The sequence below is a fragment of the Fibroporia radiculosa genome, assembly GCF_000313525.1.
Source record: "Fibroporia radiculosa TFFH 294 genomic supercontigs, scaffold977, whole genome shotgun sequence".
In the NCBI taxonomy this organism is placed as follows: Eukaryota; Fungi; Basidiomycota; class Agaricomycetes; order Polyporales; family Fibroporiaceae; genus Fibroporia; species Fibroporia radiculosa.
In genome coordinates, this window is record NW_012133251.1 from 1 (window position 1) to 56373 (window position 56373).

General features: G+C 49.8%; 15 protein-coding genes across 15 annotated transcripts; 8 read left to right on the forward strand and 7 right to left on the reverse strand.

Annotated features, from left to right (window-relative positions):
* Positions 1 to 2129: 2129 nt before the first annotated feature.
* Positions 2130 to 3488, forward strand: FIBRA_01903 (uncharacterized protein; the record flags this gene model as incomplete). Its single annotated transcript, XM_012323771.1, has 3 exons — positions 2130 to 2169; positions 2226 to 3050; positions 3115 to 3488. The coding sequence occupies 3 exons, from the start codon at positions 2130 to 2132 to the stop codon at positions 3486 to 3488; spliced, it is 1239 nt and encodes a 412-aa protein (XP_012179161.1).
* A 3009-nt stretch (positions 3489 to 6497) lies between these two features.
* On the forward strand, positions 6498 to 8095 carry FIBRA_01904 (uncharacterized protein; the record flags this gene model as incomplete). Its single annotated transcript, XM_012323772.1, has 4 exons — positions 6498 to 6603; positions 6660 to 7511; positions 7570 to 7954; positions 8026 to 8095. 4 exons carry the CDS (start codon positions 6498 to 6500, stop codon positions 8093 to 8095), a joined length of 1413 nt encoding a protein of 470 aa, XP_012179162.1.
* A 4216-nt stretch (positions 8096 to 12311) lies between these two features.
* FIBRA_01905 (uncharacterized protein) lies at positions 12312 to 14005 on the forward strand (the record flags this gene model as incomplete). Its single annotated transcript, XM_012323773.1, has 10 exons — positions 12312 to 12403; positions 12458 to 12473; positions 12527 to 12609; positions 12673 to 12686; positions 12742 to 12835; positions 12884 to 12913; positions 12971 to 13005; positions 13073 to 13139; positions 13739 to 13864; positions 13933 to 14005. The coding sequence occupies 10 exons, from the start codon at positions 12312 to 12314 to the stop codon at positions 14003 to 14005; spliced, it is 630 nt and encodes a 209-aa protein (XP_012179163.1).
* A 2540-nt stretch (positions 14006 to 16545) lies between these two features.
* Positions 16546 to 17259, forward strand: FIBRA_01906 (uncharacterized protein; the record flags this gene model as incomplete). Its single annotated transcript, XM_012323774.1, has 7 exons — positions 16546 to 16633; positions 16695 to 16703; positions 16756 to 16803; positions 16859 to 16906; positions 16962 to 17009; positions 17063 to 17110; positions 17174 to 17259. 7 exons carry the CDS (start codon positions 16546 to 16548, stop codon positions 17257 to 17259), a joined length of 375 nt encoding a protein of 124 aa, XP_012179164.1.
* A 651-nt stretch (positions 17260 to 17910) lies between these two features.
* Positions 17911 to 21008, reverse strand: FIBRA_01907 (uncharacterized protein; the record flags this gene model as incomplete). The annotated part of the gene is made up of 5 exons (XM_012323775.1): positions 17911 to 18185; positions 19495 to 19918; positions 20236 to 20461; positions 20521 to 20806; positions 20858 to 21008. 5 exons carry the CDS (start codon positions 21006 to 21008, stop codon positions 17911 to 17913), a joined length of 1362 nt encoding a protein of 453 aa, XP_012179165.1.
* A 2125-nt stretch (positions 21009 to 23133) lies between these two features.
* On the forward strand, positions 23134 to 25925 carry FIBRA_01908 (uncharacterized protein; the record flags this gene model as incomplete). Its single annotated transcript, XM_012323776.1, has 3 exons — positions 23134 to 23265; positions 23656 to 24319; positions 24370 to 25925. 3 exons carry the CDS (start codon positions 23134 to 23136, stop codon positions 25923 to 25925), a joined length of 2352 nt encoding a protein of 783 aa, XP_012179166.1.
* A 1331-nt stretch (positions 25926 to 27256) lies between these two features.
* FIBRA_01909 (uncharacterized protein) lies at positions 27257 to 28769 on the reverse strand (the record flags this gene model as incomplete). The annotated part of the gene is made up of 6 exons (XM_012323777.1): positions 27257 to 27444; positions 27494 to 27656; positions 27716 to 27834; positions 27897 to 28112; positions 28165 to 28514; positions 28567 to 28769. 6 exons carry the CDS (start codon positions 28767 to 28769, stop codon positions 27257 to 27259), a joined length of 1239 nt encoding a protein of 412 aa, XP_012179167.1.
* A 1128-nt stretch (positions 28770 to 29897) lies between these two features.
* Positions 29898 to 32299, forward strand: FIBRA_01910 (uncharacterized protein; the record flags this gene model as incomplete). The annotated part of the gene is made up of 5 exons (XM_012323778.1): positions 29898 to 30020; positions 30074 to 30533; positions 30598 to 31142; positions 31200 to 31665; positions 31719 to 32299. 5 exons carry the CDS (start codon positions 29898 to 29900, stop codon positions 32297 to 32299), a joined length of 2175 nt encoding a protein of 724 aa, XP_012179168.1.
* A 3109-nt stretch (positions 32300 to 35408) lies between these two features.
* Positions 35409 to 37307, forward strand: FIBRA_01911 (uncharacterized protein; the record flags this gene model as incomplete). The annotated part of the gene is made up of 3 exons (XM_012323779.1): positions 35409 to 35898; positions 35960 to 36323; positions 36380 to 37307. 3 exons carry the CDS (start codon positions 35409 to 35411, stop codon positions 37305 to 37307), a joined length of 1782 nt encoding a protein of 593 aa, XP_012179169.1.
* Positions 37308 to 38299: 992 nt separating this feature from the next.
* On the reverse strand, positions 38300 to 39213 carry FIBRA_01912 (uncharacterized protein; the record flags this gene model as incomplete). Its single annotated transcript, XM_012323780.1, has 9 exons — positions 38300 to 38329; positions 38388 to 38464; positions 38522 to 38556; positions 38612 to 38641; positions 38690 to 38783; positions 38839 to 38852; positions 38916 to 38998; positions 39052 to 39067; positions 39122 to 39213. 9 exons carry the CDS (start codon positions 39211 to 39213, stop codon positions 38300 to 38302), a joined length of 471 nt encoding a protein of 156 aa, XP_012179170.1.
* A 5438-nt stretch (positions 39214 to 44651) lies between these two features.
* On the forward strand, positions 44652 to 45574 carry FIBRA_01913 (uncharacterized protein; the record flags this gene model as incomplete). Its single annotated transcript, XM_012323781.1, has 5 exons — positions 44652 to 44728; positions 44791 to 44856; positions 44909 to 44980; positions 45032 to 45142; positions 45205 to 45574. The coding sequence occupies 5 exons, from the start codon at positions 44652 to 44654 to the stop codon at positions 45572 to 45574; spliced, it is 696 nt and encodes a 231-aa protein (XP_012179171.1).
* A 463-nt stretch (positions 45575 to 46037) lies between these two features.
* FIBRA_01914 (uncharacterized protein) lies at positions 46038 to 47499 on the reverse strand (the record flags this gene model as incomplete). The annotated part of the gene is made up of 6 exons (XM_012323782.1): positions 46038 to 46169; positions 46225 to 46359; positions 46413 to 46552; positions 46608 to 46868; positions 46927 to 47098; positions 47233 to 47499. The coding sequence occupies 6 exons, from the start codon at positions 47497 to 47499 to the stop codon at positions 46038 to 46040; spliced, it is 1107 nt and encodes a 368-aa protein (XP_012179172.1).
* Positions 47500 to 48715: 1216 nt separating this feature from the next.
* Positions 48716 to 50157, reverse strand: FIBRA_01915 (uncharacterized protein; the record flags this gene model as incomplete). The annotated part of the gene is made up of 6 exons (XM_012323783.1): positions 48716 to 48847; positions 48906 to 49040; positions 49097 to 49236; positions 49295 to 49555; positions 49617 to 49785; positions 49885 to 50157. 6 exons carry the CDS (start codon positions 50155 to 50157, stop codon positions 48716 to 48718), a joined length of 1110 nt encoding a protein of 369 aa, XP_012179173.1.
* A 1683-nt stretch (positions 50158 to 51840) lies between these two features.
* Positions 51841 to 53243, reverse strand: FIBRA_01916 (uncharacterized protein; the record flags this gene model as incomplete). The annotated part of the gene is made up of 6 exons (XM_012323784.1): positions 51841 to 51975; positions 52034 to 52168; positions 52237 to 52367; positions 52426 to 52686; positions 52746 to 52917; positions 52974 to 53243. The coding sequence occupies 6 exons, from the start codon at positions 53241 to 53243 to the stop codon at positions 51841 to 51843; spliced, it is 1104 nt and encodes a 367-aa protein (XP_012179174.1).
* Positions 53244 to 54035: 792 nt separating this feature from the next.
* FIBRA_01917 (uncharacterized protein) lies at positions 54036 to 56250 on the reverse strand (the record flags this gene model as incomplete). Its single annotated transcript, XM_012323785.1, has 9 exons — positions 54036 to 54445; positions 54508 to 54700; positions 54760 to 54898; positions 54953 to 55053; positions 55108 to 55192; positions 55244 to 55375; positions 55426 to 55751; positions 55814 to 56133; positions 56184 to 56250. 9 exons carry the CDS (start codon positions 56248 to 56250, stop codon positions 54036 to 54038), a joined length of 1773 nt encoding a protein of 590 aa, XP_012179175.1.
* Positions 56251 to 56373: the final 123 nt, after the last annotated feature.

Below are 56373 nucleotides of genomic sequence, written 5' to 3' on the forward strand. Positions count from 1 at the left end.
GTTATACTCGTCTACCCTCGTCAACTTCCTCCACTCTTACTCTGAGCCTAACAGCTCCTATAGTTCTACAAGCCCCCAAAGCTTACACTATATCAACCAGCTATCACTACAAGTGAGTGACTAGGGGTTAGGGTTTGAGGTGGAGTCAAGTATCAGGGTGATACCTTGACAGTCACCCAGCTTTAAGTGATATAATAAAGAATAGGCAAGAAGCACAAGAACAAGCCAGAGTAGCATTAGTATTGACAGCAGAGTGAATGAAGTGGTACTATGACAAAACAGTAGAGAGAGTAATGATCAAAGTCAGAGATCAAGTTCTATTGGATGTGTCAGATTTGAAACCACAGTCATAGAACAGAAAGCTCTTGCCTAGATGCTACGGACTGTTTGAGATAGTAGAACAATTGGGACTGGTTACATTTAAGATCAGACTTCCAAAATCTTACAGGGTACATCTGGTGTTCCACTTGTCGCAACTTCACCTCTTTCAAGAGGATAAAATTCCAGGCAGGTGACAACAGCCCCCACCACCAGTAGAAGTGGAAGGACATGAGACCAAGTACAAAGTGGAAGATTGTAGATGCAGGATTAGATGACAAGAATAGAGTCATGTATAGGGTCAGATGGTCAGGCTACAACAAAGAAGCCAACACCTGGGAGTACCCAAAAGCCTTAACCAAGGTTAAGAAATTGATTAACAATTTCCACAAGCGACATCTGTAAAAGCCCAGACCAATATCAAATATAGATGATCAAACAGACAAAATCTTATTTGATCAGTCAGTAAACATCTATGATGAGGACAGTCAGTGGCGTAGACCAGAAATAATATTTGACATGGTAGAAGAGTAATTGCAAGGAAAAATGTATACATTCTTGCCAAGAAAGAGATCAGAAGAATCAGCAGGATTCAATCTCAAGGCATATGAATCAGTGGAAATTGCATCAAAGACCAGAAAATTGGTTAAAACAGGACTCAAATGTAGCATTCCATGGGGATGTTATGGTCGTATAGCATCAAGAAGTGGCTTAGCAGTCAAGGGAATAGATGTAGGAGCTGGTGTCATAGACCACAATTACACAGGAGAAATCAAGGTATTGTTAATTAACAACAGTGAAACCTTGTTTTCAGTAACCAAAGGTGATCAAATTGCTCAGTTAATCATTGAGAAAATTCTATACTGTGACACCACATACAAAACAATCGAGAAAACCACAGGAAGGGGAACAGGTGGATTTGGATCCACAGGAAAATAGTTCGCCAGGAGTCTCACCCTTAAAGAGGGGGTAATGTCACAGTTTTTTATATATATTCCAGAATAAGCATGCACCTATCTTTCAGATATAGATAAGATATAGATTAAATGCACACCAAAGTACCCACGGAATAGTATAGAACCAGCTAGAAGGTTCTTGGACAAGGTTGTCAACCAGGTGACAGCTCACTAAGCAGTTCTACTCAGCATCGCTTAGTGGTCAAGACCCATAGATCACCTAATATTTTAGTCAGACTCTGGCTTGGGGATTCATCATCACCACCGGTTAGTAAGATGGTCAGCAGGGGGTAGTAGATAACCAATAGTGTAGCTAGCCTAAGTACCAGGGGTCTTGTCTTACAGTATTAGGAGGGCTTACCCAGCATGTATATAAGCCAGTAGGTCTGCGCCAGTTAGGGCCAGACTAGTTATAGTCATTTACCTGCTTCATTCTAAGCCATCCTCTACAGTAACCTGCATCAAAGCCCTCTCAAAGCTCTAGACAGTGAGTAGTCAGTGATTGGGTTAGGGTTAGGCTCTAGGAGGCAGTCACGGCGAGTCGTCGCGTGACACCACCAAAGAGTGCGCGTGGTGCGTGTTGGTTCAAACAAATTGTATGCAAGAGAATTTTTTGATGTGGTATATATGTTGTTAGAATTCATGTGCATGGATCCAACAAATACAAAAGAGGTAGTCGTACGAAAAAAATAGCACGTTCCAGTGATGTGACGCCAATCGAGCAATGTTTGTAAGCTGGGTGGGATCATGATATGGTTTCGCTAAATCAACCTACTTGTTTGACGCCTATATCTCAACCCAGTCCACTGCACGACAGAATCCCACTTGGACAAAGAGCTGAGCAGAGGCTCAGATATGGGCAGGACAATCTCGAGGAGAACGGTCCCGAATGGTGGTAAGTGCGTGCTACGAACGCTATGTGCATACTAATCGAACAGAATAAACGAACAGGCCACGGACCACAGGTTCCACCTGCGACCGGGATGAAGCAAAACAATGTCTCTAAGCAGCCGATCCAGCTTCCAGTCGAGCTATGGTGGAAGGTGATTGACTTTGCAGTGGACAACTTTTCCTACGACGAGAATGGTAGAGCGCAGTTGCGGGAGTTGGCGAGGGTGAGTCGGGCGTGGTGTACTCGGTGCCGTCTTCGTGCGGAGGAGAGACTGGATATCATCGAGAGGAACAAGACGGAAGTGCATCAACTGATCAAGAGACTGGACGAGCACCCAGAGCGATACAGCGTCATCAAGAGGGTGCATTTTGTGAATCACAAGATCAATAACTTTGGGTCATTTGCCGTCCGCATGGCAGGGAAGCTGGTTCATGTAGAGAGGCTCTACTGTGGTAATCATGGTATGTGGCCATGGTGCGAGTGGGACCCTGGACAGCTGCACGCGCACGGTTTCCTTCATGTGAGGGTTGCATTTGAGTCTGTGACCACCCTCCATCTCTTTGGAATCTCTTTCCCTTCTGCGGCAGTGTTTGGGAGACTGCTCTCTGCCCTTCCGCGCCTCGCCTCGCTGACATGCGAATATGTGCTCTTCAAGAAGCGAGGCATTGTGCGAGCAACAGGTCCCTGCCTCCTTCGCACGGTCGATCTGAATAGCAGCCCTGGCGTCATCGACTTCCTCGTCACGACCGGGGCCGGCACCTCTCTTCGTTATGTCACCGTCTGTGGACCTGTCGAGGCATGGTCGTCGCTCGTTGTTACCGCCGCTCCGTCCCTTTCCTCCCTCCACATCAGCCCGACTGACTATAGTCCTGGAAAATATGATGGTGCGTTGTCGAGTGTCTTTGTGGTCAATGCAACACAATCTTCATGGACGCTCTTTTCCTTCAGGCACAGGCCTTCTTCCAAATCTCACGCTGGCTCAAAACTTGCGCATCTTGTCAATCGACCTCTTCCCCGCCTTCGACCCGCGTCAGCTAGTAGCCACCTTGCCTCGCGCCTCTCTACCCAGCTTAGACGAGATCGGGATTACTGCACTGCAATCAGATGACAGCATAAAAGTTGATGATTCTGACAATGACTCTTATACGCAGATCGACCGAGTCCTCTCTGGGCGTAGATTTCCCACCCTTCGAAAGGTCACTTTACACCTCCGATGCCGTGTTGCTCCCGGTAAAGCGATGGACGTGACGTCCGAGGTCTCCTGGCGCATACATCTTTCGTCGAAGCTTCCACTCCTCCATGCCAGCGGACGACTTTTGTGAGTGAACGGTATCGTTGCCGATAGTCTCTTGATTCGAATTTGCACTTCATAATACTTACTTGAACCCTAGGTCATCCGTGTCTGTTGTTTTTGACAATGAATAGCTACGGTATTGAGCGCTTCAATAGTTTGAAGCTGATTGCATGAATGCGACGAAGATGTGGACAACGACGTGGACAAAGTGTACAAGCTCAGCAGTACATGCGGGCAAGTTGCACGCTGCCCTGACGTATAGAGCTGTGCGTATGTCTTTCCGTGTGTTTGGGTGCATCATTTCGGTCGTTCATCAAAGGAAAGTAAAAGTCAAAGAGTATATATTAAGCGTGTGACTAGAAGGGAAGCTCTTGCTCAGCAAATTGCTGTCCAAAGTGAGGAAACCAGCACAGGATCATCAATCTGGACGCGGCGAACTTAAAAAGGGCCTAGGGCCTGTTTTTGACCACGTGGATTTTCATGCGAATTGTACGATATATCGTTGATATTCCCTGGCAGAGACCAAGCAGAGTGGGCGGAATGGAAAGGGAAAAACCTTGTGTGATTCCTGGAAAGACACAGAAGGCGAATAGGAATGTAAGCGCGTGCAGAGACAATGGACCCAAATGCTGAACAGCGCGAAGGAGCGGAGAATGGACAGAAGCCGACCGTTATACGTGCGAGCATCACAGTAGGCGGGTAACCACTTGGAATTGAGCTAGACTTGCATGATGCCATCTGAGAGGGGCATTTGGGGGCAGGAGACTGAGTGGGAAGATCAGGGGTAGCCCAACTATCTTGAGGCACATAAATCTGTTAGTATGCACTTGAATAGATTCGTGTCCACCGCACAAATAACTGCAGAAGAATCATCACGGCTCCAGTAGCATAAGGGTAACGATTGTTCATAGCGGTCGATCCAGACGGCAAATGCAATCACCATCGTCAAGAGAGAAAAGCTGGTACGCCCGATAAAATCGACTGCGACCTAGTGACCAGCTCCATAGGACCAATACGCGGCGCACTGGATAGCAAGGCTGCATTCTTGGATAGAAACGCCTCATAGAATATCGGACCACGCGCAAATGGACGAGCTACAACCTCTTCGTCAAGCAAACAACTCAGGACGTGCTGTAGATGCTTCTCAGACGAGAACCGAGTAGAGAAAACAGGCTCAAGTTTAAGGATCAGATCAACTTGAGACATGGACCACAAGGAAGGTAGCAGCGAATAGAGACTCAGCGCGTGCCCGCCGCAGGGAGAAGACTGAGTCAAAGGAGGGAGACAAGCGATACAGGGCGGGTGACTTCCTAAAACGGCAACAGCCGGGATCTAAGTGCTGAACTAGCCTAGTTAACATTCCGTTCTTCCGCACAAGCGCGATAGCCGCTGTGGTATCTGGCTCACAGCAGTGATGCTACCTGAGATGGTTCGCCGACACGGGCATCATCAGAATGTTCTAGATCAAGCCGCCTCAGATTTATTTCAATAACAAAAGCTATCACAAATCTCAACAAAGCTTTCGTATCCTGGATCCAGCTAGCTGTAGGACTCGGAACGATACCTCATGCATGCATGAAATTGTCCGACCTCTGGAACCCGCCCAACGCTTCTGACGCATCAGAATCAGGCTCTCTTCCTCTTTCTACCTCCCAATTCTGGCAGGGTCGGTACGCCGCCGAAGTACAACTATCGCATTGATGCTGTCCTCTGTCCACGGCCAACTTCGCTGCCTGTATATTCCATCCCCATCTCCTTCTCTAACTTCCAAGCAAGGTGGGCGCGAACAGCGAGATCTACAGTGTAGAACTGAACGTCCTCCACTGACGCGATCCACCTATCAACTTGCACTGTAGGTCGCTCCTGATTGCGGAATCTCTATTTTAACGTGTCGCTGTTGGGAACGCTGAAGAGGTGGAGTTGAGTACCCATCGCTGCGATTAGGACGTCGATATGGACGGCGGTAAAGGGGACGGTGTATGAGGTGAGGGAAAGCGTCCTACGATCCTCGTATTCCCAATAGCCAACATATCTGATTCGAACAGGCGATAAGCGTACCGCCACGTCTTTGCTCCACACTAATGACAGCGAGGCCGAACACAAGAGATTGTCGGAACCCATCGGCCCTGTCGTACCCATCGAATACTTGTGCGTGAGCATAAACCCATATGGCATACGCAGCTGGCCCAATATCCCTTGATGATCCAGGCTGCCAAAGAGTGTCTGATTGCATACTTCCTGCAATGAAGGGAGACCATCCGCCTTGAAGACCTTGATACTCTGTAGCCTGTAGCGATTGTGGAAACCGAACGCAAGACATCTAGGTGGAAGGCGATCCAACTGGCGACCTCGACTTTCGTACCAACTTCTTATCGTCTCCTGACAGTGTCCCTTTCGGGCGTGTCTTTACGTGCCTGGAACTTCCGTCCCAGTTCATATATGCGGATCTTGTAGGGATCGATGCGGAAAGTACCAGGAAGAATATTTTATACCCTCACAATGCGCGAATCTCGTCGATGAGGCTTTGGGAGACGGTGAACTCGAGGCGGGAATACCGCGAGCATCACGGGCGTCCTTGGTTTCTAAGCTGTGCAATTCGCTGTACCGGGCCACCGAAGCATTGTTATTCCACTTCTTGACAGGTGTTGAAAGCTTTTCACACGGTTAGACACAGGTTGACGAGCGCGATGCATGTGTATCCTCGATCGTAAATTCTCTGCGAGCCTAGGGGACCTGAGCTAATGCTCTATGCGACACGCAAAATCCACGCCTCGCCATATTCAGGTTCAGGGGGACGATTATGGAACAAAGGTTAGGATCACTCGCTGTACGTGTGCCTGTATGCGCTTCTCATAATGGTATTTGGGTTCAGTGTAATTGAGTTTGATAAAGGCCAAGAGTTGCCCAGCACATAGCTTAAGCGACTAGCTTCAAGGCTGTGTGAGATCGACCAAGTGGCCCTTATAAACTGTGTACTTAGGGTGGTAGGATTGGGCAGTCAAACCACCCCGCTCGTCTACCGCCATCTGTCCACCGCATGATATCTCAACAAGCGACTGTACCTCCGTCAAGTGCACTACACGTCGGAGTCCCATTAAAGCCAGAAGTTCAAGCTGAAGAAGGAATCATCTCAAGCGAAGACTGTGAGTGTGCGTTGTAGATGTTACTTACACGATGATTGAATAGAATGAATGGGTAGGTGGCAGGGAACAATTCTCATCCGCCCTTGTAGCAACAAGTGTCAGAGTGCAGCAAGTTATTGTCTCTAAGCGACCGATAGATATTCCGGTAGAACTGTGGTGGAAGGTGATCGACTTTGCGGCCGACGAGATCCTCTGGTACAAGAATGGCCGGACGCAGATGCGAGTGCTTGCGAGGGTGAGTCGAGCGTGGTACACTCAGTGTCGCCGTCGTGCGGAGGAGAGGCTTGATGTCCTCATGAGAAGCAAGAAAGAGGTCTATCGGCTAATCAGAAGACTGGAAGAAAACCCAGAGCGATGCGGAGCTATCAAGAGAGTGCATTTCGTGAACGAGAAGATCAATACGTTTGGGTCGATTGCCGTCCGCATGGCAGGGAAGCTGCCCCAAGTGGAGACGCTCACGCTCTCGTGTGATAGGAGTATTCACAGCTATTTCTGCGACTGGGACGCTGGGCAGCTGCACACACACGTCTTCCTGCATGTGAGGGTTGCGTTCGAGTCGGTGACCACCCTAGATCTCTTCGAGGTCAGATTCCCTTCTGCGATGGTGTTTGGACGACTTGTCTGTGCCCTTCCGCGCCTCACCTCGCTGACATGTGAATTGGTGGAGTTCAAGCAGCCAAGCGTTGCGCCGAGCCCAGGGCCTAGTCTCCTTCGACTCGGTGCAGTCAATCTGGCGGACAGCCCCCACATCGTTGACTTCCTCCTTGAGACTAGGGCCGGTGCCTTCCTCCGCCATATCACCTACAGTGGATCTGTCGAGGCGTGCTCAAGGCTGGTGGCTGTCGCCGCCCCGTCGCTCTCTTCCCTCCACTTCACCCCAGCTCGCTACAAATTTCAGGTAAATCATGGTATGTTACCGCGTAGTCTCGTTGTCAATGTAGCGCAGCGTTCACGATCACTTTCTAGATCCCGAGTCAAGCCCCGATCTTCTTCCTGATCTCATGCCAGCTCAAGCCTTGTGTGTCCTGTCCGTCAGCCTCTCCCCCTACTCCAAGTTCGACCCGCGGCAGCTAGCAAGTGCCTTACCTCGCGCCTCGCTACCCAACTTACGTGAAATCGAGATCACTGCATGGGTTAGTGTAAACGTTAAATTTGACGCTTTAGACAGCGAGTCGTATGCACAGATTGACAAAGTCTTCTCCGGCCGTCAATTTCCCCTACTTCGCAAGGTCACCTTCCACCTCCGATGCGAGGTTGCTCTAAGTAAGGTGATGGACGTCATATCCGCAGTTACTTGGAGAACGCATCTCTCGTCAAAGATTCCCCTCCTTCATGCCAGTGGACGGCTCTTGTGAGTCAATAGGCTCATTATTGCTTATTTCCCGTTTGAATCTTGCACATGGATACTCATTCAAATCCTAGGGCCCCTGTCTCTGTTGTTGTACGAGAGAAGAGAGAGTACGAGGAATACGAGCACGACTTTTCTTCGTAGATTCGATTGGGAGGGTAGTGTCACATATATCAATGGCAGCTTGAATGTCGGGGATCAATCAATTTCGCGAGCTTCGTACCTGGCATCTCTTCACAGCATCCTGTGCTACGTTAGCTAAATTGCAAGGGTCCTGTTCATGTATGTGTAGCCACATTTCTCTCGCTACTACTTTCGCATCTTCCCCGTGCTCGAAATCTATTTGAGAGATACAAATATTCGCAACATCCAGAATTTGTTGAACACAGACAATGTACAAGCCACCAGCTGCAAAGACTACGTCTGTGTTGCACAGCCCCTGATTGGTAACTTCTCTCTTGCGAGGATACGCATTTTGTGTACGTAGATGTCTCTGATACGCGCGTTCCCAGGACATTGATCTCATCCCTCCTCTCCGCTTTGGAATAACACCATAGGTAATTTGCATCCTATATTGACCACGTGAGACCTACGTACGATCTCAATCTGGTGTGACCTGATGTGTCAAAGTTTGCGATGAGCCCAAGCTTAGAAGACAGGCTCGTAATGATCTGCGGGGTCAGTTACGGAGACGGGGAGACAGACGTGCACATTGAGATCCCCAGTCGTCATTTCGTTATCTGCACGCACTCTCGGACGCTCGATGCATGAGTTAATATGGGGATGTGGATGATCGACCTGTCGTGAAGTGAACCCTTATGGAAATCTTCTACCAGGACTGCTTCCGCCATATGGAGGACAGCGGCATCAATATTGAAAGGTAGATGGTTATAAGCTTCTAAGATCGACTAGATGCTATAAAGGACATTCGTGCAACCCGAGAACTGGTGGCTCCTGGTTCAAGGGCAAAAGTGGCTTTTTTCCCTAGCAAGGAATAGTGCTGCTTCCAAAACGATGCACGTAGCCTGTCAAAGCTCTGCGAATCGAGAAAGGTAGGATAGTACCCGAGGGAGGGATCAGGAGGAAGCTGAGTAAAAAGTGAAATTGAGCCATGAGTGCGCAGGACAAAGTCGGGATTAAGAGCAAGGGTTACTGCCCGGTGAGCATGATCTTTGAGTGTGTAGCGGTCTTCCCAAGATATCTATTTAGCTAGCCAGAAGATACGGGAAACGGGGAGACGCATCCTTCTTGTATCCCAAGCACGCATCATCGGATCACTGGAAGCGGTATACAATACGCTTTCCCCATCCAAGCCTCCTCCGCCCCATCACACGACATTCACACTGACAATGTTTCCTCCGAAGGTATACTCGCATCGACGAGTCAGTCGACCAGACTGGAAGAGCGCAATCCTTGGAGGACGAAGCAAGACGTAGCGTCAAAGATTTCTTGGAAAAGGTCGGATGGCGGAAGTGGCGTACTAATAGACAAACATATATGTGTATTGGCTCCTGTGATGATGAGGCCATCCACTGAGGATGGCGCTCGAGAGTATCATCCACAAGCTTGTTTCCCGCTTGAATTGAACACAATACCACACGTGTCCGTCGTGACCTCCGATAGCCAATTTCTCTCCATAGCCTCCCACTGGACATATGGTACCCACCTCATCCCGGCAGTGACTCATGACTGACGCTGTTCGTAAAGAGACTGTGGCATCATATAGACAATGTCACTCAGTCCATGCTTCGCATTGAAGAGAATGAAAATCCGCTTGGGCCTGCTGGGAAGCACGATGAGCAGCAATGCGATGCGCTAAAGTACGACTGACTCCTTGCGGTATTGCACGTATTGATTAAGTAATGCGCTCCACTCTGGGCGGCCACGAACCCCATATCTCGGAGCTCAGGGTCTATGCAATAGAAATTCAACTTTGCGCACGATCCTGCATTTCACTAACAGGTTGAGCATGGAATGATGATTATTTCGTAAATATACTTACAGGCTACTTACTTCGTGGAGCAAGTTTCTGCGCCGGGATGATGACAGCATTGAGGAGTCGGCTTGATTACATTTGCAAGACCTGTCAGACGTCGCAGTGATGGGAGTAGGACAAGGAGTCGCTCCGGTTGAACCGGGTATCGTATCTATCGCGCTCAGTGATCAAGCTTTAGGCGATAGTTCAGTGAGATGTACGGACAGATCTTTGGTAGCCCTGTGCGCAAGCATGGAATAGACGAGGTGACTCTGCGGATCTGACGTCCACAAAGTTGTCGGTCGGATGACTATTGAGAAAGTGGGTTCTCAGGATGAAATGAGGCAATTCTGAATATGCCCAGATATGCATCATGATGGCGGCAGTATTCTGTGCATATGCATATGGAGAAGGCAGCCGAGTGCTTGTCAAACCACCAGAAAAGGTTGGAGAAGCCGACGGCGAATCGCCTGAATAGCACAAGTGACATATCAATGATCTGGTGCGCTCTACGAATAGTATGACGACCTGCTGCGAAGACCAGCAGTGTCCCGGCTTGGTGAGATAATAGCCCCGTGTTCGACGGCGCGCAACTCCTTGAACGATCCTGCAAACGCAAATTGGCACGCCTGCACAGCTATGCCTTGTCATCCATCAACGTAACAGTAAAAGCAAGACAGCCGTAATACAAGTCCTCAAGTCGTTTTCCCTTGACTTTGGTGGCGTTGGTCATACTGGTCATAGTCATTCCATCATGCTGTATGGGCTCATCAAGGGAATCGCAGGAATAGCGCACTTGATCACGAGTTGTGATACCTCCTGTCGAAGTGCTAGTGGGATTGTTCAGCGACTAATGTTCAAGATCTCCCGCATACCGATGTGTTGTTCTAACAGCGGTTTCCATAAATCTTGGCTGCGCCGATCCGGACTCCATGTTCTCACGCGCCGCGGCTTGTGGCCTCATCTTCGGCTGACTGAAGTCCTGCAGGGCATAATATGAATACGGAGGGTGGCATACAAGACTTGTATGTGAACGGTGTACTGTAGTTGGGCAGAAAGGCATGATACGAGCGAGACGCCGTAATGACATTAGGTAATCTCAGAAGCCGGTCTGCTGGCGCGCCGCTAGGGTTTACATTAATAGCAAACGCTGTAAGCATCCGTTTCCTGGTTAGCATTGAACAGGGATTTATTCGGCTGATTATTGCGGTTCGACTATTATTTGATCGAATCACTAGAGTGACCCAGCTGTCATCTCTCCAAACAAACATGGCAGACCTGTCTCGTCTACTAGGTGAGGCTAGCGCATACCCGCAAGTCGCCTACTAATCTGCATCTCGAGTAGTGAATGTTGTTGATATATCTCTAGCAGTTATACCGGCCGCCCTGCGCCACTACGCATGCCGGGAAGATCATCACAAGGGAGGTCTCGAACGCGGCCGAACCCTGACAAGTAGTCTGTATAAACTAGTCCATTCTGGCATGCAACCCCTTACTTGACTTCGACCTCATACCGAACTAAGCTTCCGGATTGATAGGAATGCAGTCGCTCCACTCTAATCCCGGAGACACTTAGTACCAACAAACCATGTCTGTCTCCCAAGATGTCTAGCGTCGGGAGACTCGATTCACAATAAGGGTGGGCGTTCCGATACAACGGAAGGAGTTTTATGGTACGAAGTCCTTCGCATGCAGTTTCCGATACCTCGGCAAGGCATATGACCTTGTGCATCCAGCCGGAGTTATGATATCGAAAAAAAATAAGCCCATGTCTTTAGGCAGCCGCCGCATGCGACATTTTGCTCGTCTAAACTACGACAAGATCTCGACGCGCAAGGAAAATGGAAGTCCAGAAAAGGTACATTCTAATGTCATAATATTTCGGCATAAATCATGTTCCACAATAGTGAATGATTCCTTCAGTGGCGAATCCCCGACTTATCCCGGGAATCGAACCATTTAAGTCAGTTGAGACGTCTCGTACGTTTTGTATGGCAAATTCTACGATATCGGCTAGTGTGCATACTCATCTATCTCATGTGTTAAGAATCGTAATGCTCGCTAACATCTAGACAGGATGCGGCCGGGTCTAATGAAAGCAGATCATGATGCATTGCCACTCGAAATATCATCACCATTCGCATGGAGTCTCCGGGATGGATTGAAACGACAGGCGGATGACCTCCTTGATGACCTTCGGGGCTGACAGGTAAGTATGCAGTGAGGCTTACTCTGTATCGCCGTAGGTGTATCTGTCAAGGCCCTATCAGCGTCTCTAGCTATACAGTATAAAAGCCGTACTGCAACTCATACCATCCTCAGTTTCGCTTACCTCTTGAGCACTTCGACTTTCGCATCCTCCCTCAGATTTACAGCCTGCTTACAATGTTCGGCAAGTTCACCATCGCCCTCGTCGCTGCCGCCATGGCATTCGTGCAGGTCCGCGGCGAGTCTCATACTGTCACTTTCACCAACAAGTGAGTATCATTGAGTCTGCTTCATGTCGGTTCATTGATCACATAAACTTTTAGCTGTGGCTATGGAACTGTCTGTGCTTTGTGCTTCATGAGCATTCTGCCGCTGTCTTATTCGTTATATAGCCTTACTTGTGGGGGCCTGACGGCGTTCTCCTCTCCACTGGTAGTCCTTACACCAGTAATGGCCCTGCCGATGGTTTGATCGCGTGAGCTGAGATATACTTTGGCTTATGTGACGAGACTTACACACACCCTTTGAACTTCTGCAGTTACTTGCAGACTGGTATGCAAGCATCCACACTATAATCCAGTGCTTTTATACCACTCATTTTTTACAGGCGATTGCGGCAACAATGGTGAAGATTGCACCTTAATCGAGGCATCGCTTAACAATGCTGGTGGAAGCAGTGCCGATATCTCGCTCATTCCTCCGTATGTATGTTCCCATCATTGGAACTACTTCGATTGATTTTAGTTTAGGCACGAGTTCTCTGTAACGAGCGGATTCGGGTGAGTGATTGTACCCTCTCTTGTTTTGAGAAATTCACCAATGCATGAAATGTCTAGCTATTACAACGGTTGCGATGGCGCAGGTGCAGACTGTCAGTCGCTCTTTCCCCATCATTTGTTAGCAGTATCTCATAATCCTCCTGATGTAGGCACTGATAGCAGCTGCCCTGATGCCTTCCACACCTCAGACCAGACCTGGGTCCAAGTTGGCTGCTCAGTCGCTAACGTGAGTGCTTCAAATTTTAGAAGTAGCCGTGAAGTTGGAATAACGGGGGGTGAATGCTCAGGTCGACCTGGCCATCACATTCTGTGACTAATTTGATTCGTGCTGGAATGGTGGTGTAGTACCCGGAAGGAGCAGAAATTTGGTATTATGTATATTGTGTCAATTGTACAAACTCAATGATGTATAGTCATGAGTGTGACCACATTGTATAAAGGGGATATAATCCCGTTGCTTCCAGAAGACCGTTTTTAAGTCGACTTCTGTGATCGCACTGTCCTTGATGATTTCCCTAAAGAAGCCACGGCATCTCGGCAGCACCGTACGCCTCGTCATCGGCATCGCCACGGCCCACAGTTCCTCCAACGGTTTGGACTCACCACTTCGATGATTTTAATATCAAGTTAGAGTCACACACTCAACAGTCTGCTCCCACTCGACTGCCTCTATGTCCCAAATTGCGCAATAATTTATAGCACGGTTAACTAGACTGCAGTGGAATCTGAATCGCTTTCTGAGCTGAATCCATGTCTTGGGGCTCAGGCTGATTCGGAACAAGCTTATATCAAATCTTGTTGACTTTCCAAATTGCGGATGGGCAGAGATCTAGATTTATCATTCCTGAGAGCCTTCGATGCGGAGGGCCGTGTTGTGCCCGCACAGTTCGATACGGTGTTGGTCAATGATGGTACTGGCGGACAATTTGGTCTTGAAGGTCTGTGCTCACTGTACGGACTGCTGGGATAGGTCTAGCTGACAGCTATACTGACAGGCTATCGAGTTGGACGAGTTGCAGTATTGCAAAGGAGCAGTCCATCCATCCATTCCCCAACAAGCAACCTCCTGCGTATCTCGCCTACGTCGATTAGTTCACTGCGTTCACAAGGTCTGATATCAACACCGGACTCTACAAAATCGGACGCGCAGTGTGACCAAGGCGGCGCACGGTGTAGCACTATCATCAGGCGAGTTTTCAGTATTCAGTCCATAGCGGCTGATACAAGAGTATGAAATCGCCCTCATGTTGTGCATTATTGTGTAGAAAGGTAGTCGATCGTCACCATGTGGTAATGTATGGATCAGGCTAACTTCGGAAATTCAGCCGATATAATGCCGCGGATTTGCAGCACTAGCTGACAGACTCTCATAGCCGGCGAGTATCTCGTTGGTTTCTGTAAAGTGCCGAAAGCTAATATCTTTGTACAAGAACTCGACCAAAACGGACGTTGGATGCGCATACTATGCGTTGATACTGCAAGCTTTGGGCTGACCCTGAACACCCCAAATCCTTGTCCAACCAGCCTTTACGGCTCCGTGAGAAGGTCAACCTCGTCGCCAATTCGCACTAGATGCTCTTCTGGGATGTGCAGAGCATGAGTATCGTGCCACTCAATGATCTTGTCAATTTTCCTGCATTGATGCCAATTGCTGAAATCGGGGAACGCATTCCGGTGACCTTTCACCCAGTCGAAGGTGATTAACCCTACGTCTCCCGTGCACAGAATGTTCTGCCTTATTATATCGATACAGTGATCTGAATATGATTCAGTTGTCTTCCCTGGCAGCACACGCAGTCTAGTAGCTTCAACGTGCCTATATGAATCCCTTCTGAATGTTCCTGATGGTTCGTCTTGTAGTAATCAGAATAGACAGCTTTGCGTATGGCATTCTGCAAGTTAAATCGACATCAGTACGACGCTCGGCCCACGAATTGGAAGCACTCGCTAGGCAGTGGAGATGATGGCTGATCTCGAGAGTGGCCATGTATCCTCCACCGTCTTCAGCATGGTATTTCGTCATCGAGGGCCGAGGCGCCTTGCCAATCTTGATGAGTTCTTCGCTTGAGATTCTAATCGGTCTCCCTATTGAGAGTGAGTTAATGATCCTTGTTGTAGACTGCGATTGTTATAATGAATCACATCTACCAACTAGCTGCTCCCAAGCAGCATCCACCTCAGGGCTCGGGGGGCCACAATATTCGGAAGGAAAGGTGAACGATCCGTTGAATTTTACATTATGGTAATCGACGACGTCCAATGCAGGTGCTGAATAAATATGTGTGAGATTTACTTTGCGATTGTGTGACCCTTACTTACAGTATGAAGACAAGGTTCTCCAGCACTCGGGCTCGTTAGAGGGACGACGGGACGAGAAAAATAAAAGAGCTGAAAGACCAAGCAGTATGCCGTGGGCGATCCATGGGCCGACTCGAGCAATGGTCAGTCGCGAAGTAGATTGCTCTGACTTTGTAATGTATCCGGAAAACTCAGACTGCAGCAGCCTTCTGGAGGCTTCTTCGTTGCTAGCACAAATAGGTGAGTACTCGACTGACATGGAAAACGGTGATGGGTGGAACAACGAAAGACGCAGCTGGGACTATTTTTTAAGGTTTTGCTCATCAGATTTTCTGGAACTGTTATGTATTCTCAGGTACTTCTGCTGGGTCGACGTTCAGGCGTTTTCCATTCCAACGGGATGAAAATAGATAGGTGGGACTTGGCGCTGCTCCATTTATATCGTATTTCCCATTCCAATCGGTCACACATTTTACAGCATCTGCAGGAGGCCCCTTGACAATGACAAATTACGTACGTCGGATAGTCATCAGCAAAAACGGGAATTGCTGGAACTCTGGACCTCTGGAACCATTTGGCAGCAGCCGCAGACTAGCTGAAGGCCGCGAAAATTTCACGCAGAGTTCCTTTCTAAGCATGATCTAGCATAATTGAGGTACTTACGATGACTGTAGGTGCACAGCACACCTACATATATGTCTCGAAACGCCGGCGTGTCAGAGCGCTTACACAAGGTTCTGGCAGCTGAGCGGCTGGACTGCTGAAATCGCTTCTGAACTCATCTGGAAGCTCTGGTACAGCACTTCAGGTAATTTCTTGTTTTGATGGTGTACACATGCTCAAAGTTCTTTCTACCTTTCGATACTGACATGAACGCCAGAATTTGGGCATGACAAGAGCGAACAGCCAATTGTAACTGCTGCTAGTTTCGTTCTTAATAATCAATAACGCGAAAGTTATCCCACGTGATCCTTTTTTTCGAGTGAGCATTCAACATGTCCAATGATTCTTTGATATTAGTATTGGTGTATGCTGATGCCTTATCAAGGATGCATAGACCACTGACAGTTTTGGGGCCGGGGCATCTGGATACGCGATGATGGTGTTCAAATTTGACTGATAAATTTCGTGTTCGCAACTCTTTCAGTATTCCTTGAAATGATATGTCACACTCGGGTACCTTGTGAAGGTTGTTGTGTGTCCGATGTCTGGAATACAGTGCCATGACACATTTCAATTGGAATAATTGCGTTTATTTTAAGACGATTCATGAGGTATATAAGGCCTAGGAATGCGACTCTGACTAGCAATCCACCTTGCTGATCTATCTCACTATGCAGCCAAGGAGCCTTACATTTGTTTTTGCCGCGCTTGTTTCTTTTGTCTCTCTTGGTGTTACTGCAATGCCGTATGGTGTTATCGGTGAGTATGAAGACATATTCGCCAAATTCAGCTGATTCTAAGATTACCATACCTTACAAAGCTCATCGTGGTACAGATGTCTCCGCGGCTGAACGTAATAGGAAATACTAACAGCTACGCAGAGGATGCGTCAACCGATGACATCTTCATAAAATATGCTGATAAGCGTGGTCAGTAACATGTCTCCACCGTCAAACGTAATAGACAATACTGACAGCTATGCAGAGGATGCGTCAACCGACGACATCTTCATAAAATATGCTGGTAAGCGTGGTACGTAATATGTCTCCACCGTTGAACGTAATAGAAACTACTGACGGCTATGTAGAGGATGCGTCGACCGATGACATTTTCATAGGATACGCTGATAAGCGTGGTAAGTAATGTCTCCACAGTTGAACGTAATAGAAAATACTGACAGCTATGCAGAGGATGCATCGACCGATGACATTTTCATAAAATACGCTGGTAAGCGCGGTAAGTAATTTTCTTATACTCTGAGGCTATTGTGGTACTATTGCTAATGGCCACTACATCAAGATGACACGGTGTCAACGGACAACCTTTATGGTCCCAAGTATACAATTATTGACGTTACCGATGCGGTTGGTTATTTTCCCCCCTGAACGTTGCGCGCTGACAATGATGTGAAAAAAGGAGAATTAATAGTCCACTCGAATTCTGTGAGCAGTTTGACCCGCAAGGGCACAAAGTAAATAGTTACATTCCGCTTCCCCCCACTAGGATTTCCTATGTAAGAGTTGATTGGTATGAGTGTATGCATTACTTGGTATTGTGTTGAGTGTAACGTGAGAGTCCTTCGTTGAATAGAACCTGATTGTCTATGGATACTACGCGCGTCACAAATATTTAGCGCATCTGTACTTCAGCTCCTGACGCAATAACAAACCCAAACTTTGAGTGGGAGTACTTTTTACGATGTGGGCGACGAGACCTGTTCCTGTTTTTTTTTCCCTTTAAATCATTTTATCATATGCGAGGGTCGAGCCCCATGTAGACAGGAGCTGCGTCGCGTGTGTAAGGACTAGTAGAAAAGAGGAGATGTCAACCGACATCTTTTCGAATTAGGTTACTAGAAGTGGATGCTATACTGGCACTCAGTGAGAGTAAACGATCACACTGATATATACCGAGTCTATCATGGATGTTGGTAAACGAAAGCCAAGTATCGCACATCGACATGCAGGAGTCTGTACTATAAAGGCGACGACGATGGGTACCACTATAATATCATGCAAAAATGTGGACATCGGACGTTAAACGTTGAGTGCTGCTAAATTACAGAGCATCTTGGAACGCAGTGTGCGGTCAAGTGTAAGATTAGGATATGTCGGGACACTCGCGCTTGCCACCTTCATGTCTTTCCGACGCTTCTTTGTCTGGCTCTTGCTTGACCCCGCTGTTCCTGTGGTCTGTTTGATGGGGGAAACAGTAGTGGATATCTTGGCCGTAGTTTTAGCCTTCGATGGCGATGAAGATGATCCCGCGGTTGTCGGCTCAATGAGTTCATCGTCGTTGACTTCATCTTCATCTATGGGCGACATCGTCAACGATCTACGAGAATTCCTCTCTCTACCTCGTATGGGCTGTGATTCACCCTTCTCTCAGTTGCGAGTGCGATGGCTCTTCGGGGAACAGAAATCCTCCTCGCGTCCACTTGGGGACCAAGATCGGCTGTGTAGGAATATCCAGCCTTCTTGAGCAGCACCGCGATCCTTGATTGAATCCAACAAATCCTCTCTATCATGCTCGACTTGACAGCTTAAAAATGGAATGTAGGAACTATGCCTCGAACACTTACACCATGTCATGAATGCCATTTCTATTCAACGAGCCGACGATATTGGGAATTGGGGACCTCCCACTTTCGTAAAACGTACGAGCTCGTCGGCCACTCTCTCGAATTTCCGACCTATTGATCCCGTTGTCCCGACAAGCGACAATGTATAGCTATAATACGTACAATGCTCTGGCTGTCTGCTGTGGCATCTGCTGCTGGACAGCTTCTGGTTCCTGTTCCGGCCAGTCAGACAAGCTGCGGTCCAATAATGAGATCTCTTCTCCGCAGCGCAAGTTGATGCACTCACTCGAGATATCTAGAACATGACTATTCCTCTGTAACTGTACATGATCTAACCAAGGGGGCTGGAGACCTATGGCAAAACGAATAGTGAGACAATCTTCCACGGTTGGCTGGCAAAGGGTTGATACTCACCCAACTCGAGAAGATGATGCTGCCATTTGGTCCGAAAGAGATTGGGCACAACAGAGGCGCTGACACGGTCGAAGTTGGAGGGCCATTCCGACATTCTCATATATAACAAAAGCATGTCACACACCCACATACATGCAGTAGACATTATGCCTTCCGGCGTAGGTATAGTACGTCCAGACATGTTGGGGGTGGATGTGGCTGTCCAGGAGGGGAGTGCAAAGGAGGAATCTTAGCCCTGTTCTGATTCAGAGCACGTACGAGGATCGTGTCAACACAAAGCCCACTGGTCTCGAATGTAACTGAAAAGTGGCGGAAGATGTGGCTTTGACAAACGAACAACCACGACCCACACAGAGATCAGGTAGAAAAGAGTTCGGCAAAGCACAAGGACCTCTATACAACTCCAGTTGGTACAGTCGGTTTGAGCAGCGCCAAAGGGTTTGCAGCCATTCTTTCACCGTAGGATGTGGCCGTGTTGTACAAAGTTCACAGAGGCTTTTGCCATCGTTGGCGCATTTTGAAGATCACAAATCCTCTATCACAGCCACGACCTCTGCGACACAATCTTAAGCTCACACACCACCTATGTCACTGTACCCGGGCATCCCTCGCCACTGCCTCTCACCTTCCTCCTGCTCTTCACTGAGCTTCATTCTCGCCAGGACTTCTGCCCAAGCACAGCACATTCCCCCCACGCCCTCATACAAGCTATATGGCCTGTCGGCAATGCGCATCTTCCCATTACGCTCAAGCGCCTGGTAATCCGTAGCCAAATGTGCGAGGTGCACCGCCCACGAGAACCAGTACCGTGTACTTGTAGAACCGTCAAGTGCACCTGCTACCGCAAGCAGCGCGTAGACGCTCCCCGCAATGCCGTAGCATAGGCCAACACCCTTCGTGACCAACCCCCTCGTATAGACGCGCTCGCCACCCCGCTTGAGCGCCTCAGTGATGTCGTCCGCAAGCGGGGCGGAGAGTGCGAACCCATCGCCGAACATGAGAGTAGTGTGGGTAGGAATATCACCATCCCAGGTGCACCATGGCACCATCTATGGCTCATGTTGGCACAAAGAAGTGAAAGACGATTAAGTAACCTACTGGACGAGCCTGTTAGTTCCGTCATCTTCGATGCTAACCTGCTATCAGCCTTTTGCACCGGCAGCCTGGTACATGTCCCGTCCTGCTTTCGTCGGCCAATTTCCTGGTGGATCCTGGATTGAAAGCAGCCACTCCGTCGTCCCGACGATATCTTCCCAGTGCGGCCTCAACAAGTGGCAAGGGGAAGAGACGAGCATTTGCAGGATACCAGCTATGCATGAGGATGATTGGAATCCGATCACCACGGTCTTTGTTATTTTGAACTCACCAACCCCATGTGCCCCACCAAGGTATCTTTTTCCACGCCAGCCACATAAGGGGAGGTGCTTGAGCCCTTTCTTCGTCCTCCAGCCCTGCCTTGTACAGCTCTGCACCAAGCCGCCCGCGCTTCACGATGTCGTTTATGGTTGCCTCCAGTTACTCGAGCAGATGACACAGTCATGCGAGACGTCAAGGCGATAGTTTCTGATCCGCTTGTGTAGCTGACGAGAGCCCTGATCGGAGCAACAAGAGGGCATACAGCAACCCGGCACGTCCGTACAGGATCTCGCACCCGTCATCATCGAGTTCTTCTCGTGACACAAGCGGTAAAGCACCTCTGAGCACATGCACGCCTTGTCGATGAATCTTCCTCGCTTTGGGCTTCGCGCGCGCTGGTCGCAGAGCCATGTAATCGTAGAGGACCAGAGTGGCGTTGCCCACGCTAGTTTCGAGAAAAGACGTATGTGAGGCCGTATGTAGGACACTGATTTCCTCTTCAAACAAGGTGCGAGTGGACCCAGACGCAAGATTCAACCCCGGGACCAGGGACGATAACTTCCAGTCCATCAGAACGGGTCCTACATCTTGTTTTTACATACACTGATTACTTCACCGAGCAGATTACAGACCTGATAGCCCAATGTATACCCCCGGCATCCATGTCAGGTGTCCGTGTACACGCTGGACATTCGCAATAAGCGCGTTCTGCAAGTCGTTCTTGAGAGATTGTGGATCGAGCGGAGGCTGATTCGTATGCGGAATATACCGAGCCTTTGACATTTTGTACGTCGAGTCGAGAGAGGGCAGCCTCGGGCCCTCAACGCCTGCACTGATGGAGCCTGAGTGAGTCTGAGATTGCTAGTGCTAATGTGTTGTATCCCTTTGGGTTTCGGACTGAGAAACATCAAGTCACACTCCACAGCAAAGTTGATAAGCAATACCATGATTCTTGTAGCATGGCAAGCTTCGTTCGTGATGCCAAGAAAGCATTCCTTGACCAATTTTCTTCTATTACACGATTGAGTCGAACTGATCAATGTGTCTTCAACTTGAATTCTGGGTGTGATGGAAGTAGCGTGACAGTAAGACAGGACCAATTTAGCCGCTTTCAGACGCCGATGCGACACGTCTTTCGACTTTCGCCCGTCTCGTCGACATCCTCATCTGCTGATACTATGTTCGAGCTCTTCAATGTTCGACTCGATCTTCACCTGACGCTGATGGAAGCAAGTTCATATGTTGTTTTCAGCTTTCCTTTGGGCTCTGGATTAACCAAACGTATAAATATGAAAAGCATAAGACCGGCTTTAATATACAACCTTTGGCATAGATATTGCTGACGGTGTATTAGCACCTATATGTTGAGCTGATTTCCACGTTCTGGAATCTGGGAGACACTCGCGGGGGAAGAGGTCAAATGCCACACCGCCAATTTTGATCCTGTTGGCCAATGCCTCATGTTCTCTAGGCTGGACGCTTGGCTACGACTCGGTTCCTGACAGCCCACTAACAGCCTACTTATCTAGAACAAACCAGTGTGGTAGCTTGTTTGGCCTAAAGAATTCTAGAATCAATTGATTACTCGGTAAGTCTCTGCACCCAGCTTCGGTTTTGTCTCACTCATGCTCGTGCCTGTACAGATCTTGAATATGCCTGATAACTGTGCATTGAGTTTTCACAAAGCGTACATACCCGGCCTTCGTAGCCAAACACAGTGCCAATGCGGAGTTCGAACCCACGATGTGGCCAGATCTCCTCGCGGGACTCTAGGTTTTAGCTTCGTCCCCGAGCTATACTACAGATGGCAGCGTAGTGCCGCCAAGCCTCCGTGTTTTCGTGACATATCCGGGCCTTTATTGGGGCGGCCCCTGTATATCTCCGTCCGCGGACGCAGTCACGTCTGACCAGTATTCGTGTACGGATAGGGCTCATGGATTCCTTTCAGACTTGCAGCGAACTCGAACGCTTGCGCGGAAGGAACCCGAGAGCGAAGGTGAGCCGTTTCTGCGTATGATTAAGTAGATTGCGCTGTCTAGGACTTGGTGAGGGGCTTCGACGCGACTTAGTCTTGATGAATAAGTCAAAGATGACGAGCGATCCCTGGCGCACGAGGTGATTCGGAATCGACGCCAGTCTTAGATATCACCTGAAATCTGAGTTCCTATGACGACTGCAGCTTCAATTCAGTCCTGAGGACACCTATATTTGTTACCACACAGTAACCAGTGGGCTCATCCCACGTTCTCGTTCAACTGTCTATTTCCATCGCCATATTTATAGACACTAAATAGTATCGGCACTCACATATAAAGTGAGAAGGCTGTGGATAGCATGGCAGAAGTGGTAAGCGCGTCCAAGAATGAAATGACCTGTTGATACGATCATAGAGGTGTCTCGTGCTGGGCTTGGGGCGCCCTGGCTCCAATGATTTTGCAAAACTCGGGAAGAAGTTGACGAGCAAATCGCTAGGCCCTGCTTGGGACCGACGCAATCAAGCAAATCGGTCGGAGGATGCGGATAATACGGGGCCGAGATGCGTGGGTGAGCAACGAGGACTCGCCGCGGGACGACGATCGGACCTTGTCGGATCTCTCAAAATGGCAAACCTGGCGCGCGATGCCCGTGTGGGAGTCTCGCGGAGTATGAATAGAAACCGCGTGGTACCTCTCGGCATCACGGCACTGCGCCGATATTGGCAAAACGCCACATGGGCGCGGTGGCACGCGTTCCTCGCCCGGTCTTTTCTCAACCACGTCGAACCGACGCACGTTAAACGCGCCAACACCCTTCTCCTCGCCCCCCACACTCCTTTCATAGCGCGCTTTGGACGCTGCCGACCTTCCAACACCCCTCATCTCCCCTGGGCTCAAAAATCGAAGAAATTAACGACTAGTCAACGTCAAATATGCTCTCTCGCCAGCTCTCGTTGCTGGCCCTCTCTCTGGCAACCGTCGCTCCGACAACTCTTGCCCAGTATGAGAACCATACTGCTGGCTCATTTGAAGATGGCGGCAACACGCTCGTCAGTACCATGATGGTGAGTGTATGCCATCCGGCCGTATCGACGGAGATCAGCCTGGAGAGAGAGAGCACTTGTTACTGCTTGTATTCGCATCATTGCCGCACTCGAGTAAGGCCCGAATACTTGCAGTCTGTGGGAACATTTCCACCAGCTGCGTCATGGTGTCCTCTTGACAGTTGCCAAATCGACCTCGTCCACATCTGGGGCCATGTTCCAGAGTTCTTGCCGTTCGATGCTTTGGATTCTCGTAAAGAGAAATAGGATTCATAATAGACTCAATACGATGAGTATGGTACTACTCGTTACTCCCTGGTGCTATCATCTGTGTTCGTCGTATAACGTTCTTATTTTCGTTTTCGTCATGTTTTTCTCGCTCGTGGTCGCTGATGGGATCCTTTCCCACAGATGTTCTTGGGCAATGAAGAAGTTGTATATATGCTCGACAAGACAGAAGGTAATGCTGCTCAGATCAACGGTCATCCAGCTTGGGGGTCCGCGTATAGCGTCCCAGGTCGGACCGCGCAACCCATGCAAGTATACACAAATACATTTTGCGCGTCGGGTATGCATTTGCCAAACGGGTCATATGTCACTTTCGGAGGGAACGGGGCTGTTGGTCCTGGTGGAACTATCGGCAACGTTTTGGCACCCGGCGGATACTCGGCGACGTATGACACAACATACCAGGATTGGTCGGGGTCGGATTCCATCCGAATTCTTAACCCGTGTGCGTGGTCTGACATCTCTCAGCCCGAATGCCAGTGGTTCGATAATGCCACGGTGCTGCACATGCAGAAGAAACGATGGTATGCGGCCACTGAGCCACTTGGCGACGGCACTATTGTCATCATGGGTGGTTTTGTCGAAGGAGGATATATCAATCGGAACTACCCGAACGTCGATCCTGAATATGAGGGTGGCGCGGCTGAACCGACGTTTGAGTTCTACCCTTCCAGAGGTGACGCACAAGTCATGCAGTTCATGATTCAGACATCGGGCTTGAACTCGTATGCACATACGTTCATGATGCCCTCAGGCAAGATGTTCGTGCAAGCAAATGTGTCCACCAGTGCGTCCGACCTTTAGCTTGTGCATTGACCTACCTAATATGTTAACAAGTGTTATGGGACCCCCTTGAGAACATTGAGACACCTCTTCCCGACATGCCCGACGGTATCGTCCGTGTATACCCGGGTTCTGGAGCGACGGCCATGCTTCCGCTGACGCCCGCCAACAACTACACGCCCACAATTATGTTCTGTGGGGGTTCCGACATGCCTGATTACGCTTGGGGTAACTATTCCTGGCCATTCATCAACACGTTCTGGAACCCTGCGTCAAACAGGTGCCACCAGATCACACCTGAGCCGACCGATGGATCTGCGCCTGAGTACGTTGAGGTTGATAGCATGTCCGACCCTCGCACCATGGGCCAGTTTATTCATCTCCCGAACGGGAAGATGTTAGTTGTGAATGGTGGCAGGAACGGGACTGCTGGGTTCTCGAAACAGACGCTCTTGATCACAAACTTCAATGACATGCCCTACGACGAGTCGCTCGCATCCGATCCTGTTGGACAACCTGCCCTATTCGATCCCGGTGCACCTTCTGGCTCCCAGTGGTCAAGTGAGGGATTCGACACGTCGAACATCGCACGCCTCTACCATTCTTCCGCGCTCCTTATGCCCGACGCGTCGGTCCTCATCGCTGGCTCGAATCCTAACCTCGACGTGAACCCTAACGCCATCTACCCGACCCAGTATCAGGCTGAGTTTTTCTATCCTTCGTATTTTGCCGCAACAACGCGCCCTTCTCCCCAAAACATGCCCAAGAACCTCTCCTATGGTGGTGACGCATTCGACATCATTGTTCCAGCGTCTTCTTACTCTGGCAGCGCCAACGATGCTGCAGACAACACGACAGTATGGCTCATCCGTCCAGGATGGACGACCCACGCCATGAACATGGGTCAGAGGTCGATGCAGCTCAATAACACTTACACGGTGAATAGCAATGGGACCATCACTTTGCATGTCGCGCAACTAATTCCCAACGCAAACTTGTTCCAACCTGGGCCTGCGCTTCTGTTCGTCACCATGTCTGGTGTCCCAAGCAATGGCACAATGGTCTCCGTTGGTAACGGCCAGGTTGGCCCGCAGCCGACCTCGCCTGTCACGGTTCTGCCTCCCAGTGTTCGCCTCGACAATGTCACTGGGACTGCGGGAGGGTCAAGCAACTCTGGCTCTAGTTCCGGTTCAGGCGCGAGCAGCAACAATAATTCGAGGGCAATCACGTCGTCGTCGCATACAGGCGCCATCGTTGGTGGTATCGTTGGCGCGGTTGCGCTCGTCGGCATTGTCGGCGCGCTAGCCGGGGTATATGTAGCGCGGAGGAGACGGGCTCTGGCCCAGCAGCGCGCCACAGGAGCGTACGGGATGTCGATGGCTGGGGCCCCGGCGGGCGGGGCTCTGGCAAGCCACGGGGTGCGGCGCTCGGACTCGAGTGCGTTTGTACCGCTGCAACTGGACAGCCGGAGCACATGGGACGTTGCAGGCAACGCGAGCAGTGCAAGCTTAGCGGCGTATCACGACGATGCGCGCGGTGCGGGACACAGTAGCGAGTTTGACCCTTACTACCAGAATGCACCACGGCAGAGCACGCAGGTGAGGTATTGATTAATCAGTGGGCGTGGACCTGCTTTTGCTTCATGAATGGACTTGAATTATTGGTTTTCTCTTTTGTCTGCGTGCGTGAATGCTCGCTTGTGTCCCCTTTGGCCTGCGCGGGAGGACAATGAATATGACGCGATAGATGTTTAGCCCCGCGTCTCCCTTATCTCCGTACTTCATGCCGCATAGTCGTCTGATGTCATGTCTCGCCCAGAGCCTGTTTCTTCTTTCTGTCGTCACCCTCTATAGCATGACATTTCTCTTCGTGATCCTCAATAGGTATCGGGTATCTCTCGTCTCCGCTCATGGGTTTTCGTGTATCGAAAGGTTTTGGATTTAATTGTACTGAACACGTTTGATTGCGAAAGGGGTGCTGTGCCTGAGCTGGGCAGGGACTCTGAGAGGGTCCCCGTTGAGTGCAAGGTATGTTCAGTCCTGATTATTACGAGCCGCTTTCGGCGTTGATTTGGGTTCAGAAGATCTTCATAAAGAATATGTGATGTCCTGAGTTATACATATCGTCAATGATGAGAGCACAACGACTACAGCAGCTTACAATTTGCGCCAATCGTTACCATGTACATTGTATGCTCAGCTTGTATTCAGACCATCAAGCTTACTATCATGGGGGCATCGATTCCCAGCCCACATGTCTATCAGCGCAGTCTATGGTAGTGTTGTGGTGAGTGGGCATCGATTCCGTTTAGATCTTCCGATAATCAGCGAAATATTGTCAAATATTCCAACAGAGAGAAATCGCAGCGCGAGTCAGGTATGTATGCACATGTGAGGAATGATCTCATTTGCGTGGCTTCATGTTGGATTCGCATATTGATTGCATGGATCTTGGTGATGTCCGCTACCATGCGTTGGTGTCGAACCCATGAACACTTGTGCACGCTGATTGGTTCTGCACACCCTTTTGAAGAGGCTCTGTACGAGAAGTCCGCTGGGACTGCGCGCACATCTTGACAAACTGCGGCTGTGGCAAAACCCGGAGTTGTAGGCTATTGAAGAGGAACTGATATCCTGCTTCAATATCCCGACTTCCTATCAAAATCACTGTATAATAACGCTGCAGGTGCATGGAGAGATGAAGCCTTGCTAAAAATACGGCTTGTGTGTGCAGGAAATGTTGGTGAGAATCGTGATTGACTTTGATCGAAGTAACAGATCGATCAACCGCAAGAGCACCCGCAGTGTGTTTCACAAGGGTGTTCCGCCTCGACCTTAGATCCGAATCTATTGTATCGCCACAGAAACACATCTAAGCGCAACAGACGCTACGAGACCAGATGGGTCGACTGCAGTACAGATCTTTGAAGTTCAATTCAGATTTAAACATCCTGGAGCCAGTCGTCTTCCAGCAATTCCTTCGCTGCGGGTCGCTGCTCGGGATCTATCGTCAAACAGCGCCGTATGAAGGCGGCGGCGGGGTCCACATCCGCCTCGCCAAGGACGTTGTAAATCTCGAGGCACGCTTCAAGGGATTGGGGTACGTAGTGCTGGATACGGAGGAGGGCATCTAGTGCGATATCAGATGTGATCGATGACGTTGCACCCCTGTTTCGTACCTTCAGCGTCGAAGTAATCGTCGCGCCTAGTAGCCTTGGCCAAAAGATGCGGAGGGAAAGGGCCAATATGTTCAATTATTCGGCGCAGCAGTGAGTCCTCGAGCGTGACAGACTCTGTCTCGTACAAGGTGAAGAGCGGGCAACCGATTAGAAACTCGAACACCTATTTCCTTTCGCGTGAGTCCAGTCGAATGGCATGTAAAAGAAGGAAGATTTATTCACCAGACCTCCAAGCGACCAGATATCCGTCGCAGTGGACCAAGGGTAGCCTATCAAGACCTCGGGGGCACGAAGTAACAAAGGCTGAGTTCCATGCGTATGTTTTTCATCAGCAGAGGCCGCTGAAAGATAAAAAAGACGTTTTCAGTATCTGACCCAACGTTGGGCCAAAACCTTAGCTCACTTTCGCCATAGTCAACAAGACAAATTTCGATATTGCTCATGTCTTCTCGTAAACCAAAGTTCGGCAGCGGCTGCGATTTGACCGTAATGATTGGGTCAGGAGATAAGTCTGGCTCGAAACGAGGTTCGTAGCAGGTGGACGGAGAATCTTCGATGTGGCGCGCTATCGCGTCATCTTGGCACGAAGGCGAATAGAGGATGTTGGCTGGTTTGAGATCTGACGAGAATTCTTTCAATGAATGCGTGATACAACGAGCACTATGTCTCACCTCCGTGAACGATTCTGCATTCCGTGTGCAAGTAGTCGAGAGCGAGAAGTAACTGTTTGATGATACGTTTGGTAGTAATAACGGAAAAGTGATTGCCTGGTAACTCGGACCGCAGCGTGTCCATATTCCGCCCGTACACTTGCGTCACTAAGCAATAATGAGGGCCGTGCTTGCCTTTCTCGACGAATTGGTCCTCGAGCGCGATACAATGCTTGTAACCGGGATGGTTTGGATTTCGGGACGTGACAAGCCTGAGCGATTTGATCTCATTCATGTGTCCGTACACGGCTCCGGCAGTGGCGTTGACCGTCATGACTTTAACAGACACGTATCGCGACCGATAGGATTTTCTAGTACATGGGATTAGTGAAGGCAGGTGGTCGGGTTGGGTTTGTGAGGCACTTATGAGATTTAGCAAGCCAGACGCTGGAGTACCCTCCCCAGCCTAGCTTGCGCACAATTTCTATATCACGATGGTCTTTATCCAGATGTTGTCCCAGCGTCAGAGGGAAATATCCGTATCCTATTTCCGGGGATAGCATGTGGGGTTCTTCGTCACAGGTGAAAGATTCTCCATCACCTTCCTTGAGACGAACGCTTTGCATGGCAAGTAGAGGATTGGCATTAGGATCTATTCCCTCGCCACGGGTGCTATCTGAAAAACTGCGGAGATGTGGGACAACATGTGTCCAAGATTGCGATATACGAGAGCACGCCACATGTCTGGGTCGAGAGGCGCAACGAGTTGCGTTCAGACTGATAGATTTTAAGACGAGAATCATAGCAACATACGGCGAGTGTCGTTTGAAACGTGAAAGAGTCCGGTGTGATTAGGGCTTGCAGTTGTCATGATCGCAGTCTTTATGGTCGGACTTTGAGTTTTCGCCCACCCCTTCTTTTTCATCTTCATTAGGAAGTCGGCTATTCTATTATGGTAATCTTTCCCATGTTCTTCCGTCTGGGAGGAGGATTCATGTCGGGGCCACCCGAGTATATCAACCTGAATAGAACAAATATGTGAACTTTAGGAACCCGTAGCGGTGGTCAGCGTGTGCGTATTTGCCAATTTTCTAGGCGAATATTTGCCGCAAGTTGCTACGCCAGAAAGATACTCGAACCTGAAGCGACGCGTTAAGTCGCACACGACGACGACACTCTGATCGTCGTCTTCGACCTACGTCATAGGTGCTTCTTTCCACCTGCATTCGCTCATCTGTTTCGACTTTTATTTTTTTTCCCTTGGCAGATCCCCTATATAAGCACGGTGAAGGCCGTCCTGCGACGTTCTGCCCTTTCTTTCCTCCCCCCGCCTCCTCTGCTACTGTGGCTGCGTTCACTCTGGTTCTTCGGCCGTACATTCTCTGCAGAGAATACTCAGACTGAGTGTCGTTGCATGTGAGAACGAAAGCGTAAAGTGCGCAGACGCAGTCTCGAACTGCGCGTTAGCGGTTTCAAACTCCGTCTGGGATGGGTGGCTGCTGTGTGGCTCCAGTCAAAGTCAGACAACTCCGGTCACTTCTCTCCTGCCGCCATCTGAACCGGTCCTCTCTGTTTGCTCCCATTCCGTTGCCGGTGGGAACATCCGCCAATTGAGGGCCCTCTCGGTCATTACCCACAACAGCACCCCGTGCCATCCGCGACCTTCGCAGCCCGGCTGTTCATATTCTTCTACGACTGCCCTCATGTCTACTCGTCTGCGCTTCTCTACTATCTGAGTTTCTTCCAGCCCTGCCATGTCCAATGAGACCCAGAAAGCCGACCAGATAGCTCACAGGTTCTACACGAAGCTCACTCTTGTCGTCTATCATGCCAGGGCAACCCTCGAGCCCCTTCCGCAGGCTAAAGTGGATAAGTGGGTGAGTAGATCGCGGCGCTTTGTGACGGCATATATATCACTAAGATTATAAAGTTCAATCTCGAGACACCAGACCCTGACATACTCAAGGAGCACACCCGACTTTACCGTTCTATCTCCTCCGCAGCGTCGACGCCCGCTTTCCGCCTCCAAGTTGTGCTGCGTGTCCCCGAGCTGACGAACAATCAAGTGCTCCTCTATCTCCCTCTCGACTCTACGAGACAGCAAGTCGACCCGACTCCGAGATTCATCCTGCTCGAATCATGGGATATCACTTTCTCGCCCAGGAACACTTACGCTCGCCCCGGTGTCGATGAGGTGGATGTTGCGCCGGCGACGATGTACAAGCACGGCGTCCCGCTGTTCCGGAGTATATTCACACTTCTCCGCATCATTCCTGCATGGAAGCTCGCTCGAAGGCTGCGCAGGCGCACAGTTGGGCGGAATGGGCACTTTAGCATTGAGTTGCGCGTGCAGGCAGGAGATGATGGCCGCGAAGGCATTCTGGGGTTCGGTGCGCCACGTTGTCTTTGTATGAGTCTATGTGTGTATTTACGATCGTGACTCACATTGCCTAGACTCGCCTTTCGCTCCCGGAAGGGGTCAGCTTGCACAGGATGCACACGCGTTTCCCCCTATCACGCACCCATCGGGCACACTTGCGTTTTCTGTGACATATCTGACAGCGCCTCACTTCGAAGTGGATGAACGCGAGTCACACCTATCTCGTTTTCTGTCATTGGACGAGGGTACCGAGTTTACGCCAACACTGGTGAAGAACCAGCAGCGCGATTCGTTATCGACCTCACCTGGTAGCCTGCCGATGCGCACGTCTCTCCCTCGCTCTCCCCCATCGGTTGCAGACCGCTTCGTGGTACCACCGCCAATAAGCTCTCGCGCCACATCGTTTCCTACCCATAACAGCAGCCCGCGCATGCAGAACGTGGCGTTGCCTTCTACGCGGCGACCATCAAATGCGGGGCTAGGAGCGACGGGATCAGCGTCTGGGTTGTCGGACGCGTCGTCTTCGAGGCAGGGTACGGGGTCAGTTGGTGAGGGTCAGACTGTGTCTGCCTTAGCAGCTAGATTGAGGAGAGAAAGCACGGGGATGGTGCGCGGCGGGGTAAGTGTGCGCCACATTCCTTTCCGGCCGCCTAGATTCATGTAAGTTTGTCACTAGGATCATGCCTCTGCTCCAGGTCCTGTGCCGATTCGCCGCTCACCGATAAACCCTGTCAACCCGTTCAAATCCTCAACACTGTCATCCGGTTCGCCCTCTCTCCACTCGCCATCGCCTTCGCTCCGTCAGCACTCGCCTTTGTCTTCACTCCCTGGTGGCGCGGGTCCTTCACTTCCATCGCGACCTGCGTATACGTCACCGACGTCCTCACGAGCAATTTCGAGTACCGGCCCGATTGGAAGCAGAGCACCGTCATCTCCTGTGACGCCATTCCGGCCTTCTCCCCCGTTTGCGCCATCGAGCTTGGGCGGGCGTTCTTTGGCGAGTGCAGAAGGCGCTTTAGCGGGCGTCTCGGAAAGTCCTAGGTTGGCGAGCGGCAAGAGATATTCAAGTAGTTTTGGACATCGGTATGCGGCAACGGGAGGCGCGGGTAGTGAGGGTAGTGCAGGGAGTGGGGCGAAGGAGGGTGAGAGAGTAGCGGTGAGTGTTTATCTTATAGATTGTGTTCATTCTCATCAGTCATTGTGGGTGCTGTGTTGATGCTCATGACTCCTCAGGGCGCTTCATTCCTCAGCACGAATACGGATGACGATGACATCTCGGCATTTGTACAGGATATCGACGCGCGGAAGCCATTAGTTGGGATGAGAGAACAGAGCACGCCACCACAAACAGTGTCCCCAGAAGAGGATTCGAGCTCTGGGAGAGAGGAACGGTCGCCGAGCGTGCATTCACGCACACGAACAGGGTCCATGCCTGAGCCGATGCTCGCCACCGAGGCTGCGGTGGATGAGCGCCTGCGGGAGATGAACGAGGCATTCATGACGAGTTTACGGGGTCTCGGAGGAAGGCGGCGAGCGCGTCAGGGATCTGGAAATGGTAGCGGAGCGACCACTGAGAACCGTCCTGATAGGGCGGAGGGTGTAGGGTCAGGTGCGACGAGAATTGATATTGGCGGGATTGCGCTGCCTCCAGAGTACGTGCGACCACGACTGGGGTCCGCTGCCAGTGCAGGGTCGGGGTTCAGTATTGCATCGGGGGAGGTGCTCGGGCGGATGGATCCCGAGGTCCCTGGTGATACAGGAAGATGTAATCGTTGAAGAATCCGGACTTGCCACTGCGTTCAGAGCAGGTATTGTGGCTAGTGATGTGCTGTTGGACCAGTGCATAGATGGCTAGGCTGGTTTTTATGGTGTGTATATATGGGCGCGATGTGTTCTGTGTTAACTAATCATCCTATCGTGTTGGGAGCTATGGCCTCGACGCTCTTGTTTCTCATATTCTATCTGCTTCGCGGGCTACTGGATCGCATTGCGCATGTAGCCTGGGTGGGCGCGTGGTCCCTTGTTTTGTTATTCATTGGTCTATTCATTTGTCACACTCATATGTAGCATGCAGGTAAACTTACGGACGCGTTGTCGATATCCGTACATATGTTCTTCTATTCATCCCCACATGTTTTGTTTGCATACCCCTGTCTATAGACTCTGACCACATCATTGTCATGAGTGCACGGTCATCCTAGCCCATCTGGCTGCGTGGCACGATTTGTTCTTCATTGACATGTTTGGTCACATTTCAGCTATCACCAGATGGAGCAAGGCAGACAACACATGCATTGGATAGTAATTACTATGGGATCCCCCTAATGATGCTGACAGAATACCCGCTAGATATTCGAAATGAACAAGTATCAGAACACACAAATTCTCGGCTCTAAATGATTGGTGTCATGATGCTCACAGCGTTTGGCGTTCAACTATCGCTATCGACATAGTCAACGTAGTATGGAGCGGCCGTTATGTCATCCTCTTCGGTTCAATCAGCCGAGTCAGTACCTGTACCCCAGTAGCCCCAGAGGACAAGCCCAGTGCTTACCGCGCACAGCTACGCCAGAGGTACATTAAGATCTGCTGAGATTGTACGACACGTTTTAATACTCACCGACGGCAACGTGTGGTGCTGCAGAAACACCAAGAGAAACAAAGGAGATTGCAGCAAGGGCAAGGGCAAGGGCAAGAGTTCTGGGTTGCATCGTGAGGCAGGACGTCAAGGTGATGATTTTGATCTCATTGTGAGACCTTTTGTCATTACAGCACCTACGGACGACCACCCGTGTTCAAATTCTGGTGCAGCATCGTTGCTCCCACTTGTATGGCATGCCATACATCGGACGGGAGTGCGACCTCGGACTATCGCCAAGTTGATCAAATTCCATTGTCTGTGTATCCCCAAACTGTCAATGATTATGGAGAATCAGCGTGGGCGCGGATTATACGCGTGGTCAGTACCTACTTCAGAAGAAATGTTCACGCGCCATGGCGTATGCGTCAATCAAAAGCAAGAACCTCACGACACCGCCCGGGGACGTCGCAATCTTACCTATGGACAAGGCGATGATAGATGTGGTACTGCCTGACATCTAGATTGAAATTGACTGAACGTCCACCAGAATTGCCAGCGGCTATCAATCAATTTCAACAAGTTGGTTGATGAGAAAGGACCACGGAAAACAAATAGTCAACATTCATTATTGTCCTCGCGCTGTTTCCTCGATGACCCAATACTCACCCATCCGCACCAGTGACGAAGAAGCAACTAAAGAGCTGTTGGAGTCGTCTTCAGACCTCACAGCGACATCAGCGCAACCCACTCCGCGACCGACCATCCTTCGAATTGGTCCATGAATCGCGCACGGCGTCCTACTCAGTTTTTCTGCCTTCTTATTCTTCTTGTCACTGCATCCTTCTGAAGATCAGTGCCGGAGAAAGTTGTCTACATACTGTGAGTGATAGTTTCTCAAGGGCAAACAACACTCACTCATACTCATCCAGCACCTGCATTGGACGCCGTTGAGTACGAAAAGGTGCAATCCAACGGATCACTCAGGTTTCCCTCCGAGTACCGAGGTCCCTCGAGCCCGGAAGTGGACGCCGCTTGGGATCGTTTGCTCGGCGGATGTGATCCCTTCACTATTCCTTTTGCAATGAACGTGGAGCTGACGCTATGACAATAGGGAGACCAATCCGGATTTCAAGCGAAGAGCTTACCAAGATCGGCAAGACGCCTCGACTTCGATCACTAAATACCGTGCAGAGGACGGCGGAGGCTATATGGCCACTCTCGAGATCAGTCATCATTTACACTGCCTGGCGAGTGTGCACCGATCCTCATCCCACATTGTGTGCTCATGGCTAGCCAGTATACAAGATTCCATCCGGAAGGCCGTCTACTTTGATTATTACGGATTGCAAACTACCCACCGTGATTTAGATTGGATCCGTTGCTACTCTATCAGGAGACGTTGTCGATTGACTTGAGGCGGCTGGGTTTCATCAGACCACTGCATCGAGATGATGAGACAAAACATTCTGTGTGCGGGCGACGTGGGGCTAATTACCTTCGACTGGGTGAAAGGCTACCGTGATGCGTATCCCGACTTCAGCAACTGGCACCAGTGCAGGAATCTCGACAAGATTATCGAGTGGCACGATGCTCATGCTCTGCACATCTCCAAAAGTCGTCTCGTGCGAATCGGCGATGAAGTTGACCTGCCGACGGATCCATAAAGGTTGCTTGGGCGGGACTCAGGTCACGATGGTCACGATCAACGCAAAACTTGAAGAAAAAAAATCCAGGTCGACGTTGCGAGAGGTATCAAACATCTCATCGTAAAAAAATTGTCGAGTGTAAAAGGACAGGAAAGGATGGGCGCTGCATGTCGAGGAACAGTACAGGACTTCAGAAGGTGTGTGGGGGGGGGCGGGGGGCGGTTGCAGGAGCAGGTGGATGAGTGAGCCCCCTAGTGTGCGCTCATGAGGGCTATAACATAACCTATATGAGCGAAGAGTGAGACGGTAGTCGTGGGTGCGTAACTCACAAGATCTGGCCAACTTGTCAGATACAGATATCCGAAGCCTGCAAGAGCGAAGGTTGAAGGAAGTACCTATTCTGCTCACAGGAGACTAGCCAAGTTGACTCTTGCCAATATGTTCGCTCTTCATAAAGATATATCGATACGATGACTCCAGGGTTTGGAACTTTGGATAAGCACAACCCAGTGGGAGCGCCGCGCTGTGAATCAACGATGAATCTGTTTACTTAGTCTGTAGCGTTCGCGCGCCACATTTATCGTTTACGGTGCCCCAGCTAGAGCTAGCTAGAGTCACGCGCCGAACCGATGGACTCCTGTCTTTACTCCTCGCTACCATGTCCGTCCGTGCAAAGACCCTTGAAGAGTGGACCAACGAGTATGCGCAATCGCTTGATCAAGAATGGCCGCTGGAGCTGTGGAACAGCGCCTGGCGAGACGGAATCAACGTCCTCCGCTTCCTCCCTGTTATACGCATGGGACAGCGTGCCAACATCGATAACATTCCCCAGCAGTGTCTGGCAATGCCGGGGTTCCTTGACGAGCTTAGAGCTTTCGGAACAACGGCCGTCTATGTAAGGCATGATTACATCGAGATACTGAAGCGAATAGTTGCTCTTGTGCAAGGCGCCATTCACGTGCCGAAATCCTCGAAGGCAAAGTCAGAGAAAATGCCGGGGCCAGAGGGGGATGAAGAGGTGGAGGATGAGGATGAAGAGGCGAGAGTGGATGTTCAACAGTATACATCTCATATCCCGGAAAATCCGTTCACAAGGATGCAAAGCAAATTTCAGTGTGAAATATCGGTAACGGGCAGTCCGGGCAATGGTGCGTTGTAGGCTTGTTCTTGATATCATGGCTTGTGATCAACCACGTTCCATGACTATAGGAAAGAGCCTATTTCAGCATTTCATATTAGGCCTCCGTTTGAATGCCAAGCGTCCTACAATTGTACAATTTCAGCAGGATTGTATATACCTTTTCGCGGCCCATGGTGTGTTTACTATCACTGGAGCCACTCTGGAGGACTCTAGAGTGGCTACCCGTCTTGGACTCCTTGTTCCTGATGCCTGGTGCTTGGTCGATTCGAACCTCGACATGATCTTACCGACTAGATTCGTTCGTAATACACTCTTGACAGTAATTCAGGCTGCTTCGGCGCGAGAGAAAAGGTTAGATTGGCTAGGAAAGGGCTCCGCGATTAGTTGTTCCTTTTGCATCAGTCCGTTCACATTCGAGGAGGCTATCATTGTGTACGCATTTTATCCATTTCTATGTAGTTTATGCTAATGTTTTGACAAATTTTCAGGCGTTCCTTCCGTGTGAGCAATTTGCTTGCTGGCGAAGAAGAGCTCAGATCCTGGTTCGACCGTTACGCGCCATTCGCTCGCTTGGCATTCAACAAAGCATTCGATCAGACAACCTACCAGACACGTATAGAGAAGAAGCTGAATCGACTCACTTCCTCCAGCTTTGCAGATGCTGCCCGCCAAGCGGAGGCTATCCTAGCTCCTGAAACTGATGCGAGCCCTCATGAGCTATTCGTCTTCTACCCAGACTCAAGTTATCTATTTGATCGTGCCACCTGTCGCATACCCACATCTTACTTGACGTCACTGGTCATCCGCCGCTTCGAATCGACGGTTTCAGAGGAACGTACAAAGTTCTATAAGGACTTCCTGGGCATTAAGCCTCTAGCAGCTGTCGCAGGCCATTTTTTGGAGGATATAGTAGTTGATCATTTGCCGTTGGGTGGGTTGTGGAAGCTGCGAGAATTGGAGGCTAGAAACGCAAGAAAAAATCAACACTGGAGCATTGGCCCCGCCGCATCGGCCTTGTGGCTTGTCGTCGCGGGTAGCATGCGCATATATAATCAACGCCCCGCGTTGATCAGCGCGCACCCACGCGAGCCTGTCCTGAAGAAATTATACACCGAGTTAACAGCAAGCGATCTCATCGACAACTGTCTTTACGTGCCCAAGTCGCCAACAGAACCAACATACGACTTCTTCTATTATTGCAAGAGCAGGGCGATAATGTTCCAATGCACCGTCGCGGATGAACATGATGTCAAAGATCAAGGTCTCGCAAAACTCAAAAGCATCGGGGTAGAGACTTTCACTTACGTCGGCATAGTCCCATTCGATAAACGTCCCAATTTCCGCATCCATCGCGAAGTCGCCGAGCGCTACCAGTTTGAGAGTCGGTATATGCTCAACTTTGAAGTGCCGAAGTGAATATTTGTGTTCGGCCTGTGAGATTTCCTGCCTTTACTTTGATATCGTGTTATGTTTTAACAACACGGCATCCTACGTGTATCACAGTACGTGTGTTGTCGAAGATACTTTTGCACTCGAGAAGCGTCGCTAACTCGGCGCGGCTCGACCTTGCTCGGCATGAATGCATGAAAGTTGGCACGATAACCCCCTTCAGCTGACCGTCCGGCGATCGCGCCCATTCCCTCCCTGGCCCCGCGTTCATCCAACACGCAGACAGATGTAACCAGCACGCAAGCATCGCACGTAAACGGGCTGGACGCGGGCGGAGGAAGACCCAGGGATGCGGGGAGTTTTGACGGGCAGTGGAGGACCACTGGCCGGCTTACCCCCAGCTGTGACTCTGTCGTAGAAGGCGTCATGCCTTTCAGCGGGGGGTCTAGAACCGCGTCCCTTGCCTTAGACTCTCGCCAGGACCTGAATCCGCAGGCTCGCCGCGCCAGTACCGGTAGCGTACTACAGTTACACACACTCGCTTCGTGTCCCATCCTCTTGCTAATTTCTCGGCCACCCAATGTACCACAGACACGCCCCGATGCGCGCCCTGTACCCCAGGCCGCGTCCGATGTTTCTGTTTCACTAACGACCACATAGTGATAGTACATCTACCATACCTTTCTGCCTACACAGGGCCAGGCCCTTGAGGACAATAAAAGGAGCAAAAAAAAGCATCGCGCGGAGGGAATAAGAGTCACAACAAGACGCAGTATTACATCAGACAATGTTACAGATACCGTAGCGTCTCCGTTTAATGTAGCTGTTTGAAGACATGGTGTCAAAAAATTAGCAGACATAGAACAGATAGTTTCAGCATAACATCACAGGAGTCGAGTTCGTTACTTTCCTAGAAACAACGGGATCACATTCGTGACTATGGACCATTGAGTTTGTACTGACACGATGTACATAGAACTCTGCTGCCTCCATGTACCACTCCTCCAATCTGGGTCAAATCAGTCGCAGAATTTGATGTTCAGGTCGACCTGAGCATTCAGCCCCACTTAGATCAACTCGGCTACTTGTCAAGAGGGAAGCACTCACGTTAGCGGCCAAGCAGACAACTTCAAACCCGGTCTGGTTCGGCTCGCGGAAGGCGTCGGGGCAGTCGTTATCAGTGCCTACGTCAGGAGAATTATGAGATACTGCTAACAAGCGATAGGGAAAGAACGACTGACAGTCTGTGCCTTGACCATCGCAACCATTGTAATAGCTAGAAACACCATGCATCGGTGTAATACTCAAGATGAGAGGGTACGGGGACTCACTCAAACCCGCTCGCTACAGTGAACGAGTGCCTAGAATAAAATGAATCAAAATAGCTCTGATTAGAGAAAAATACATACGGAGGAATAAGCGAGATATCTGCACTACTTCCACCAGCATTGTTAAGCGATGCCTCGACCAAAGTGCAATTTTCACCATTGTTGCCACACGGGCCTGTATAAAATGAGTGGTACAAAAGCACTGGATTACAGTGTGGATGCTTGCATACCAATCTGCAAGTAACTGCAGAAGTTCAAACGGAGCGTGTAAGTCACGTTGCAAAAGTCAAATTGTATCTCAGCTCACGCGATCAAACCATCGGCAGGGCCATTACTGGTGTAAGGACTACCAGTGGAGAGGAGAACGCCGTCAGGCCCCCACAAGTAAGGCTATATAACGAATAAGACAGCGGCAGAATGCTCATGAAGCTCAAAGCACAAACAGTTCCATAGCCACAGCTACAAGTTTATGTGATCAATGAACTGACATGAAGTAGACTCAAGAATGCTCACTCGTTGGTGAAAGTTACAGTATGGGACTCGCCACGGACCTGCACGAATGCCATGGCGGCAGCGACGAGAGCGATGGTGACCTTGCTGAACATTGTAAGCGGGCTGTAAATCTGAGGGAGGATGCGAAAGTCGAAGTGCTCAAGAGGCAAGCGAAACCTGAAGACGGTATGAGTTGCAGCACGGCTTTTATACTGTATAGCTAGAGACGCTGATGGGGCCTTGACAGATACACCTACGGCGATACAAAGTTGGCATCACTGCATACTTACCTGTCAGCGATAAAGGTCATCAGAGAGGGGCGTCATCGTCGCATACTGCGTCTGTCGGTTTTCCTTCTGGCCTGGGGATTCCATGCGATGCATTTCGAATGGCAAGGCATCATGATCTGATTTCCCTTGGACCCGGCGGCATCCTGTCTAGATATCAGCATCCATTATGATTCTTAACGCATGAGATAGATGAGTATGCATACTGGCCGATATCGTAGAATTTGCCATGCAAAACGCACAAGACGTCTCAATCGACTTAAATAGTTCGATTCCGCGGCAGAAGTCGAGAGTTTGCTATTGCAATATTATCTACCATTGTGCAACATTACTTATGACTTATGCCAAAATATTATGACATTAGAATGTACCTTTTCTGGACTTCCATTTTCCTTGCGCGTCGAGATTTTATCGTAGTCTAGACGAGCAAAATGTCGCATGCAGCGGCCACAAAAAGACCATGGGCTTATTTTTTTTTTGATACTATAGCCCCGGCTGGATGCACAAGGTCATATGCCATGCCGAGGTATCGGAAACTGCATGCGAAGGACGTCGTACCGTCAAACTGCTTCCGTTGTATCGGAACGCCCCACGTTATTGTGAATCGAGTCTCCCGACGCTAGACATCTTGGTAGATAGAGATATGGTTTGTTGGTACTGAGTGTCTCCGGGATCAGGGCGGAGCGACTACATTCCTATCAACTCGGAAGCCTAGTTTGGCGTGAGGCCGAAGTCAAGTTAGGGGCCGCATGCCAGAGCGCGCTAGTTTATACAGCCTACTACTTGTCAGGGTTCCGCTGCGTTTGAGGCGCCCCTTCAATTGTAATGATCTTGCCGGCATGCGTTGTGGTGCAGGGCGGTGTAACTACTGGAGATATCATATCAACATCCACCGGCGCTCGAGATGCAGACTTAGTAGGCGACTTGCGCGTATGCGCTGGCCTTACCTGGTACTTAGTAGACAGAACAGAGTCGACCATGCCTGCTTGGAGAGGCACTCTAGTGATTCGATCAAACAACGGTCGAATCGCAATAATCAGCCGAATAAACCCTTGTCGGAACCCGCAGGGTTTTCACTCGACGTGCGCCAGGCGCTGACGCTAGACCTGGCGCGATATGGAGACTGTTTCACGGCCGACAATGCTCCTGTTGGTTGGAAATATATTTTAAATGGACCATTATATTCATTATATTAGTGCTGCATATATATATTCGCGTGAAATCTTGGCATACTAACTTCACAATTCGATCTTTGTGAAGTCAATGCGACAGCTACGGGCGCTTGTTTCCTGTTTAGGCAACACATACCCCCAAAACAGCTGCGTACTATCTAATGACGACGAATCGTGGATATGAAGGAGACCGATGCGAAATTGCGTTCGCGGCTATAGGTAGGATGAGGCAAATGCACAGAAAAGCCCACGACGTCATGCATCCAATCCCTATTCTAAGGTGACAAAATGGATACCGAATTATGCCTGTGGAGAGACCTCTCTGCTCTCGGTGATATAGCAAACGCTGTAGTAAACGCTGTGTTGCGAGAGACGGTGAGGGTTCGAGCAAGAGAGGCAGAGGACGAATTAATTCTAGGAGCTTGTACGTAGACGTCTTGAGTATACATGCGTTTGGATCCGCCTTGGCTGACTACCTAACTAGGCGTGTCCGCGTTGTATCCGCCTGGCTGTGGCTGGGTCTCCCGGATGCCCTCGGGTTGCCCAACTCCGTTCTTCTCAACACGCTGTAACATCCGTAAGCCTCGGGTCGGTAGTATTGACTTAGATGTTACAGCGTTTGCTATATGTGAACGGCCTGGCGGCGCGCCAGCGCACCGGGCTCTGAGATTACCTAGTGTTGTTACAGTAGTAAACGCTCCATTGCATCCAAGAGAACCCGCTTTCTCGATACTCATTCGACCGGTATTTGTGCGGACGATAGATTGGCATAATTCCTGGCAGCAGCTAGCGCCAACCCAGGGTCTATGGTCCACATGTCTCCGAATGCATCAGCTTGCGTACGTGTATCCAGTGTAAGTAATTATGATAGGTGTGATGCCAGATTGATGCCCACGTCACTACAATGTCTGACAGGTTGTACAACCTCTGTAGGCAAGAATGCTGTCATCGGCCGCAGAACCTCACTCCACACAAGCAAAAAGCCTGTGAATAGACTTTGGAATAAGAATCATTCTATGCTCAATCTGGTAGTGAATTGCAGAGCCATACGCTGATGCTAAGATTCTACTGCATAGACCCTGAACATGGTGAGATTGATGCTCCATGATATAGGGCCGTGGCCGCCCAGAATAGGGTGTACTCATTATGCGCAATATCGCAAGGAGCCATTCGTACTCCAGCATATCACATCCCTGCTCATCGTTTGCTCCAGCAGGCTCAAATTCTCTTTTACATGAAGCATGGGCTGAGTGACGTCAACTGTTCGATGCTGCAGTTTTTTGACAAGCAGTGTCAGCCATGAGGCACTCCCAGGACAAGGTTTACCCTTCACCAAAGCAGATGGTCTTCTGCAGTCATGCAATGCGGCAAGTAATGTCCAACACCTCCAAAGAGCCAATTAAGGCAGCCCCGACCTGTTCGCCGGCAATTGTGACAGCCGCACTTGAACAACTCCACTTTGGCATCAAGGAAGAAGGCGGACGCTTATGGACTCATGTAACATGAGAGTCGCCTCGAACAGCAACACCAAATTCTTGCATAGATACAGCGTAACCACGTAGAATAAGTGATATCCCGTTCCACATCGAACATTAATATCTCCGCAACCGTCTATCCTGCGTTCTTAACTCTGACATCTTTGCCTGCTTCACCCGCAATGTTAAGACCACCACCTTGGTTCACGTGCGCTGAAGTACCTAGGAATTGTATCCAAATGTCTGGATAACATGGAAGTATGACTTCTTGGGTTCGTTAGACCCATCTGTTGAAAGACGTGCTGAATAGAAGTCAGTAATGACATTCGTGTGGCATTTAGGAAGAGGTTCGAGTGAACAGGAGGGGGTTCTGAGGCCTGAAGGCCTGAGGCGTCGCGTGCTTCTGGGACACCCTTGGCATTTGCAGGCATTATGATAGGGTGTGTACGCTTTGTGGAAAGCGTGCCGAAGATATAAAATAATCCTCATTATGCGCGTTAGGAAAGTTTACATGCATATATGTATAGGTATAAACGAGGAAGAGCGAGATGGTAGGAAGAAACGCACTAGGTAGACAGCCGATTTTGGAGTTCCTCAAGTTGAACTTGACCTGACATTAGTGTGTTCTCGATGAGTAGGCTATCAAGAGTTATCACCAAGTGTCCAGCCCAGAGAGAACTTGAGACATTGGCCATGGAATGCACAACCCAGTATGATTGAAAGCGACAACATGGCAGTTAACTCTCCAATAGTTTTCTTGGGCAGCCTTTTATGAACGATCTTCGGAGTGTATTGCGGACGGTCGTCCTCTTAATCCTCCGCAGGCATTCCAATTCCAGAACGCGTAAATCAGCGCAATGTACAGGAGCTGGTACATGACCAAAAACATCTTACGCCAAATATTGTACATCAAAGCCAGCTTAGGTTTCTCGTATTTGGGCTAATTCAGATCTAGCCCGAAGGAAGCCTGGGGCCAATGAATATGCTGAAGACAGCTCATCATGAGCAAGTCATGTTTGATCGAATTATAGCAGGGCGTATATATATGAGCTGCTTGTCAATCAGCACCAGTAGATTATCGAGCCGAACACTGAAGAGCTTGGCCACAGCCATCATTAGATGAGGATGTCGACGAGGCGGCCGAAAGTCGAATTTGGACGCGCCGTGTCAGTGTGGCTGCGGGAAGCGCGTAGGCGCTTTAAGTCTCAGTGAAAGCGGCGACTATAGTCGACGCTACTTGCAACATCGTACTGCGACAGTCCCTTGGCTCAGAATGCAAGTTGAAGATACTCACCGTGTCATTAGTTGGTTCGACTTTCCAAGTATACGGCCACTCAATCATTGAACCAGGAAGATCGGTCAAAGGATACTTTCTCACCACGAACAAAGCTCGCCATGCTACAGGAGTCACGGTATTACTTACCAACTTCGTTGTGGAGTGTGAGTTAACGTCCGAAACTCCAAGGTAAGTAGTGCACTAGCGCTAGCAATCTCAGACTCACTAGGGCTCCGTCAGTGAACGCGTCGAGGCTGCCCTCTCTCAACTCGACGTATAACGTGTCAAAAACTTGGTATATTCCGCATACGAATCAGCCTCCGCTCGATCCATAATCTGTCAAGAATGACTTACAGAACACGTTTATTACAAATGTCCAGCGTGTGCGCGGGCAACCAACGTGGATGTCGGGGGCGTGCATTGAACTATCAGGTCTGTAATCTGCTCGGTGAAGGAATCAACACAACATGTAGAACCCGTCTTGATGGACTGGAAATTGTCGCCCCTGATCCCGGGGCTGAATCTTGTGTCCAGGTCCGCTCGCACTTTGTTTGAGGATATCAGTGTTCCACATATGGCCTCACAGATGTCTCTCAAACCAGCGTAAGCACTGGTTCTCGCGTGGGGTGCACCTTGCATATTTGGCTACAGATTATCAGGCGCTTGAGCGTAATGGGAAGGTGTGCGTCGCTGACAGGTCATATAGCTTGTATGAGGGCATGGGGGGAATGTGCTGTGCTTGGGGAGAATCCTGGCGAGAATGAAGCTCAATGGAGAGCAAGAGGAAGGTGAGAGACATCGGCGAGCGGCGACAAGGGTGGTGTAAGAGCTTAGGGTGTGTCGTGGCTGTGAAGGAGGATTTGTGATCTGTGGAATGCGCCAACGATGGCAAAGGCCGCTGTGCACTTCATACAACGCAGCCACACTCTACAACGAAAGAGTGTGGCTATGGCCTTTTTGACGGTGTTTAAGCCGACCGCATCAACCGGAGTCGTATGGAGGTCCGTGTGCTTTGCTGAACACTTTTCTTTTAACCCACGATTATCAGGCATTCGCTGATGTGCGCCCGATCTGTGTGCGGGTAGATCGTGGTTGATCCTTTGTCAAAGCCACATTCTCCACCACTTCTTCAGTTCCCTTCGATACCAGCGGGCTTTGTGCTGACACGATCCCCGTACGTGCCCTGAATCGGAACCGGGCTGAGATTATTCCTTTGTGCTATTCTCCGGGACGGCCACATCCACCCCAAAAATGAAACGACATACGTACGCCGGGAGGCATAATGTCTACTGCATGTCTGTGGATGTGTGGCATGTTTTTTATATATAAAAGATTGTCGGAATGGCTCTCCAACTTCGACTATCTCAATACCCTGATCTCTATCAAGACAACATGGCAACGTCGTCTTCTCGAGTTGGGTGAGTATGGACCTTTTATCGGCCAACTGTACAAGTTTGTCTCACTATTCGTTTTGCCATAGGTCTCCAGCTCCTTCGGTTAGATCTCGTACAATTACGGAAGGATCTTCATGTTCTAGGTACCTCGAGTAGGTGTATCAACTTGCGCTATGGAGAAGAGGTCTCATTATCGGACTGCAGCTTGTCTGAATGGCCGGAACAAGAAGCAGAAGCCGTCCAGCAACAGATGCCACAGCAGATAGCCAGGGCATGGTACGTATTATAGCTATACATTGTCACTTGTTGAGACAACAGCATTAATAGGTCGGAAATTCGAGAGAGTGGCCGACGGGCTCGTGCGTTTTATGAAAGTGGAAGGTCCCCGACTCCTAGTGTCGCTGGCTCATTGAATAGAAATGGCATTCATGACATTGTGTGAGTCTTTGAAGCAAAGTTCCGACATTCTGTTTTGCTAGCTGACAAAACGGGTATGATAGAGAAGATTTGTTGGATTCAATCGAGGATCGTGGTGCTGCTCAAGAAGGCTGGATGCTCCTACACGAACGATCTTGGTCCCCAAGTGAGCGCGAAGAGGATGTCCCTTCTCCGAAGAGCCATCGTACTCGCAAAGAGAAGGGCGAATTACAGCCTATACGGCGCAGCGAGAGGATTGCTCGTAGATCGTTAACGATGTCGTCTATAGATGAAGTTGACGATGACGAGCCCATTGAGCCGACGACTGCGGGATCATCCTCGTCGCCGTCAAAGGCAAGAACTACGGCCAAAATCCCTACTCCCGTATCCCCCATCAAACAGACCACAGGGACGGCAAGGTCAAGCAAGAGTCCGACGAAGAAGCGTCGGTAAGATATGGAGGTGGCGAGTGCAAACATTCTGACATGCCTCAATCGCACACAACCGCCGGCTGTTCAATCGCATTCAATAGACTGTTCACTATATAAATGTCTTCAGACATGACACCATGTTCACCCGCAGCTTTCTATGTCATATATGCTACCTATGCAAATTTTATGTTTATGATAATACACGTCATGGGAATTCTCGAGGGCCATCATGGTCCTTGTGATCGGTCATATATGGTATATCATCTGCCAAATATGGGCGATTGACGCAGCGCCGGGGTGCTGGAGGCGCCATAATTTACAAAAAAAGTTATATCTCAAGATTCTCAAATCGTTTGAGTATTTTGTATTACACTATGATCTATTCTCAGTCCCGCATCCCCATCCTCTAATCCAGTCCCCTCAAGTCGCTAATCGCTTGAACTCTGTCGACGAGTGAGCTCCGTTGGTCAGTGCAACCAGGAGTGTCAGAGGAAGGCCCGAGGATCATCCGAGAACGGGTAGTCGGTGTATCCATGCGCGATCTCTGGAACATAGTACGTCTCTCGATTACCGACGGTTAGGGTCAAGTCCTTGGCAAGACGAAGTGGCAAATCGGGCTGTTTCAAAACATCAGTGCTACATACCACTTGGCCACCATGGAGGAAAACATACATTCGAGATGAAGATACGCCCGAACGCGATGAGATTTCCAGACTTCTCAGACTGCTCCAATGCAAGCTCTCTCGTATATCCTCCTGCGGTAATAAAAGGACGAGGGGCCCATATGTCGCGCAGGAAGTCATTTGACTAGGATTTGGGATGAGCATCTGCGGATCTCTGATGCTGTAACGTTCACACACCTCTTCTGGTCCATGTTCACGGAAAGCCTCACCCTGTGTGCGCGGCTCGACTGTATGGACGTATGCGAAGCCAGTATACAACTCGGCCACGCGAGATACGAGATATGCAAATGTTGGCTTAGGATCATTCATGCACATGCCTGCTTCAGCGGTGAGTTCCTGTTACTCCTTATTCGAGGGGGAATAAAAATTGACCTTGCAAAATTCCCCATGGACTGACCCTGAGACCAACTCGCTCCTGACCGATTGCCTTAATGACAGAATCAATGACTTCAAGGGCAAAGCGTGCTCGGTTCTCGACAGAGCCACCATATTCGTCAGTCCGCTTGTTACTAACATCCTGCAGGAATTGGTCGATGAGGTACCCGTTCGCTCCATGTACCTCAACGCCATCGAAGCCTGCCCGAATAGCATTTTTCGCAGCAGTTGTGTACAGCTGGACGTATTCTTTGATCTCTGGATGTGGTTGATGCCACGTAAGTCCCCTGATGGCTTCAGTGGGCAATGGACAAACCAGAAATAGACAGGGCGCGGGGCGTGGCGCCGCCTACGAACGGGATGTTGGAAGCTGATACGACGTCGTAAGACGGGTCTTCTGCTTTGAGGACGTCTGCGTTTGCCGCACGGCCCAGGGCCCAGAGCTGGCAGAAGATACGTGACCCCTTCTCGTGTACAGCATCAGTAACCTATCAATCAGCTGTCAGCACAGGGCTCCGTAAGAGGAACGACATATGAGGTGATCATCTTATCAAGCCAGTTGACTTCAGTTACAGATCCCACATTGTGACGATGTACGAACGCAAATGCTGGTAGGACATACCTTTTTCCAAGCAATCACTTGCTCATCATTCCAAATTCCGGGAACATGAGGAAAGCCTCCTGCTTTGGCTGCAATGAAGGTCGCTTCGGTGATCAGCAGTGTACCTGGAACCGAGGCCCGCTGGGAATAATATTCAACTGCAAGGTCACCGTGGACATGATCCTTGTTGGCACGAGTCCGGGTGAGCGGCGCAAGCACAACACGGTGTGAAAGTGTGAAGTTGCCGACGCGGAGGGGCTGAAAGAGTTTAGGTATTGGAGTCGACATATGTTGTGAGTCTCAGATAGCGGATTTGGTCTATGTCTGTGTCGGGGTTGGAAGAATTACTTCAGGGCGAGGACCTTTACGTCGCAAACTTATATGCCCACATCGCCTTCATGATTGGTCAGATAGCTGCGCACATCCAGGTTACATAGGATGACTCCCTGAGGTCCAATTCGGTCCCATCGTATCAATGCATGATCGTACTAATTGGAATCCCTGAGACTTTGCTTGACAGTACGGTCGCTAATCATCGCTACGCAACTCGGGTACGGTAGAAGACGCGCTGTGATTCATGAGTCTGACCTGAGCCCGAACGTGAACCCCGGTGGTATCGGATTTCACTAAGAATGTGTAAGCTTGCGTTATACTCTAAGGCCGACTTCGCACTGACTAGGCTAAGCGCTCTAAAGGATGCTCTCGGATTCCCAATGATAATCATTCGCTGGCCAGCTTGACATAGGGCGTACTGTTCGTTTGGTCAGTGTGTGCAGGCATGTGGCCCGCTAATATTTACCCCTCAACCAAATTTTGATATGATTCTTGTTATATATCGTCAAGGAGAGGTCATGTACATGTGCATCGGCTCTAGGAGAACGCGTAGATTGCCGGAACGATTCGTAGGGATCGGAAGTACCCACATCACAGCGCTCTGCCTCGAAGCCTAATAGTATTGCCTTGTTGACTCGGGAGGTCGGATTTGATAACTATTACGTTCAAGGAACTGCACGCTCCTCCTCAATTTGTGCGGAGAATCCTCTGAATAGCGGGTGCTGAATAAGTTCACGTGTGGCTTCAATACTACAGGAATTGGCTCTTTCAACTGTGCTTTGACAAGTCGGCTGGGCGTCTTTCTCGGTGGCTGCTAATGCTCACGATCATGGCCGCGTTGCGCATCCTCTCCCGGTGAATACTACCATGTCCATCCTCTGAGCATGCTTGTTCCAACATTCCTGAGTCTCCTCATCTCACTGAAACTTGCTTTAAAATGCTGCTGCCAACGTCGAGTCGACAGTCTCTGCTGAGTGCTCGCTGTAGAGTACGCCGCTGGATCTTATTCCAAGTTACATCTGTACAGTAATCTTCATCTAGGATCTATATAGATACGCCGATCGAACATGGTTTCAACCCCCCAGTTTCGTGATCTGGTGTAGTGGCTCTAATGGACAAGAAAGGCGTCTAAACCCTCAAAAGGTCATGACTATTTGCTCTGGGACCGACTTCAGAGGCTAGCGCGGGGATCATCCGAGAACGGGTAGTCGATGAATCCTTTTGGCGTCTCTGGGATATAATACGTATCGCGATCACCACGCGCGAGGGGTAAATCTTTCGCGAGGCGGGTAGGAAGGTCAGGCTAAGAAAAGTTAGTACAAGAGTCAGTGTTGAGATTGTGTCAGGTGGAAGAAATTTACGTTGGAAATGAATGTACGTCCGAAAGCGATCAAATCTCCCGATAGCTCAGATTGCTCAAATGCAAGAGCACGCGTGTAGCCTCCTGCGCTCATAAACGGGCGAGGCGACCAGATCTCCCGAAGGAAATCATTAGACTATGTTTGACCAAAATCAGAAGGCAAAAAGGCGAAGCTAGGAACCAAGGGCGCACCTCTCCTTCCTGGACCTCACGATCCAGGTTCCCGTGCGCACGCGGCTCCACAAGATGTAGGTACGCAAAATTAGGATGTAGCTGTGCTATGCTTCGAACAAGATGACTGAAAGTTGGTCTTGGGTCGACCATGCCCATATCTAAAACACTCGTCAGCATTTCGCCACAAACGCCGCAAGTCAATGAAGCTATGAAAACCTTGGAATTGTCCCCATGGGCTGATCCTGATGCCAACCCGGGGAGCTCCAATGGCTTTGGAAATCGCGTCAACAACCTCCAGCGCAAAGCGAGTTCGGTTCTCGATTGACCCGCCATACTCGTCTGTACGCTTATTGCTGACGTCCTGGAGGAACTGATCAAGAAGGTATCCGTTTGCGCTGTGTATCTCGACACCATCGAAACCGGCGCGGACAGCATTCCGTGCGGCCGTGGCATACGTCTCCAGGTACTCCTTAATTTCTGCGTTTGATGTTCTAGGTCAGGGTGCGGATCATATCAGCGCTGCGTATAGATGACGTACCAGCAATGGTCAAGGGACGGGGAGGCTGGTGCCCAGCTAGCGCGATATCCGAAGCGGATACAAGATCATGGGGACCCTCAGCTCTGAGCACATCTGGATTTGCTGCACGACCCAAAGCCCAAAGCTGGCAGAACACACGAGATCCCTTTTCATGGATGGCATCTGTAATCTATCAATTATAATCAGAGCTGATCCTTTCCAAAAACGACACGAATATGCGATTCTGTCCACGAAACCCATGAAGATCGTCTAATGCCAGGAAACTTACTCGCTTCCAAGCAGTCACCTGCTCATCGTTCCAGATACCAGGGACGTTGTTGTATCCCCCCGCCTTTTCTGAAATGAAAGTTGCCTCCGTCACCAGCAGTGTCCCGGGGACAGAAGCTCGTTGCGCGTAATATTCGATGGCCAGATCACTATGGACGTGATTCTTGTGCGCGCGATAACGAGTGAGAGGCGCGAGCACGATACGGTGGGAGAGGGTGAAGTCGCCAACTCGAATGGGCTGGAAGAGTTTGGGTACAACGCTCGCTGAAGACATTGGGCGCACGGAACAGCTTGGCTAACGATCGGGAGCGGGGTGATTTCTGTTCACGGTGTTCCACTGTGTGAATTTATGCTATCTTGAAAAGCTTTCCAGTCTTAGTAAGGGCTGAACTAACTTACTAATGCTCTGTCGGAATTTTTACGAGTCTTTGCATTTTCATCGATGCCAACAGATCTCTTAGAAGATCTGCAGATTTCAACACATGTCTTATACCACAGATAGAATCTGACAAGAGCCTCTGCTTAATGACCACCAGCACTTTGCGCAGAGCTGGCGAGAGTGAAAATTCTGAGCTTCGGGACCTGCATATATATATTTCTGCTTTCACACCAAGCTGAGGGGCGCGATTTGAATCGGGGACACCGACCTTATTTGATGTGGGGGGAACCGGTGGTCGGGGGCCACCAACGCGAAATTTGGCGTGATTCTACCAAATTCTTCTCTGCTCTAACGTTGCGCTCTAGAACTCAAAATACGCACTGAAAATTGTACGTGTTCATGGTATATGAACTTATTTTTTTCTCGACATGGGGCTGTGGTTAAAATACAAAGCAGCAGATCGTAAAGTCACGAAGAATGATACTATCTGTCACGTGTAATGACGCAACGCGTCGGTCGCATCGCAGTGGTAACAGTTACACCGTTCGCCAACAAGCATGATCCCATGTACTGACGTTGCAATCTTGTGCTGACTGCCACAATTCCAGGACAAGACTCGCATCCAAGGAACGCGGACCGCAATTTGGAAGTACAACATGATTGAGCATATTCGCACCAAGCGTCCATGATATTCAGTCGATGGAATCGAAGATGGCGCAAGCACTGGCAGCAAGCGAGCGGTGCTAGCATCAAATGGGCGTTCTAAACGTACTCAACAGGGTGAAATTATATATTTTACGTCGTATCGCAATTGTGTTATCCTCTCCCGGTGATGCAGCGCGCTTGGGTCGCGGGCCGAGACCTGCCGACACACACACACCCCGGTTCTCGGGGTCCTCTGCAAAAATTGAGGTCAGTGCCAGGAAATTTCTTTTCGCCCTCGTCTTGTTTCATACTGCACCAAATGGGCAGTGCCACGCCGATGTCAATTCTGAAACCAATGTATTCAGCAGAAAGACTAACGGTAATGGGCCTATCATCTACATGCGAACGGTCACAAGCTTGATAACTTCTTCAATTTGCACAAAATTCGCAATGATTTACACTTTACATACAAACTTCACAGTCCGTGGTCTCTCGGATTGCCAAATAAATCTCCTATCGCTGTACAATATTCATATCCTTGACAGGCACCGATGGCTACATACGGTTACTTAGCATTCAAATCGGGTACATGATCATGGGGGTCGTAATATGAGCACTTACATCTATAGCCATAGCCTTAGCTTTGACCTTTCTGAACAATTAGTAATGCTTGACTCAGAGATATATGTCACAGCGCAAGCAGTGTATACACACACAACCATTCGCCATTCTGCTACTGCTTTATGAGGAAATCAGAATTTCCTTCGTATTTGGCCGACGACCAAGGCACAGGATGAGCGGATCAATCCGCATTACCGCATCAATTGTATTTATCGAGATCTACATACATTGATCAAAACAATGTACGTCCGATACTCCCGGACGTGGTCGGCAGTCCAAGACGTCCTGAAGCAATAGGAAGCTCCAGAGTTGTTAGATGGCAGCTCGAGGGTCATCCGAGAGCGGATAGTCAGTATATCCCTTTGCAGTCTCCGCAACATAGTAGTACGTGTCGCGATTGCCGATGTTGAGGGGCAGGTCTTTGGCAATGCGGGTTGGGAGGTCCGGCTTGAACAGACATGTCAGACCAAATAGTTCAAGAAAGCAGAGGAATCAAGTTACATACATTAGCGAGGAACAGTCGTCCAAATGCGATAAGATCTCCAGTTTTTTCTGCATCCATGAAAGCAAGCTGTCGTTTGTATCCACCCGCGCTGATATAGGCACGAGGCGCCCAAATTTCCCGCAGGAAGTCGTTGGACTAGCAAGTAGATAAAAGACGGATATGTCCGCTTAAGACATTCACAGGAAAGATGTAGGAAGACTTACCTCGCCAGGCTCCGGTTCGTGCTCTTCAATTCGTGGTTCGATGACATGGATGTATGCAAGGTCGGTGTGGGTCGAGGCAAGGCGGGAGACAAGATAGGCGAATGTCGGCTTCGGGTCTCGCATACGCATATCTACGAAAAAATTAGTTGATGAGATCATATTTGTGTCAGCGCATGTAGAGAGCAAGACCTTGATAATGGCTCCATGGACTGATACGAATGGCGACGCGACTGGCACCGATGGCTCTGGCAATCGAGTCGATGACTTCGAGAACAAACCGGGCACGATTCTCCACCGATCCCCCATACATGTCAGTGCGATTGTTGCTGACATCCTGGAGAAACTGGTCGATGAGATACCCGTTGGCGCCGTGAAGCTCGATCCCGTCAAAGCCTGCACGCATAGCGTTCTGTGCAGCAGATGTGAACATCTGGACGTATTCTTCGATCTCTACGGACAATCATGTTCATGTAAGCATACGTCTGAAATGTTCGTCGTCGTTGAATTACCGGAGATGGTCAGTGCACGGGGAGTCGAGCCCTTGGGGAGTGGGAGATTAGACGCGGAAACAAGTTCGTAGGAAGGATCATCGGCTTTGAGTACGTCGGGATGTGCGGCACGGCCCAATGCCCATAACTGACAGAAAATACGTGACCCTTTCGCATGAACTGCTTTTGTGATCTATTCGCAAGGAAATGAGTACAGGAACAAAGCCTCTGAGTGGTAAGCGGACCTACTCTTCTCCATGCAGCGACCTGCTCATTGTTCCAGATGCCCGGGACGTAAGAAAAGCCACCAGCTTTGGCTGAGATCAAAGTAGCCTCGGTGATTAGCAAAGTACCGGGAACTGATGCTCGTTGGGAGTAGTACTCCACTGCGAGATCGCCGTGGACATAATCTTTGTTCGCACGGAAACGAGTGAGTGGAGCGAGTACGACACGGTGGGCGAGCGTAAATTCCCCAACTTGAACGGGCTGGAAGAGCTTAGGTACGACGCTGGACGACATGATTAGGTAGATACAATGACGGACGCGAATGTGCGTCGAGCTGAGGAGTTTGTATCGAGAAACCTGCACGATGCGGATTTATGTAGACTGGTTGTACTCGACCAGGCGTTCGAACTAGGCTTCTACTGGGTTTGTCAGGATGAGTAAAAGCTGTCACCAGATGATCAGCGAGATAATTCACGTCTGCGAAGGTTTATCCCAATTTGTCCAAGGTCGGCTAGAGAAAGGTCGGAGGTATTTCCAGGCCGGCGCCGGTACTCTTCTCGCTGCACTCGCTGATCTCGTGCAGGGCGTGCTGAATATCCAGGCGACATGAAACGTAAATCATTTTACAATGCTGATTCAACATTGACTAAGACAGCAAATCTACGCGCCGAACACCGGATCCAAACTTACCTGTGACCAAAGCAGCAATGAGAACCAGTCAAATGGGTTTCTTCGATGACCGAGATTCTACAACCTGAAGGTGTACTCGTGAGCAAAGTCTACCTTTCACCGTACTGAAGACCAAGCTTCCATGTCACAGGACCATGAATTGACTGAAAGTCAGCCACAGTCCAAAAAAATTGCCTCTTGACTTTTATCTTCCTCCAAATCTTGCTGAAAATGTGAACGATTGGTTGATCGGACACCAGGAGAGACGTTATGGGGCATGCCCTGAGACTGTCCCCGAATAGAGAAGAAAATCGACAATGAGCTTGCGGATATCATGCAGCTGAAAGACAAACATAATCCAACATGATACAACCCTAAGAATATGCTGCAATCAGTACTAAATTTTCACTGCATCAGTCATCCAAGCGTCTCCAGGCTCTGCAACAATACCGCAGAACCCTTCCCTGCGGATTCTTTGATCTCCTTCCGTATACTCTTCCCAAACCAGTTCTTGAATGTGTTCCTCTCTTCGCACTCCTCTCCGCTGGCCAATTGTTCACATAGCGCGTTTATTACAAACGCGCCCTCCCCCCGGGCCATTTCTAGCGCGGTATCGCGATCAACAAGTTGCATGAAGCGCAAGGCGAAGGCGCGGGCGGACCACAATGGGGCGGGTTCGATAGCTCCCATTACTTGTGAGTAGTGTCCGCCCTGCAGGAGCATCTTGTAAAGGCGAGATGTATGTGGAAGTGAGATGGGATGTGGCGACGCGGCGCTGGAAGGTACATTCAGGGCTTGTAGTAGTGCGTCCGATGCAGCGGATTTATCTGTTTTCAGTGAGTGACCGAGGGTGAGGCCGTATCAGAGCCTCGAAAGAATCGTTTCTTACCACCCTCAGCATACAGCATGATCTCGCATACAACTAGAGATCCGCCTGTGTCTTTTGACACTTGTGCGCCATTATCAGCAACCCACTGCAAGAGTAAATCGCTAGCAGCCCGATTTATTTCCGCGCTGCGCACCGCGCCATCCTTTTTACTTGTCCGCGAGCGAACAAGATCTGTCTCTGCTAATGTCGCAATCTATTGTGTAAAAGAGGCCATGTCAGATATACGCACAGTTTCAAACGACAGCACATTACCTGGGCAGGCATGAAATGGCGTTTTGTTCGCGGCGCCACCAGATAAAGGAGAGACCGCCGTCCTTGGGGTGATGCATGTAAGGAGGACGCAGCGGAAGCTATGTCCGCGACGAGGGATTTAGCGGTAAGTTTCGTGTCGCTGCGCATAGATTTCAGCATGCTGTGCAGAAGTTGGAAGATGAGTGAATCATACTCAATGACGTCGAGAGCAGTGAAGAGCACAAGCTGGGCTTCGTCATCTTGGCACATGCGTTCTACATGCGGCTTGATGGTTTTGATTATTTGCTTTCGGTCCTGTCCAAGACAAGGTCTCGAGACCGCACTCTCGACTGGTCAAATCTCACTTACTTTTGCTGTGCCATACGCAATGAATTCTCTGACAACCAGGCTTCCGTCTTTCGTGTGTACCATTTCAGCCAAGACCTCTTGACAACTTGACCGGCATTAGTACTAAGAACCAAGCGTATAAGAACTAAGTTCTAACCCGTCGAAAATCTCTCTTCGGAGCTTTTCTTGTTCCCCTTCGTCCTGTACGTCGTTTATCGCGGAGAGGTACTCCCAAAGGGCACGATGGACAATTGCATGAGACACAGCACCCTTGTCAGGATTATTGAGTCTATAATATCACGTTAATGGATGAATTTCATACGGAACATGACTACTCACATCCTCACCAAGTTGTCCTTGAGGGTCATCATGAGCCTTTTTCTCCGTTCGCCTTCTGCACTGTCAAACAGGCCCTTAAAACCCATTTTTGAACGCTCCTTCTCGCCCTCGCTCCCAGCTGTTACCGTGAACAGACTGGCTTCCTTGCCGTAAAAATCTCGCAGGAGAAGTGACCTCTCATATGCGTTTGCGTGCAGCTCAAATGCATCAGCAAGTACGCTCGACGCTTCCCTATGTAGGAGTAACCGTAGAACATGTCCGTGGAATTCCCGTAAAATAGCGGCTCGGCGCGAGGGGCATAATCGGATTAGCTTCGAGACGAGGAACTTCCAGATGGTATGAATCAGGACAAATCTCTTCGACGTCCCAGAGGCTTTCTTGAACGCACCTTAGAATACTTGCTTTGCGCGAGTTCCTTGTAATGTCCTTGCAGCTCCGCCGCAACCTCATTCCGCTCCTTCTCTCCTCCGTATCGCACTATCGTCTGTACGATCCTGCTTGCGTCGTGCTTGAAGACAATATCTTTCACATTTCCACGGATGACGTTCATGAGTGCATGGATGTGCTCCATGCGCTCGGCTTTTGATATGCTTTTCTGATGGGCGAGTCGCCATGCCCTTTTGGCTTCGGCAAGAAGCTCGGAGTGGGGTTTTGCTGCACGACGTTGCTCCAATAAAGCTCTTTGTGCCTTATGGGACTCGCGCGACGCTAAAACAAAACTCATTAACAATGATAGAGCATGTGAACTCAAAAACTACCATTTGGATCTTTCACCGCTTCAACGACCTGCTTCTCTTCATCCTCACCTCCCAAATCACCGTCCATGTCCCCCACATATGATTCGTCTGAAGAAGCGTCGCTCTCGTCCTTAATAGGCTGAGTCACAGGATGGGTGCGTTTTTTAACCTTGCCTGACGATATTGTCTCGATATGCGGCTTTTTTTTTTT